At 38.9% G+C, this 72,089-nt stretch overlaps 1 protein-coding gene and 2 non-coding genes across 3 annotated transcripts; 2 read left to right on the top strand and 1 right to left on the bottom strand.

Moving 5' to 3' along the window:
* The first annotated feature begins 11,831 nt into the window (after nucleotides 1-11,831).
* LOC141636391 (small nucleolar RNA R71) lies at nucleotides 11,832-11,937 on the top strand. The gene has a single exon (XR_012541007.1). It is a non-coding gene; the product is annotated as a small nucleolar RNA R71 (small nucleolar RNA).
* Nucleotides 11,938-49,468: 37,531 nt separating this feature from the next.
* Nucleotides 49,469-49,574, bottom strand: LOC141636449 (small nucleolar RNA R71). Its single transcript, XR_012541059.1, has one exon. It is a non-coding gene; the product is annotated as a small nucleolar RNA R71 (small nucleolar RNA).
* Nucleotides 49,575-63,124: 13,550 nt separating this feature from the next.
* LOC141630427 (uncharacterized) lies at nucleotides 63,125-64,453 on the top strand. Its single transcript, XM_074443248.1, has 3 exons — nucleotides 63,125-63,323; nucleotides 63,440-64,176; nucleotides 64,268-64,453. The coding sequence occupies exons 1-3, from the start codon at nucleotides 63,125-63,127 to the stop codon at nucleotides 64,451-64,453; spliced, it is 1,122 nt and encodes a 373-aa protein (XP_074299349.1).
* The last annotated feature ends 7,636 nt before the right edge of the window (nucleotides 64,454-72,089 follow it).

Genomic DNA, 72,089 nt, shown 5'->3' with positions numbered 1-72,089 from the left:
TTGTTGTTGATGTTGTTTGGCTCCTTTCGGCCAAAAATGGTGCTCCCCATCAGTCTAAGAAAGTAACGGGCAAGGGGAAGGTGGACCTGTGCGAGGTTTCGCTCGGGAAAGGTGGTCTGGGCCAAGGTCCGCCAAAGCTGACGAATGACCCTCCTAGGGGCGGTAGCGTCGCCCGTAGAGGAGAGGTCAAGTCTACTACCAAACTCCTCCAAACTCCTCGAAAAAGTCCGTTTGAACAACCGGAAAGACACAGAAGAACTAGTGGGAGCAGCATCGTGTGCCCCGGAGGAGAAGGTGAAGGAGCTGAGGAACTCAAGACTCACCTCCAGAAAGGTACGACCACTCATAGTAATGAGTCCGGCCATCCCCGTGCCCCGTAAAAGCTCACAAACTAACTCGTAGATGCCGAGTCTATCAAGTGCCGGTTTATTTAAAAATCGGGTAGGTAAAAACTCACAGCCTAGGAGGTTATAAAACATCTTACGATTTACACCGTTAATGAAAATTACCTGCGGGTAGTCGGGGTGAGAGTCGAGGGAGTTGTCCCCTTGGACAGTGACCGTGCCAGAAGGAGCAGCTGAAATGGGAAGTGCTAGGAGCTGGCGTAGAACGGGAACGTCCAGGACCTCGGCCCCGGCCTCTAGAACCCGAAGTAGAAGCCTGTGCAGTGACGGTGCGAGGAACTAAGGCCGCTCTAAAGGCAGTTGCAACTGCAGGTGAGTCCGCCACAAGTGTGCTCACCGTGGCTGGAGAAGAGGCTGTGGCTGTTGTGACCACCACTGAAGAAGAAAGACTAGCAGCAGTGCTAGTAGTGGTGGTGGCTGTGACTGAAGTGGCAGCCGAAACAAAGCTAGCAGCAGTGCTAGTTGGCGTAAAAACAGTACCGGCAGCTGAAACTAAGAACACAAAAGTGCTGGCTGGTGCGGAGACGGTAGTAACATCAGGGACTACCGTCTCAGACAGAGACAAAGAGACACTCGTAGAAGAGCTCGACGAAGGCATCGAACTAGAATCCATCCTGAATAAATAGGGCAGGGGAATTTGATAAGAATAAGACATGAAACAGCGTAAAACAGCATGAATTCGGCATGAAAATTCCCCTAACCAGTCGAAAAAATTCGACTTACAGCACAAAAATTCCCAAATTTCCATAAGCAATTCGAATAAAAGCGTGTAAACAGCGATAGAGCGAGGTAGCAGGCAACAAAGCATGAAATTAAGCAACAACTGAGGTAAATTAAGCATGATAACATGAAAACCCATTTGACAGTATGAAAACCCAGTCTAACAGTCGAAAAATTTCGACTTTACTGAACCTTTATCGCATATTTCTCGCAAAATTCGAAATTAAACATGTAAAAGCAATGAGGCATGGGAAATGATCATCAAGTAATACAAAGAAGGGCAAGCAATGACAGTTATAGTCGAAAAACACGACTAAGCAAGGAATTTCGAAACCCTAACCTAATTCACCTCATAAAAATGCGAAATAAATGAAATTAAAATGTAATGAGGTGTAGGAATTACTTACTTGATGCTAAAGGTCCTACAAAGGACAATTAATCGACAAGAGATAAGCAAATTAGGCGTTTTTTTGATCGAAAACCGCGGAACCCTAATTCCTTCAATAAACCGAGTAAAGCAACACGAATCAAGGAGAAAGTAGAGGGCTTTTGTCAATTAATTAACAATGAACACAATGTAGGAGACGGATTTGGTAAAAGGGCAAGAAAAAAGAGGGATTTGGGGGTTTTTGATCACAAAATAGGAAAGGGGTCGAAATATTAGGGATGAAATGAATTAAGGATGAAAAAGAGGGAAGTTAAAGAAACTCCCTTCGCTTGATTTCCACTTTTACTCGATCGAGTGGTTTAGAACTGCTCGATCGAGTCCTTTTTGTATTCATTTACTCGATCGAGCATAATTTTACTCGATCGAGAACTCCCCTTTTCTGCTTTATTCGATCGACTGATATGGCATTACTCGATCGAACAGAATCCACTCGATCGAGTACTTTTTGTACTCGATCGAGCTCTTTTTCTCGTGTAAGCTTCTGAATTCGTCATTCTTCCTTTAAATTTGCATAAAATTCCCCAAACCTGCATAAAAACACTAACAAAAATATCCCAAAATACCAAATACGCAAAGTTACAGTCTATAGTCTCTATCTACGCTAAAAATTGTCTAAATTCTAATTCTCCTAATTAAAAGAAATAAAAGAAATTCAACGGAAATTCAAATATTGTTTATACAAGTTGGTACACGGGGCATTTCCCCGCTCACTTCTCAGAGCAATTCAGTAGCCCCTCGGAGGGCTCCTGACTGGAGGACATCACCTCATCAACATTGATCGTCCTCTTCAGCTTCCATGAGCTTGAACTTGAATCACTAGGAGGAGAATAGTTCACATCCACATATGCGCGAACTTTTCTCACCCTTGCTCCTTTCTTACTAGGTTTAACATTGTCACTCCTACTTTGACTGACATTAATTGCACAATGCCCTTTGACAGCTCCTTCATTGTTTTTATCTGTACCTGCAACAAGGAAAATAGACGAACTTTCCTCCTTTTTGCTCTCAACATGAGGCGGAGGGGTCACAATAGCAGCACAATGCTCCAAATTTTCATTTGGAGTGTCAATAATAGGGTCAATAGAAGAGAGGGCATTGCAAGGCTGAGCTTGCATGGGAGCCCTCCGGAACTTAGACTGATGGAATATCAGCTCCTCGTCCCCAACCTAAAAAGTCAATGTCTTGCCCCCGAGGTCTATTACTGCACGGGCAGTAGATAAAAATGGTCTCCCTAAAATAATAGGGGTATGTGCATCTTCGGTGATGTCAAGTACAAGAAGTCAACGGGAATAAAGAACCTCCCGATCTTAACAGGTACGTCTTCTATTACACCTAGTGGCCGTGATATGCTACGGTCGGCCATCTGAACAGTCATGTTGGTGCAATTAAACTTTGTCAAACCAAGTCTCCTAGCTAGAGACAACGGTAAGACACTCACGCTAGTGCCAAGATCGCATAACGCGTTATCAATCAAGTGGGTACCAATATAACACGGAATCGAAAACCTACCCGGGTCTGACTGTTTGGGAGGTAACTTATTCTAAACTAGGGCCGTCCCTACCTTAGTCAAGGCTACCGTCTCATTATCACTAATGTGCCTCTTACGCGATAAAATTTCTTTCATAAATTTAAGGTAAGAGGGTACCTGTGTCAGCAGTTCGGCGAATGGCACTGTGACCTGCAAGCTTCTCAGGATCTCGGCAAATTTGCCGAATTGTTGATTAGCTTTAGTACTCTGCAGACGCCTCGGGAAGGGAACCGTGATGAGTATCTCGAGTCCCTTGTTTCTCTCTTCCAACGTGTCAACCGGATCAAGCTCTGTATCCTTTGGACGCTTCTTTCCTCTCGAACGAGGTCTTTCAGGTGATTTCTCACTAGATCGAGCACTAGCAGGCTCTCGATCAAGCTTTCCATTATCCATACTACTCGATCGACCAAAATTCCCATTCGATCGAGTAGTTTCTTCAACAGCATCACTCGATCGAGTAGAAACTTCACTCGATCGAGCAGTTGCATTTTCCTGTTCACTCGATCGAGTAGAAATTCCACTCGATCGAGCACTTTCTTCAGCAAATCTACTCGATCGACCTCCAGAAACTAGTTGATCTAGTACCTTCTTAGCCGTCAGCTAATTTCCTTGGACAGAACACTGTTCATTAGCTATTATTTCCTTCCTCGGGTCTGATTTCAACACTTCTGGTCCCTCATATGAACGACCGCTTCTCAAATTAATTAAATTTACCGTCTCAAGTGGATTTTTTTCAGTTTGTGACGGTAAATGACCCGGTTTCCTTGTGGATTGGTTAACGGCTAACTGGGCAACTTGAGTTTCAAGTGCCTTGATAGAAGCATCTTTTTGTTGGTTGCTTAACTTCCACTGCTTTGTCAAAGACTGCAACATAGTCTTCAACTCACCTATCTCACTTACCCCACCAGAAGACGAGGCACCTAGATTAGGTGTGGGAAAGGAAGGATGTTTCTGAAAGCCTTATTGAGTCTTATGTGGAGGGACATATGTGTAATACTACGGTTTTATGAGTCTCTGGGTACTCTATCGAGTAGGCCTTACTCTGTCGAGTAAGGGTGTGTTGCGTTTTAAAATAGTTTCTGATCTGTTGGGTACTCGATCGAGTAACGTAGATACTCGATCGTGTAAGGGGGCACTCGATCGAGTGCCTTAGCTACTCGATCGAGTAGCCGGTTTACGGGGAATGATTTGACGGGTTTTGCTAATAACGCGAGTTTGATATAAAAGGTTTCCGTCAGTTTATTTAATCACTTTTAACCTTTCTAAACCCTTCAAAAGAAAAAGGAGTTACGTAGTTCTCTCTCGTCGCGTTTTTGGCAAATCCCCAAGGCTAGGAGTGTCGGATCATCTTGTTCTTTGCATCATAGTGTTCCTTGCGTCAATGGTAAGATCTACATGCCAATTTTATACTGTTTCTTTGAGTTTGTTTAAAACCCTAATTGGGTAGATTTGGGGGTTTTGGGAGGGTTATGTTGATTAGGTGATAATTGTATGATTATGTGTATAGAAGAAGGGTTCGTAGATGAAAGGTTTTGAGACAGCTGCTAGATCATCTGATGTTTGTGTTGCATTACAGGTAGGGTTTCCCTACTCAGTATTAATTAGATAATGTGTGGTGATTGTGCTGTAATTAGTGATTGTTGATTGATTCAGACGGTTGTGATTGTATATTGTTGATTGATTCAGACGGTTGTTGATGTTGTATTGTGATTGCTGATTGTTTGTCTCTGGTTCTCGAGATGCGTTCTCGGCTGAGTGGAGTCACTTGCGGGAGTGGCTTCACACCCTAGTTTCGCCCTTCGTGGAACTCGCCACGGAAGGGGATGTGCACATTAATGGGACAGGGTTATCGCTCGGTATGATGAGCGGGGCTTAGGTGGGAACGGCTGCGGTCCCCCACTAGCAGGGCTGGTCCAGTGGACAGTCGGTGACGGAGATTGATTGGAGTGGGTGTGATTGTGCGTGTGACTGTTTGAGCTATGTTGTTTGTTGTGTTGTTGGATCATAAAAATTGTGTGATTAGTACTGACCCCGTTTAAATGTTTTAAAAACTGTGGTGATCCATTCGGGGGTGGTGAGCAGTTATTGAGCAGGTATGAGACGATGCGTATGGGATAGGTAGGATGAGTCACCACGTTGCAGTTTAGAAGTCTTCCGCTGTGTCTGACGCTTGATAGTATTTTGAAAGTAGATAGTTTTGAGAACTTGTATTTCCTTTTATCAGTTTTGGTTTTGAACATGTAATCACTTAAACTATAATTACTCTTAAAGTACGTTTCTTTATTGTCTTATGATATTCATTGCCTCGGGCAACCGGGATGGTAGCATCCTTATAAGTGAGTGGTCCTGGGAAGGCACTTGGAGTATGGGGGTGTCACAAATGGTATCAGAGCGACGATACTGAAACCTGTAACCAATGAACCCAATAAACATAGGGAGTCAAATAAAATGAACCCGGGGTAAAAGTTGTAGGAGCTAATGCAAAGACTTGGGAGACGTCCTAAAGTCGCGAACTCGCCCTACAATTTTGAACCGGTCACTATGGGATATGAGTCGGGATCGCTATGTGTTTACCTTGTGTATTGTGTACCTATGTAGTGATGTGTGGCATGAATCAGTGGATGTATGTATGTTGAGAATGGGGAATGTGTAGAAAAGATGGTGATGATGTGATTTCGTAAGTTATTGATTGACAGCATGATAGTTGTTTTACGATATGGCATTATAGAAATACGGAAATAAAATTTGTTTGATTTGACTTATACATAGAGTTATGTATACATATATGTTGTTGGTAGTGTTGTATGAGTTTATATAGCTGAGAGTTTGAGTAAGAGCATGAATAATTGGTGGAAAAGATGATAATTGTTGCATGATAATATGATATTTTTTTTATATAACGCATGTTGTATGATGGAAGATATTTTATAAGGTTGTTATGCTAGTAACATGTGAATATGATACTTGATGTCATATAATTGTGATTTTGTTTACGTAAAGTTAAATAATAAAAACATGTGGGTAATATGTGATTGGTAAGTTGAATGATATATGTGCATCGAGTTATTTGTTGCTTGGCTTTTGAAGTTACTAACATGTGGTTAGGGATACTGGTTTTATGAGCATCGAGTTGTTTTTGCTTACCATGTTGTCGTTTAAGTTGTTGGGAAGTAAAATCAAGTAGTTGTGTTTTTTATTATAGGGAGGTTGTCTTTAAACTGTTATAACTTGAGATTCATAAATGATTTTAATGTGATTCTAATTGGAGGTGATAGCTTGTCTTTTTACGATTCTAATGATAGGTCACATGCCCAAAACGACCAAGAAATGAGTGAGTTATGACTGTTTTACGAAATCTGAACAGTGCTGAGAAATGCGTAGGTACTCGATCGAGTAGCCTTGGTACTCGATCGAGTAGGGGGGGACTCGGTCGAGTACGTCAGTTACTCGATCGAGTGGCCCTGGTAATTTGTTTTACGTGCTTCTTATCTTCACCTACTCGATCGAGTAAGTCACTTACTCGATCGAGTGGCCTGTACTCGATCTAGTGACCCCTGTTTTGGGTCATATGCTTATCTTTTGAATTCGTTGCATATTATGTTTAATTCAAAGATGTTATTTTACTTCTTTATGCATTGTTTTACATGTATGTTGGTCTTGATACGTAAGTTACCCAATCTTATGGTGAAGTGAGTGGCACCTGTGGTGAGTAGGAGTTCGGTGGGAGGACATGAGCTATATGTGTTGTGATAGATAGTGAAAAAAGAAAAGACAGATTGGTATGGTTTATTGAGACATAGAGCATGTTTTGTGAGATGAGATGAGTGATATGTTTGTATGTCGAGTAATGTAAGAGTAATTGAATGTGGGCAAGGGATGATTTGAGTTTATGGAACGTAAGAATGAAAAGATTGAAATGAGGGACGCAAATGGTGGCAGCTTGAGATGTGTAAAGAATCATGGAGGGGGATGGTTAGGAGTCGTGTGGGTTAAGAAAATACATAGTAAAAGTTCGTTTTAAAGGGGTTGAGAAGAGTAGTATATACTGAACTTTGTGGAGACATGTCGCGAGGTGGATTTGTAGACATTGAGTGAGTTTGGGAGATTTGGTTTATTAAGAGATGAAACTACTGTGTGATTTCCTTGGGCAATTAGCGGTATGATAGGACAGAGATGCAATTGTTGAACAGTAAACGTTGATTCTATGGATGGATTAGTGGCAAGGGTGATTGATGACATAATAAGAGAATATTTGTGGTAAGAAAGAGTAAGATGATATCGATATGAAATAATTAGATGTGCGTTTTGGAGCAGTGAGAAAGTAACCGAAACACTAAAGAGTTAGGTAGAAGTGATAAGGAGTTGAATGGTTAATTTATTTTGTAGAGTGTAAAAGAAAAGAATGAGGGGAATAAAACTAAGAAAATGTTGACCGGAGTTATGTGATATAGAGGTAAGGAGTCATCGAGATGTGTGCTACCAACCATGAGGATGTTAGTCAATGGTTATAGAGGAGTTTCGGGACAACATGATTAGTCTTGAGTTTTGAGGATTTCAGGAAAGTAAGAAGTTGGTAGAATATCTGCATGATATGAGATTTTGGTGGAGATTTAGATGATGATACAGCTAAGAATGGTATTGGGAAGAATGTTGAAGTAATTTTGTTGATGGATTTGATGTTCATTATTTGGGATGTTAACCAAAGATAGGAAAGAAATCGTGATATTTAGAGATGAGTGTAAGAGATTTGATGCTCGGACAACGGTAGTGTTATGGTTTGTGACTAGTGGTTAAGGGTAATGGTATACTAGAAAGGTAACAATTCTGAAGCGGTTGATTTTGCAGAGACCAGGTTGATATGTATGGTTGTGAGAGAGTTTAAGATGTGGTTATATGAGACGGTTGTTAGTAGTTGAGTATTAATAGTATGGTTACATTTGGCAGGGGGTGATGGATATGCGAATGGGAGAATATGTTATGAGGGGCATATGAGTTAAGCTCGGGCGACAGGTAACCTTTGTTGAGTGGTAACTTACGTGATCAGGATTGATTAGGTGGATTTGATTACGGGTCTATGATGTGTATAAATGTTTGCGTGAGGTGCTGACCTCACGGGAAGTGGTACGGTGTGATAGTTATAAAGCTGTGATCTGAATGTTCTGTAATATATGTTAGACGCGGTAATTTAATAGAATGATATTCAAGAAGGTAATAATCTGATGGATCTGGCATGACTGGTTATACTTGTATGTATTCATGATATACGTTATTCCGTGATATGGTACGGGGATGATATTCATGAGGTCATTATCTGTTTAATTCATAAAATATGTTGAGTTGTGATTTAGTAAAGTGGATTTGAGTAAGTTTTTCTTGTCTGAGAAGTTATTCTGAGTAAGTGTTTATGGGGATTGTATGTAGTTGTGATGTCTATCGATGTGGTTGCTGTGCCTCGGGTGGTGATCCGGGCACGGTACATAGTGTTGTGATGCGGGTATTTTCGCACTGCGGTGTGGCTGTTGGTGGCGGTGTTGCGATGCCGTCACCGGTTGTGGTAGAGTAGGCGGGATGATTATGATACGAGTTTTCAAAAGTACATACCGGTCATACATAGATTGTTGTTTTGTTTGCTGTTGCCTCCTGTGAGTTTCAGTTTGTACAGATAGACAGTTGTTTTTTTTTTATTGATGTTTATTACCAGTTAAGTTTTGGTATGAGGGTAGAGTATGATATGAAAGAGAGTTGTATATGTTTTTGTTGTTGTCATGGTATAGTGAGATTCTGTTGATGGGACACAGTTGTGAGAAGTTGTTACAGTAATTTTGATCTTGTTTTAAGTTGAGGCATCAGTAGTCATAGTCATGATCTGATATATGCAGGTGGTTCATAATCCTTTGTTGAGAGAGTGAGTGTAGGGTGTTGAGTAATTAGTGTCGTGTTAAGTTATGTGTGAGTCTTGCGGTAATTAAAGAAAAGAACTTGAGGATCTAGTGTGAGTGTACGTAACAAGTGTGGATCGTGAGTTATGCTTTTGGCGATAAGAGTTTTATGTAGTTTATATAGAGAGGTGTGTCATGTGGCAGTAATAGGGAACAAGTGAAGTTTTGGGTTAAGTTAAGGATTTTGTGGTATAGGTTAGGTGGTGTGACGAGTGAAGTGAAGTATGAGAGTTGTTTAAGTAAGAGAGCCTTGGATATGTGCATGGCGAGTGTTTAGGTTCTAGGTGGTTATCTTTGACATGCGGTGGTGATGAGGATAATGAAAATATATATCTAGGATTTAGCATTAGTGAGTTACGAGGACGTAACATTTATCTTAAGAGGAGTAGGATGCGAAAAAAGTGATTTTGATGGTTGTACATATGGTAGTATATTTGGAAGTAGAGTGTTGGTGTAACATAAGGTATGGATTTGTATATGTTGTTGTTGATAGTGTTAAAAGGTCATGGACGTGCTTGCAGTAGTTCGATGTTAGGAATGCGAGAATACTTCGATAGTGTTGACAGTTGGATGATGAGGTTATGAGTGTGAGTAAACTTCGAGGATGAAGTTCCTTTTAAGGGTGGTAGAATGTAATATTCCGTTTGATGTTTATGTAGTTGGTTATGTATGGAGTTAGTGTCGGGATTGTTTATGATGTAGTTGATACGACATCGTGAGCGAGGTGTGGAGGTAGGAATAGTTGGTAGAGTTGGTGTTAAGAGTTCATGGTTTCATGTTTTGTAAGTTGGGGTTTTGTTTTGAGTTCTTAGCAGCTTTGTTGCGTCTTGACCGAGTTAGTATGTTTGTTTTTATGTATGGGTTGAACTTCGGGGACGAAGTTCTTTTTAAGGAGAGAAGACTGTAATACTACGGTTTTATGAGTCTCTGGGTACTCTATCGAATAGGCCTTACTCTGTCGAGTAAGGGTGTGTTGCGTTTTAAAATAGTTTCTGACCTGTTGGGTACTCGATCGAGTAACGTAGATATTCGATCGAGTAAGGGGGCACTCGATCGAGTGCCTTAGCTACTCGATCGAGTAGCCGGTTTACGGGGAATGATTTGACGGGTTTTGCTAATAACGCAAGTTTGATATAAAAGGTTTCCGTCAGTTTATTTAATCACTTTTAACCTTTCTAAACCCTTCAAAAGAAAAAGGAGTTACGTAATTCTCTCTCGTCGCGTTGTTGGCAAATCCCCAAGGCTAGGAGTGTCGGATCATCTTGTTCTTTGCATCATAGTGTTCCTTGTGTCAAGGGTAAGATCTACATGCCAATTTTATACTGTTTCTTTGAGTTTGTTTAAAACCCTAATTGGGTAGATTTGGGGGTTTTGGGAGGGTTATGTTGATTAGGTGATAATTGTATGATTATGTGAATAGGAGAAGGGTTCGTAGAGGAAAGGTTTTGAGACAGCTGCTAGATCGTCTGGTGTTTGTGTTGCATTCCAGGTAGGGTTTCCCTACTCAGTATTAATTAGATAATGTGTGGTGATTATGCTATAATTAGTGATTGTTGATTGATTCAGACGGTTGTGATTGTATATTGTTGATTGATTCAGACGGTTGTTGATGTTGTATTGTGATTGCTGATTGTTTGTCTCTGGTTCTCGAGATGCGTTCTCGGCTGAGTGGAGTCACTTGCGGGAGTGGCTTCACGCCCTAGTTTCGCCCTTCATGGAACCCGCCACGGAAGGGGATGTGCACATTAATGGGACAGGGTTATCGCTCGGTATGATGAGCGGGGCTTAGGTGGGAACGGCTGCGGTCCCCATCGGGCGAGTAGTCCAAAGGTGGACGATCGGTGACGGAGATTGATTGGAGTGGGTGTGATTGTGTGTGTGACTGTTTGAGCTATGTTGTTTGTTGTGTTGTTGGATCATATAAATTGTGTGATTAGTACTGACCCTGTTTAAATGGTTTAAAAACTGTGGTGATCCATTCGGGGGTAGTGAGCAGTTATTGAGCAGGTATGAGACGATGCGTATGGGATAGCTGGGATGAGTCACCACGTTGCAGTTTAGAAGTCTTCTGCTGTGTGACGCTTGATAGTATTTTGAAAGTAAATAGTTTTGAGAACTTGTATTTCCTTTTATCAGTTTTGGTTTTGAACATGTAATCACTTAAACTATAATTACTTTTAAAGTACGTTTCTTTATTGTCTTATGATATTCATTGCCTCGGGCAGCCGGGATTGTAGCATCCTTATAACTGAGTGTTCCTGGGAAGGCACTTGGAGTATGGGGGTGTCACAATATGACTGCTGCTGGTGCGGAGGATGGGTAGGATTGAGCACATTTTGACTAGTCCACCTCAAATTGGGATGGACAACCCCTTGGTTATTATAATAGGAACCCCTCCTTGCCTGTATTGTTGAAAGGCAAGGACCTGTTCCTTCTCTGTAAGACAGCCAACAACAGTGTGACCGTCGTTGCTACCACACCTCTCACATGTGACAATCTCCCCTCATGTGACCGTCTGAGGCTCCCTAGCAGAATGTAACTCCAACTTATCAAATATAGCATTCATGACCTCCAGCTGAGCCACAACTTGCTTATCGACTGCGTGAACTGTTCTAATACCATCCCTCGGGTTTCCATATTCAGCACTGTGGTTCGCCAACTCTTCAATAAGGGCCCATCTTTTATCATCGTCGGTATTCTCTTGGAATCTCCCATTAGATGACGCATCAAGAATGGCTCTATGATCATCATACAACCCATTGTAGAACTGGTTAGACAAAAACCATGGGTCAAAACCATGGAGAGGAAGAGACCTCACCAACTTCTTGAAACGGGACCATGCTTCATAGAGAGTCTCATCAGGTGCCTGCTTGAAACTCGTAATCTTAGCCCTCAGCTGATTTTTGAGCTATGGAGGGAAATATCTCTTATAAAAAGCAAGAGCAAGGGTCTCCCAATACGTAAACCCCGCGGCCGTAGGGTCTAAATCAGTCAGCCACTCCCTAGCTGCATCGGTCAAAGAATAGGGAAATAGAACTTCCTTAATCTTGTCTTGATTTACCCCCTTTGTGGAGGGGATAGTAGAACAGTAGTCCGTAAAGACCTCCATATGCTTCCTCGGGTCTTCACCTGCCACACCTCTATAGAGATTTCTCTCCACCAGAGTGATATAGGAAGGACGGATGTCAAATGTATTCCCATCCTCAGTCTGGAGATTGAAATCTTTTGGAATATACGATGCTTTAGGCTCCGAGTGACTAGCAAAGTTCAGCATCTTTACTGGTTGATCAGTAGAAATAGGAATGTTCTCTTCTAAAAACTGGTCTTCTGCGAAAATAGATTGATGTAGCTAGGGCTCGAAAGTACTCAAGTCTTCCTTTCGTGATTTTCTCTGCAGATGGAGTCTATGCATGAATAGTCTCTCTGGCTCCGAATCAGCTGAAACTAACTCAAACCTGTCTGACCTGGGGATAAACAACACTGAAAGAAAATAAATAAGAACTGCCTCAAGGAATAAAAATTCCCTGAGACGGATAAAATAAACGAAACAAAGACAGATAGGGCAATTGCCTCCCCGGCAACGTCGCCAAAGTTTGATACGTCTGTCGTGTACCTATCAAAAATATACTAACTAAACTAACTATATAGCTAGGGAAGTCAGGTCGATCTCCTCAGGGAGGCAAGATATCTCTAGAAGTCGGTCTATTTGGTCACAAATGGGGGGGTTGTTTAAATTGGTTTTCTAAACTAAAAGGTTTAAAGGAAAGAGAAGCAGAGATAAGAGCAATAAAGACAGGAAAATAGAATTAAACTAACAGATATAGAAGGGTCATGTCAGGATTTTGGTTCACTACGGTAGTCCAGTGACTCAACTGTAAACAACTTAGACAAATTAATGTGAGACGAATATGGAAAGGTCCTTCCGGTCCACTTTCTACTCTAAACTTCCACTAACTTAACTTCCGTCCTTGTCATGGTAGTCTACTATTCATAGCAGGCCTATTTAGTCCAATCTTCCGATCCAGGATTAAATTTAGCCAGATTAAAGGGTGACTCAGAAGCGTGCACTCAACTAAGCCGGTAAAATACAGTTAAATTGCTATGGTGACATAATCTCACAATTAATTCATCTAAACTGCTTACTACATCATCACATTTCTACCGTAGATCCCCTAATCCCAACATGAATTAGATTTAGCTACTCATATCGCTATTTATACTATCAAAACTAACAGCAGATAAATCACCAGCATTCAACATATTAAAACGATAATTAAATTGCATAAAAGTAAATTAGGGCAGATATTAAATAAAGTAAAACAAAGAATTAAAGTAAACAAAAGAACGATTATTATTATTAAGAAAGGAGAAAGAGATTACAATCGTGCGAATCCGGCGTAAAGAACGACAAAATCCAAGCGAATTAACCCCGAAAGCAAAGTTACAGTGAAGAATGAAAATGATAGATGAAAAACTGAGTAAAAGTGTCGATGATAATAGAATCGATAGATAGCTAATAACCTAGTAATGTAATGCTTAAATAGAAAATAAACTAAGTCCAAAAGCTAAAACAAGCTTACGGGCTAATTAAAGCCCACGCCAGCAGAAACCACTCGATCGAGTAGAATAAATCCACTCGATCGAGCAAAACACCAGAAAATCTACTCGATCGAGTAACCTCTCTTTTCAGCACTTCTTGATCGAGTAAATAACTACTCGATCGATCAACTGAGGCCATAAAAACCACTCGATCGAGTAATAAAACCACTCGATCGAGTCTTATTCCTTCAAATCAGCCCAATATCGTCACCGACTGCCTCGTAAACCGTGCCTTCATGCATTCCAATTCAGTATCTCACTCTGGAAAATCCCGTCTCCTCTAAATGCATGCAAAAAGGACGAAAAATGGTACGATTCCACTACTTTCGCGTTCATTTCTAAAAAATGGACAAAACGAACCAAAGTAGCCAATTCGGGGCATAATACTATATAAACAGTACAAAAAATGCATGGAAATACGTGCTAAAATAGGGTAAAAAGACTATACAATATGCACGTATCAAGCTGCTTGATAACTGGCATCGTGAGATGGAGAGTCTCCTTGAAGTAGTGAAGTGTCCGTCAGAGTTAGCTGTTGAACAGGTAGTGTACTACCTAAGGGGTGAGGCTGCACTGTGGTGGCAGAATGTGAAAGAAGATGCCAGAGCATACTATAGGGATGAGGGGCTCGGTGCTATACCGTGATCGGGTTTGAAGAGCGCCATGAGGGAACAATTTGTGCCTGAACACATCCGTCACAAGATGATATCCGAGTTCGATTCTTTCAGCATGACTAATGACATGACAGTTACGGAGTACCATTGCCGATTCCTTGAGTTGTCTCACTATGCAGAAGATATGCAGCTGGGGCAACGGGGTTTGGGTCTTCGTTTCGAGAGGGGTTTGGCACGCAAGATCATGAACAGGTTACCAGCTGGGGTTATCACCAATATAAAGGATGTGTACTTGAGGGCTGGGCAAGCTGAGAGGTTGGTGGATCTATCCAAGGAGGCTATGGAGAGAACCACTAATGAAAAGAGGAAAGCAGAGAGTGAGAGTGGCAATCAGTCGGGCCACAAGAAAGGCAACTATGGTCAGTCAAGGGCTTTTTCAGGAGGATCTCGAGCTTGGGGAAGGGGTGGTGGTCAGAGTGTTAGTCACAACTCCAATCTCACTTGCTACAACTGTGGGGGAATAGGCCACAAGAGGTACGATTGCACCAGCAACAAAGTTGGAGGGGCTTTAGGAGCTTACCAGGGAAGTTTTGCTCAGGCTCTGATTCAGAGCTTTGCTAGCAATATGCCATCTGGGTCATGGGGTAACCGTGGAGGGAAGAACAACAACAATGGCAGCTTCAACCGCAACAGTGGAGGATCTTATCAGCGCTCGAACAACAGTGTGACTCAGAATTCGGCAGCCAAGCCGACTACTTCTAACACCTAGATCCAGGGCGGAGGTCAGAAAAGCAGCGGGAAGCTCTTCATGATGGGCAAGCAGGAAGCTGAGAATGATGCTCATGTAGTTACCTGTACCTTTCTCGTTCATATTACACCGTCTATTTTTTTTTTTGACTCAGGGGCAACCCATTATTTTGTATCTAGTGGTCATGCCTTGGCTATGGGTTTGGGGGAGTTTGAGCTTGTAAAATATCATGTGTTTTTACCTTCAGGAGATTCGGTGTCTTGTGTTAAGTTGTATAGAGATGTTTCCATGTTTGTTGGAGGGGTAGACTTACCGGTCAACTTGTTAGAGTTTCCTATGGATGGTTTTGAGGTTATCGTCGGGATGGATTGGTTAGGTAAGTATGATGCTAGGATAGACTGCCGACAAAAGAAAGTGTCTTTGAACGGTCCTAAGGGTGTTAGGGTGTCTTATAAGGGATTTTAGTGAGGCCAAAGTGTAAGTTCATCGCTGTAATGACCTTAAAGTCATGTTTAAGGAAGAAATGCCCCTTGATACTTTGCCAAGTGACAGATCGGCGTGCGGAGCAGCTGACTGCATCTGATATACCTGTGGTTGGAGAGTTTAGTGATGTCTTTTAGATGATATACCGGGGTTACCACCTAAAAGAGATTTCAACTTCAATGTGGAGCTTAAACCGAGGACAAATCCTATATCCAAAGCACCGTACCATATGGCACCTAAAGAACTGGATAAGTTGAAGAAACAGTTACATGATCTGTTAGATAAGGGGTATATCCGACCCTGTGTGTCACCATGGGGAGCACCGGTGTTGTTTGTGAAAAAGAAAGATGGGAGCATGAGGCTATGTATCGACTATAGAGAGCTAAATCTTATCACTGTGAAGAATAAGTATCCTTTGCCAAGGATTGATGAGTTTTTTTACCAGCTGAGTGGCGCAGGGGTGTTCTCCAAGATCGATTTGAGGTCAGGTTATCACCAGTTGAGGATAGCAGATGAGGATATTCCTAAAACAGCTTTCCGGTCTCGTTATGGTCACTATGAGTATGCAGTGATACCTTTTGGTTTGACGAATGCGCCAGCAACTTTCATGGATCTGATGAACCAGGTTTTTAGTCCGTTCTTGGACAAGTTTGTGGTCATCTTCATTGATGACATGGTAGTCAAATCTAAGACTAAGGAAGAGCTTGAGGAGCGCCCGAGATTAGTTTTGCAGACCTTACGAGACAATCAACTTTATGCCAAGCTATCCAAGTGCGAGTTTTGGTTAGAGGAAGTGGCTTTTAAGGGTCATGTGATATCTAAAATGGGTGTGTCAGTGGATTCTAGCAAGATTGAGGCAGTGACCAAATGGGAATCACCAAAGAATGTTGCTGAGATTCGGAGTTTCTTGGGTCTAGCTGGTTACTACAGGAGGTTCGTGAAGGACTTTTCTACGATCGCGAGACCTATGACAAACGATGTGGAAAGAGACCAGATTTCGAGGGGATGAGAGTTGTGAGACGGCGTTCCAGACCATAAAGGGGCGTTTGGCCACAGCTCCTATCCTAGTTTTACTTGAGGGTTGTGAGAACATTGAAGTATATACCGATGCTTCGAAGAATGGTTTAGGATGTGTTTTGATGCATAGTGGGAAGGTTATAGCTTATGCGTCGAGACAGGTGAAGCCGTATGAGGAGAACTATCCTACTCATGATTTGGAACTAGGTGTAGTTATTTTCGCTCTGATTTGGAGGCACTATCTCTACGGGGCAACCTTTAAGGTGTTTTCAGATCATAAGATTCTGAAATACATCTACACTTAGACAGAGCTTAACATGCGACACAGACGATGAATGGAGCTGATCGGGGACTATGACATGGAGATCATCTATCACGAGAGTAAGGCTAACGTTATTGCAGATGCTTTGAGTAGGAAGAATGTTCATTTGTTGTGTACAACTATGTCTTTGCTGAAGCTGACGGATGAGATGTCCAAGATAGGGATCCATATGATTCGGAAAGGGGATACCATCGGGGATTTGGTGATCGAGCCAGATTTGTATGAGGATATTAAAAGAAAATAAGAGCTTGATCCTAAGATCCAAGAGTGGAAGTCAAGAGTGGAGAGTGGCATTGTTTCCAGGTTTTCTATCCACACAGATGGGAGTGTACGCTTTGATGGGAGATGGTGTGTTCCTGATGATGCAGATTTGAGGAGAGTAATCACGAGTGAGGCTCATTGCACTCTTTATTCAGTTCACCCCGGAGGTGACAAGCTTTATAAGGACCTCAAGAAAACTTTTTGGTGGCCTAACATGAAGAGGGATATGGCCGAGTTCGTGGCTAGGTGTCTGACATGCCAAAGGGTAAAGGGCGAACAACGAACAGCGAAGACCACAAGGTAAGATTCAGTCACTTGAGGTACCTGACTGGAAGTGGGAGTCGATCTCTATGGATTTTATCGTGGGGTTACCTAGGACACAGCAAGGTAACAATATAATTTGGGTAATCGTCGATCGGTTAACAAAGTCAGCTCACTTCATTCTGATGAAAGATACTTGGATCAAGATATAGTTAGCATTGGCTTACAGGAAGGATGTGGTTCGGCTACATGGGGTACCTAAGGATATAGTGTCGGATCGAGATGCGAGATTTATATCACGGTTTTGACAGGAGCTGCAGGATATGATTGGTACAACCTTAAAGATGAGTACAAATTTTCACCCTACCACAGATGGTCAGACTGAGAGCACTATCAAGACTTTGGAGGACATGTTGAGGGCTTGTGCCATGGAGTTGGGAGGACAAGCTGGACCTGATCGAGTTCTCTTAAAACAACAGCTATCACACCAGTATAGGAATGGCACCGTTCGAGGCTTTATATGGCTGGAAGTGCTGAAGTCCAGTTTGTTGGGATGACAGCGCAGAGGCAGTGGTTTTAGGGCCACAGATGGTGCAGGATATGGTTAAGCAAGTTCGAATGATTCGTCAAAGGATGAAAGAAGTTCAGGATCGCCAAAAGAGTTGTGCTGATTTGCACCGCAGGGACATCGAGTTCGGAGTGGGTGACAAGGTCCTTTTGAAAGTGTCACCAATGCGGCGGGTGATAAGGTTTGGAAAGAAAGGTAAGCTAAGTCAGAAGTTTATCGGTCCGTATGAGATTTTGGATCGTGTAGGTGAGGTGGCTTACAGGTGAGCTTTACCACCAGCTTTTGATCGAGTCCACAACGTGTTTCATGTTTCACAGCTCTGGAAGTATGTCAGTGATCCATCACACGTGCTTGAGGTTGAGAACATAGAGCTTGATGAGTCTTTGTCTTATACCGAGGTTCCTAAGGAGATCTTAGACCGCAAAGTACGCAAGACAAGGAACAGTGAGACCGTCTTACTTAAGGTGCTTTAGTCTAATCATAATGTGGAAGAGGCTACATAGGAACCCGAGGAGGCTATGAGAGAGCGTTTTCCTACCCTTTTTGATCAGGTATGTTTGGGTTACGGGGACATAACCATTGTCATTTAAGGGGGGGGGGGTAGGAGATGGTCGCATGTTTGTTTTTGAGTTAGTTTAAGTTGGTTTAGCTATGTTTTGTGTTTGTTTAGCTGTGTAAGGTCTTCTGATCTGTTGTGTTGAGTGTTTGTGGTATGTAGTGGGAGTTGTTTAACCTTAGTTGGTCTTGTTTTTGTGGGTATAGTGTGAACTTCGGGGACGAAATTCTTTTTATGGAGGGAAAACTGTAATACTACGGTTTTCCTAAGTCTGTACTCAGCCGAATATAGTTTACTCGGCCGTGTATGTATGTGATACCCCCATACTCCAAGTGCCTGTTGGAATATGTGTCCTCCGACAATAATGCGATCACAACTGTCGATCATGATGATAACATGTTTAAGTCTCATTTTAAGAATACATGAGGGATGTAATATTTTACAGTCAACTGGTCCACACATATCGGTAATGCTTGGATGACTAGAGTTTGACATTACTGTCGTGCGACGGTGGGGATCAGTTGATCCCCTTAGGTCATACCTAAGGGTAACACACTTAATTGAATATTTAATTGGTCGTATGACGATACGAGTCAATTAAATTGCTTAAAATTGACGGACGATTTCGGAAGTAATATTTACGTATCTCATTATAATTTGATTAAATAAGATACGGTCTAAGTAATCGAATTGTTTTATTACTTAGATGAAATTATTGTTTACGGAAACAATTAAAAAGGAATGAATTGATTATTATAAATACAGAATGTTGTAATTTATGACTCGGTAACCCATTACGGTACAAGTAATTATGAATTACTAGGTTAACTTTATAAGTGACATATTTTATTAATATGTTGATTTTTTAATTGTTAAAAATACATTTTATTTACCTAATGTCATGGAACATGTTACATGTGACAAATTGACAAAATAATGTGTAAAATGGATTTTCCATTTTACACCGTATGTGCCGAAAATAAGGAGGGAGTATTAGGCTTATTTTTGTGTTAATTATGTTTAGTGGAAGGCATAATCATAAGACCTAATGCATAGCCTTACATGCCTATATTTCCTGGGAAGAATTGAAGCTCATGCATTGGCCATATCCACCCCCTCCTACCCGGATTTCCTTGTGCAAGGCCAAGGGTTTTTTGCTCATTATTTTTCCTAATATACACTACAAGCATACTAGTGCATATTCATTCATTCTAACATCTAAAAATAAAGAGTTTTTAGAGAGATTATTACTCCTTCTTCTCCCTTCTCTTAACCGAAAATTAAGAGACCAAATTCAATATTTTTGGGTCAATTTTATTTAGATTAATATTGTTCTAGTATTAATAATATTAGTCTTATTAAGGGGTTACTTTGGGTATTCATCTTTGGGATAGATTCTACCCTTGAATATTTGTTCATCCATATTAGGAGAGCTCAAGAACAAGTGAGTAGGAGAACTCATTTGTGCCCAATAATCCGAAATTTCTATTGTAAGAATGACGATTTCTTCTTTATCTTTATTCATGTTTGCATGCATTAGATCTAAATTAATTTTATGATTAAATTAAATTGTAACATATAAGAATATGTTGAGTAGTATGAGATATATATTTCTAACAAGTGGTATCAGAGCCTTTGGTTGTTTACATGCAAATCGGTTATAATTTTTCCGAGTTATACGATTAACAAATAAAACTTATAAATTTGTGTTTATTATGATATATCACGAAATCAATTATGCATGTTAAAGTTTCTGGTCCTAAAATGTATTTAGGATATTTTGGTTAATTTATGGATTTTTTTATTGTTCATTTTATATTATAATGGCATTAAAATGTGATTTTATGATAAAAATGTCATTTTTGGACTAAAATTAGCTAAACTTCGTTTTTTATAGTGGGTGTTGGATATGTTTTCACATATATTATTTTTTGATGACCTGTAAATTTTCATAATTTTATGAGTTCTTATGCTCGAAATATGGATTTTTCATGATAAAATCGAATTTAAATGTAAAAATAGGTTAATATGAGTAATATTTCGAATCTGCTCATAGAAATTTAGTATGTTGTCACATGAAATATTACAAGATGTGTGTAAAATAATTGGCTATAATGAAGTCTTTATGCATGATTTATGAGTTTTTGATGAAAAATAACATAAATAGTGACTTTAATTAGTGAAAAATTGCTAAAACATACTTCATGACTAAGGAAAAACGTCACATGTTGCATTTTATCACCTATTTCAGATCTAAAAGTGAAAAGTAAATTAAAAAAAATTTCTCATATTTTTATGATAATATTTGATAAATCCGATAAACAGCAACATTGTTTTTCTCGATAAATTTCAAACTTTTTTAACCTAAATTTTTTGAACATTATGAGTGTCATGGTATTTTTCCAGAATGTTCATGAGTTTAAAATTTCATTTGAAATTTTTATGATTTATTTGAAGTTTATGGCATTATATTGTAATTTGAAGTCCTTTTATGAACAATATTAAGAAATATATAAGTTAATTATTGTCAAATGTTAGTGGAGACTAATTTTGAGTCCTAATATGGTTAGGGTAATTAACTAGTACATAAATATGATTTTATGTAATTATTGTGATTTTTAAAAGGTTAAATCACGCAAATCCGTAAAAACCGATTAATATACGATATTGGCTCCATAAAGGCGATTTAGCATAAAATTGGGCATGTTTATACATATTATAATGCTGCATTTTAATTTATGATTGTCATAATTTTATTTTATGTAATTTTTGAATTATGTAATTTTACTTAGTATGGCCTTAGTTTTTAATTGATATTACCCGAAATGTATGGGAATATCGATTCGGTTGTAATTTATTGTGATCTCGTATCATCGTTTTGTAATTTAATAGATTTATTTTATTTTAATTACAAATGTATAATAGGATATATGTAATTTGTTATGTAATTTGTTATGTAATTTATTTATTCCGGAGTTCCTTGAAGACGATGCCACTCAAGAAGGCGATCCATTAAAGACGGTGTTACCTCGAGATGCGTGTCAAGACCGAAGTTCGAGAGACCAATGGAGTTGGTTTCCGAATTTGTAATAGTTTATTGGATTTACTATTTTAGGAAGGCCATACTAGGATTTATTTTTATGCTTTGCATTTTATTTATATGTTGCATGCATTGCTAAATCGCCATAACTAAAACATGCATTATCATTTTAATCGAGTATATCGACCGTGTCAATTACAATTATCGTAGTTCACCGCTTTAGTTCGCTTAAAACGTGATAGATAATAAATTGACATGACCTCTCGCTAAAATAAACAATTGAGACTTAGCCTTACCAAAATGTAGAAACCATGAAAACCTATTTCGTGAGGGAGTGCACTCGGCCCTACCGGGGTACAAACCTTGTTACGTAGGGGAAGTGGGTGATAAATGTCTATCCACCGAATTCATGTTGATAAGGGATGAATCGGCCCTACCGTGCCCAAGTTGATGTGGATTTGGATCATGGACACATTTATTCGAATTTGGATTGAGCTCAACGGAAGTATTCGTGACCGTAGTCGCATGTTTTCTGGGCTAAAGATAAATGTTAATGTAATTTTATCGACCAAGAGTTCTAAAAGTAGAATTGATTAAAGCGTTAATCCACCGAGTTATATTGATAAGGGATGAATCGGCCCTACCGTGCCCAAGTTAATATGAATTTGGGTATTGGAATCATTTATCAAGATGGGTAGAGGTCACTAGATAAATGCAATAAAACTTGTTTAAATTAAATTTTTACGAGTATTATTATTATGATTTTGAAAACGACATATGTTTTATTCCTTCTATTTTTCTTTTGTAGACCTCTTTTATTTCTCATAACAAATGGCCACTCCAAACACCAACGCCACACCTCTCACTAATGCTTCATGGCTCCGATCCTTCATGGATCGTTGTAAACTTGAAAAGAATGAGTCAAATTTCTCCTATTGGGATGCCCAACTCAAATTAGCCGCCCAAGGTGACGACAAGCTTCGTTACCTTACCGAGGCGTCTCCACCCGAACCTAATGCTAGGTCGAGTGCCGCCACTAGGGAAGCATATGAGGCTTACCACAAGGAGTCCGCCGCAATGAAAAATGTGTTGATTTTTGCGATGGAGGCGGATCTCCAAAGGAGAGCCTTTAAAATGGGCACCGCTAATGAAATTTATTCCAAGCTTGTGACAATGTTTTCACAAACTCCGAGGATCGTCCAATATGCGGCGGCCGCGGCATTCTTTGATCTCGACTTTAAGGAGGGCCAAAGGGTTAGCCCTCACGTGCTCAAATTAATGGAGCTAGTCGAGACTTTGAAGATTCAAAAAGTTGAAATCCCCAAAGAACTCATTGTAGATAGGATTCTACACTCCTTATCCAAAGTTAAGGCATATGTTCAATTCCGGGTGAATTTAAACATGCAAGACAAGGACGTGTCTCTTGAAGAGTTGCACAAGTTACTTGTCCAAGCCGAAAGAGACATGGGGTTAAATGTTAACCCACCTAAGGATGTGCTTAACATAAGCACCAAGAGCAAGGGCAAATTCAAGAAGAATGGGAAGAAGGGTAAGAAGCAAGCTCCCACTTTCACCAAGGCTAAGACTTTTGAAGCTAGCACTTCCAAGACCAAGAAGGGTCCTCTTGATAAATGCCATTATTGTAATGGTTTTGGACATTGGAAAAGGAATTGTTCCAAGTATCTTGGTGACATCAAAGCTGGAAAAATCACTCCAGTAGGTAAATGACTATCCTTTCTTTTATGTTTCTAATTCAACTATGGTATTGTGATACAAAGTTGTGATAATGTATCCCCTTTTTATTATAAATAGGGCCTCCACCAAGCAAGGACAAGGGAAAGGAAAAGCAAGCTTGAGAAATCATCAAGAAGCTAGGAGTAACTTCCATGAAGCTTGGCTTTTTATTGTCTTATATTTTAATTTATGTTTCGGATTTTATAACTATTTTGATTTCCGTGTTCGACATGGAAATGATTGATCCTTTCTAAGAAATTGTTGTATTTTGGATTATGGTGGCTTGGTTTGCAACCCAAGTCACCCCTTTTATCGTATTTTCTTTGTTCTAAAAATTCATCTTTATATGCTTGCACATAGAAACATAGGATCATCCACTTAAAGTGATCTAATAGACAACTATAATGATGGGATTCATTATATGTCCACAAGCTTAAGGCTTGTCTATGATCAATTATAAAGTGATGTTGAGTTGATGAACTCTCTTAAAGGAATGTCAATCACCAAGTACACTTATCAAATCTAAAACAATTAGTCAATCTATGAGATAGTCCTACTTATGCTTCAAAATCATTATTTGTGTCTCATAAGCTATCTTTGAATCTCTAGTGTATTTATTCTAAAGATAGAGTGGGAGAAAAATGAAGACACGAAGCAAATTTGTGCAAATTTGTGTACTTGAGTAAATGAGATCTACGCAAGAAAGAATTATTTGTATAACTATATAGATAGTGTACACGAATAGATGAGATCTATGGTCTCGAATAGATGAAATCTACATGACATAAGAGACCAAGTAAAGTAATCAAAAGAATATGTTCTCAAGATTACTACACGAGGAGACCAAAAGAAAGTTTTGGAAGAAAATGACTAATGAAAAGACTTATCAAAGAGATTTGGCTAGTTTATAAACAACATTTGACCAAGAGTTTTAATATTGATATTTACTTAAGAGCCTAAATGAAACAAAGTTGCATCCTTGAAAGTAAATGAGATTGATGACTAAAAGTTGCAAAGAAAGATATGTCGATATCTACGAAAGCTAAATTAATTGTTAACCACGCTAGTGTCATTACTTAACCTCATTATGAAAATGAAATGGTTAAACCTCCTTCCGGAAAAGGGTATTTTGAGAAGGACGTATATTAAATGAAATTCACATTTAAATAATGACATTGCTACGCATCATTTTAAAATGAATGGGTTAGAGATTAAAATCTCTTTCCATAAGTTTAAGATTGAAACCTTTTCTAAATAGGTATTTTGAAAAGATATGTTGGGAACATTTTGGTTTTATCTTAATAACTTGGCAAAGCAAAATATATTTCAATTCTTGAAATGTTTCGATTGTGTAGTCAATTACAAAACATGTGGAATTAAGTGGGAGTTTGGAAATTTTCATGTGAACACATGGAATTTAGTGGGAGCAATCATCTTATAAAAAATTATAACTCATTACTCATTGAGAATGACGAGCTAATATTATCTTTCACAAAGAAGTATTTGACTTTTCAATTCTGGATGAAAATGGACTATGATGAATCCAATCACATCGTGAGATGTTGGATAAGTATTGAGATATACACATCGAATCAACGAGAAACATAGGTTATTCATTTCAATGAAAATGGAATTGCCATTAGCAGCCATGGTCATTCATTGAACCTAAGAATGGTTGATCACATGATTATAAATTACTAATGTTTCTGCCATTAAAATAATCATGCACTTGTCCAATAATGAATCATATGCATAAGAGCATGATGAATCATTGGCAAGCCATAGAAGAATCGCCATGAATTCTCAAGGAGAACTAATGAGTGATTCCAGTGATGGACAGAACACTCTGTTATGTGACAAGAGGTTGCACATATTGAAGTTCGATCACACGTAAGGATTTATGAAAATCCTAAGCTATTCAAGCTAAAAGGAGAAATAAGAAGCTTGGAAAGATACTTAGTTGAAGTAAGAAGTTACTCAAAACTAATATTTTCTAGTATGCTAGAACTTATGAGAAGTGCTAGGCTAATCATCTTGACAATTGTTGCAAGACCCTGCAAAACGTATACCTAGTGCATTGCGAAATGGTAGAACACTTGATCAGTGCAAGTTATATCATCCACCACAAATTCGTTGGTTATGTGATAAACAACAAGAAAGTTATTTCAAGATAAAGAACCCAAACCAAGGTTGGGAACCTATATGTGTACTTGGTAAGGTTCATGCTATGAGAGATAACATGAATATAAAGGATAATACAATAAAAGAAGTTTGAACACATGGACACATGGTATGTTAAACTTCTATTGCAATCGACTAGTGTTTGCACACTTACGATATGCATCACAAGGTTGTAATATGGTATTGACTACCCGAATGTGATGTCGACATTTGTCGTTTGAGTTATTATTAACTCACCTTATACTTTGTTACATCCAAAAGGGTTGTAGAGACAATTTAACTCCGTTAAAGTGAACACAGATTAGCATTGTATTCGCCCATAGTTACTTACATGAGGTGACGTCTCGAAGTGACTAGAGTGTGATGCGATTGATGGCAAGTTCAAGTGCCATGGAGTCATGTGTGATGACTGTTCGATCACATAGGAAGACTGTTAGGAACACTTTGTCGGGCCTTATGACCGCTTATAGAGTTCTGGCAAATTTATATAGCCTGGTCGTGGCGAGAGCTACTATAGTATTATAATGAGTCGATTCTTTTGACTAAAGACTGTTCGCCTAAGATGGCACACAGCTTGATTAACTTTGATTTGTGTTACTACGACCTTCGTAAATGGGGTCAAATGGGCATATTTTGGGTTATGATGGCTGTGGCTAGTCGAAGGGAATAAGGGCGATAGGAATTGTTCACCCCTTGTCAGGGTTATAACAATATCTCAGGGCCACTCGAGGAGTAATCAACTGGAAATGCGTGGCCACGCTCGGAAGATATCTACGGTAGATAAATCCGGTCAATCAGTTATTGTCCAGATCGAGGAAACCACTCTCGATATGATCACTTGCAAGTACGACCTGAAAGACACCTTGCATTGAGTGGGAGATAGTAATAGGACAAGAGAATTGGGGACGCACACTTGTCGAGGATAAGTGGGAGATTGTTGGAATATGTGTCCTCCGACAATAATGTGATCACAACTGTCGATCATGATGATCACATGTTTAAGTCTCATTTTAAGAATACATGTGGGAAGTAATTTTTTAATGTTAACTGGTCCACACATATCGGTAATGATTGGCTGACTAGAGTTTGACATTACTGTCGTGCGACGGTGGGGATCAGTTGATCCCCTTAGGTCATACCTAAAGGGTAACACTCTTAATTGAATATTTAATTGGTAGTATGACGATACGAGTCAATTAAATTGCTTAAAATTGACGAGTGGGATCAAACAACCAAAAATCAGACAATGACAGAGCGGCGAGTGATAGATTGCCGGGCCCGGCTATAGATATATAATATAAGCACCACCAAAGCCCAATACTGCCGAAGAAATTAAGTGAAGCCCCGCTACTGGATCACTCCAGTGCTTTGGGTCCCAACCCCGGATCCGCAACCCGAAGCTAAGCAACGAGAGTGACTCTACTGGGGATTGGCTTTATTTGGGACTGTCGATGTTTCTTTTTTTATTTTTTCGGTGTTGACGATTTTGGAAGTAATATTTACGTATCTCATTATAATTTGATTAAATAAGATACGGTCTATGTAATTGAATTGTTTGATTACTTAGATGAAATTATTGTTTACGGAAACAATTAAAAAGGAATGAATTGATTATTATAAATACAGAATGTTGTAATTTATGACTCGGGAACCCATTACGGTACAAGTAATTATGAATTACTAGGTTAACTATATAAGTGACATAATTTATTAATATGTTGATTTTCAATTGTTAAAAATACATTTTATATACCTAATGTCGTGGAACATGTTACATGTGACAAATTGACAAAATAATGTGTAAAATGGATTTTTCATTTTACACCATATGTGCCAAAAATAAGGAGAGAGTATTATGTTTATTTTTGTGTTATCTATGTTTTGTGGAAGGCATAATCATAAGACCTAATGCATAGCCTTACATGCCTATATTTCTTGGGAAGAATTGAAGCTCATGCATTGGCCATATCCACCCCCTCCTACCCGGTTTTCCTTGTGCAAGGCCAAGGGTCTTTTGCTCATTATTTTTCCTAATATACACTACATGCATACTAGTGCATATTCATTCATTCTAACATCTAAAAATAAAGAGTTTTTAGAGAGATTATTACTCCTTCTTCTCATTTCTCTTAACCGAAAATTAAGAGACCAAATTCAATATTTATGGGTCAATTTTATTTAGATTAATATTGTTCTAGTATTAATAATATTAATCTTATTAAGGGGTTACTTTGGGTATTCATCTTTGGGAGAGATTCTACCCTTGAATCTTTGTTCATCCATATTAGGAGAGCTCAAGAACAAGTGAGTAGGAGAACTCATTTGTGCCCAATAATCCGAAATTTCTATTGTAAGAATGACGATTTCTTCTTTATCTTTATTCATGTTTGGATGCATAAGATCTAAATTAATTTTATGATTAAATTAAATTGTAACATATAAGAATATGTTGAGTAGTATGAGATATAGATTTCTAACAGTGCCTTACCAGGACCACTTAAGGTATAAGAACGTCACCATCTTGGTTACCCGAGGCAATGATAATCAAATGACAATGAAGAAACATAATTTAAATAACAATATAGTTTAAAGTGATTACATGATCAAAACCAAAACTCTTAAACTGAAATACAAGATTCTCAGACGGTCTACTGCTAAAACTATCAAAGCTATAAAATATCGTCTGACACAGCGGAAGACTTCTAACTGCTACGTGATGACTCATCCCAGCTATCCCATACGCGTCATATAATACCTACTCAATAACTGCTCACCACCCCCAAATGGATCACCACAGTTTTTAAAACATTTAAACGGGGTCAGTACTAATTACACGATACAAACCAACATGAAGCAAATACCAAGCACCTTGATCAACACATAAATCCCTAGTCTCCATCATCAATCTCCAAACAACTGACTACACACTAAAGTGTGTAGCCCTTCCAGAGTACCCATCGCAATAGGTACTCCACACCACCATTGGGGGTCCGCATCCGTTCCCACCTAAGCCCCGCTCATCTCATCGAGCGATAAACCCATGTTCCTTAATGTGCACATCCCTCCTGTGGTGGGTTCCACAGGAGGCGAATCAAGGGCGTGAAGCCACTCCCGCAAGTGACTCCACTCAACCAGGGACGCACCCCGAAGAATACAAACAGATACAACAACAGTCAACAACAATAAACAACAACCATCACAACATCAACAATTACCAACAACCAATTCCAGTACGATAATTACTCAATAACAATAACAATCACCACACAATCATGTAACGAATACTGAGTAGGGAAACCCTACCTAGAATGCAACACAAACAGCAGACGATCTAGCAGCTGTCTCAAAACCTTTCCTCTACGAACCCTCCTCCTATACACATAATCATACAATCACTACCACATCAACATAAACATAGAAAACCCCCAATCCTAAAATTAGGGTTTAAACAACCTTAACCAAATGCTATAAAAATGGTACGTAGGACTTACCCTTGACGCAAGGATCACAATGATACAAACAACGATGAAATCCGACCTCTCTAGCTCCGGGATTTGCCAACAATGCGAATAGGAAGAAAAACGTAGTTTGCAATCTCTTTTGAGTGTGTTAGGTTTACAAAAAGTGTTTATGAAAGATGACGGCGTAATATAAATACTAATTCACATTATTAACAAAACCCGTTGAGATATAACTCGTTAACCGACTTACCCGATCGAGTAACTAACATAATCGATCGAGTGTCACTTACTCGATCGAGTACCAAGGCTACTCGACCGAGTACCTTACAGGCAGAACACTGATTTGTAAATCAAAACATGCTTACTCGACAGAGTAAGCCCCACTCGATAGAGTACCCAGAGACTCTTAAAACCGTAGTATTACAGTCTTCCCTCCTTAAAAAGAACTTCATCCCCGAACTTCAACCCATACTCAAAACAAACACACAAACTCGACCAAGACACAACAACATAGCTAAGAACTCAAACGAAAACCCAACCTATAAAACATGAACTCTCAACACCAACCCCCCCAACTACGTCTACCTCCACAACATGACTCACGATATCGTATCCACCACATTATAGCCTCTCTCGACACTAACTGTAATACTACGGTTTTATGAGTCTCTGGGTACTCTATCGAGTGCGGCTTACACTACTACACATACCTTGCATTGGTGACGCTTTTTCAGGCGTTTTTCGACGCTTTAAAGCATCAATTTTTTTTTATCGACGCTTTATAAAAGCGTCAAATTTTGAGCCGTCACTATTTTTTGACGCTTTTTTTAGTCAATAGTTATGACATTTTTTAGCGTCTTCATGGCCTATTGACGCTTTTAATTGTCAAAAAAATTGACGCTTTTAAGCGTCTTTGGTGGCTATTGACGCTTTTAATTGTCAATAAATGTGACGCTTTTAAACGTCTTCATGGACTATTGACGCTTTTAATTGTCAACAAAATTGACGCTTTTAAGCGTCTTTGGTGGCTATTGACGCTTTTAATTGTCAATAAATGTGACGCTTTTAAGCGTCTTCCGCGACTATTGATGGTTTTATTTGTCAGTCGATGAGACGGAATTAGGCGTCAACTATTCATATATTGACACTTCTTATCACGATCTAATTTCGACTTTTTGATTTCTGATAAAATCGTACGTAGAGATTAATTAAATACACCTGTAAATAATATAGTACTACTAGCTATCATTACTAAATCATAAAAAATAAAACATAATGCAATGTACTCCGTATATAATTAATAACATACCCACGTACTTTTATAAATAATTATACGTTTGATACATATAACGTCTCCATCACAAATACTATAGCTAGCTAGCATTGACAATTTAACTAATATAAACTAGTATGTAATTTTTAGTACGACAAAATCAAAAATACCAAAAGGGATCCTAAGATAGTAAAAGTCCAAAAATCGTAAAAATGCTACGTAACTAGCTAGACAAGGACACCGATCCAAAGTTTGAATGTGGTAGGGGCTTCAATCATGTAGGCGCAATGTCACAGAGACTTCAATCAACATATGAAGGCGCATCTTCAATCAACATTTGAAGGCGCATCATCACCATCTGATGAATCTGAAACCTATAACGGGCAAAGAAAATATAATTTATATGAATATATTTGATTAGCACATATACACTTCACAAAAATGTTTCAAAATTGTGCTGAATAGAATTACCCGTTGAAAGGTAAGAAGAGAGAAAATTAGCGAGAGGATGAGACTACTAAAGAATATTAGATTCAGGTCAATAAAGCACAAAAACAATCACAATCTCGAAAAATTATAGCGCAAGAAAAACTTGATTAGAGGACAATTAACTAAATATAGTTAGAACTCCCATAATAGAAATAAGTTAGAGTCGCAGCAGAAACTCCAGCCAATTACAACACAAACACGCACCCACGAGGCACAAGCAAACCGCGACTTAACTACTTCAATCAAAAGAAACAAAATTAAAGAGTTCCAGACTAATTTATATAAGGAGAAGTAAAAAAAATTACGCATACCTGTGTACTGCCCATGTTCATGTTCAAGACTGATTTTGCCATGTCTATAACTTCAGTACCTGAAATCGGAAGCTTAATAGACATATTTTGATAGCATCGTTAGTTTAGAATGCTGCAACATTAACAAATATATCATTTGAGGCTCTGACAGAACACAATAATTAGTAATTACTCTACATTTGGCATATTGAATGCCTCTTCTTTGATCAACCAGCAAATTCTGATGAGGAAATCCCCAAATTATAGCTTGTCCATAACTTAAAACCTGATATGTAATAGAAAATTTGTACACACATCGCTTAGTAATCTATACAACCGCGCCAATTTTCATTCAAAAATATGTAAGAGTCCATTTATCACTTGATTATGAAATTTCAAACAACTTAGGCAAGGTGGTAAGGAACACAATATCAAACAAGAATATTAGATCAATGCAACCAAAAGACGGCAAATTTGATCACCTAATGTAAATGGCACCAGCACATCTTTTAAATATGTAGGCATTCAAATCCAATAGCATTGTGTTTCATATGCGCTGTAAGATTATACCTGATCCATCTTGTGCCTAAATCCTATTCAAATTAAGCGATCGAAGCTGCCCTATAGTAAAGAATCTACTTATAAGCCTAGTTAATCATTATGATAGTTTATCCAGCCAATAGAAGAAGATTGTTTAACATAAGAAAAGATACGCTAAACCAAGTCGATTTTAACTAGAAAACGACGGTTTTACGTTACACCATCCATTATACAACTACTTTATTTATCTTGAACAAACTACGATCAACTTGTTATTTTATCTCCTAAGTATCCATCTAGCCTACAATTAACCAAAGAATAACCTAAATGAAGCAAAATAAAACCGATCATTGTCCATTTCGACCAAAAGAGCACTAAAACATCATATTGGCTTCACATTAGTAAACTTAAACATGCATTTACTAAGGTCTAAAGTAAAAATGAACAGAATAAAATGGACAAGAAATTAAAGTGATATACCTTTGATCACCATTTTTTTCCTTAGGAAAGACAAGTAAAACATCTAGCTCATTCTGCAATGTTATCGTGATTGAAACAACAACGCTTATTTCAAAGAAGATCAATAGTGACCGATACGATATTGTCGTCAACAGATGCAAACCTGCCATCGGCATTCCTGGCCACATTATTAGAGGACAAAAAGTCTTGATTCCAAGCTGGAATTATTCAAAAAAAAAACGCGAAACATATTTATACGAAAAAAAAGAACGTAGAATGTTCAATCTATTCACACAGAACCATCGACTGAATGACAAACTGAATAAATTAATCAATAAAAAACTAAGTTTCCACAAATCTACATGGTTGAATTCCTTGAATTGCACTAATTTAAACATAAAGATGGATGTGTGGAATAAAAATCAACATATAAAAATGAATTCAAATTTGATTAACTTACCCTACTCAACAACCAATAGATCGGAGTGTATTTTTCGTGGGTAAAACATTTTCTAACTTGTAACTCATCTCATTCAATTCAAAACTAACAACAATTAAATACAATTATGGTACAATCCATACAGTTCTAATAAAAGTAATATACGCTACCTTCACGCTTGCAATAACATCAGTTTCCCTTATCTTGATTCTTGCTGCCTTGTTAGCCTATCATAAATTCAGTGGCAAACAAAATAGTCATCTTGTACCCCCAAACATATACAATAAACACAGATAAATATTCCATTTGTCTTAAGTCATTTGTTTACCTCACTAGTTGTTTATGGTAAGTAATTTAATTAAAGGTAACGAAATGATTAGGGCAGAGAGAGTACCTGACTTCACCCTAAAAACTTGTCCTACACCAAAAAAGCATATACCTGTGAAATGCGATGATATCCCACCCAAACATCATCTTTTAGCAAGAATTAATCGATCTTCACGTCACAAACTGAAACCGAACTAAGGAAAAGTTTACTAAATGATACCCAAATGTGAGGAAATTGGCAACTGTGAAGAAGTTCAAATACTCATCCAATACATAGCCTGAAATTGAACAAAGTTAATGAACATTAGTTGCTTCATTCCAGGGCAGTTCGATTACTATAAGGAAAATCAATCCTCACAATTGAAGAAATAGAAGAATCCAACATCATTCAATCGTCTCATCAGAAATTTACCAAATTCAGGATGTTTATAAGACACTATCATTTGATAAAAGCAAGAGCAAATTTAACAGTCACATTCAGAAGGATGTTCAATGCAAAATGTTATAAAGCAATTAAGGGATTTGTAGTAGTGACAGCTTTATTCCATCTGAGTCTATTAGTTCTTTTTTATGTGTGTGTTAACTATGTTAATTAAAAGTAAACTAATAACTGAAACATGAAGACTGAAGAGTATATATTAACGTGTTTGTAAGCTTTTCTCTCTAAAAGAACCGTTCATACTAAAAATGGGAAAAAAGATGATACCACCGGGGCACAACCTGTAGCAGAACCAGAATGTTTTTTTTTTGTGGGTTCCCCATGGAAAATATGGTATCTGTATAAAGAAACAAGTTTATGCTATTTTTACCTACGGATTTGACCAAAATACTTCGAAAAATATTCGTTTGCGGTGACTCCGGACCCCAGAAAGAGGCCCCTGGTCCCTGCACTGCACTGGGTACAAATAACTAGTGGCTAGCTCAGAAAAGCTACACAATCAGCTTAGTAATTTTATAGTGTACTACCAACTCAAGAATGTAGAGTAATATGCTATCAAAAATGTCGACGACTAATAAGATCAAAAATCATCAACAGGAGGGACAAACCGAACACACAATTTCCTATTAGTACACATACAATATCCTAATAAAAACAAGTTCAAATGCATTCAATTACCCATCTCAATCGTCCTAAATTGGTGTACAAATCATCCCATTGTAAATCTATCATACCTTAAGTGGCTTTAGTGATTCTTCCAAATTCTGTCTTTCACAAGCATTCTAAATCTCCACATTTTCCTGCCCCCTTCTCAATGTCAGCTTTTCAATTTCTCTGCACAAATAACAGTAGAGTATCAGAAAGTTATTTTCCTATTACATTTAGTTCAACAAATGTACAACAAAAGTTGGTACTAAACTGCCACTCAAACTCTTTAGGCATGTTTACCTCTTCATGCTGTATACTTCTTCCCTAAGTTCCTTGAGCTGTGAATCTGCGATGCACAAACCGGGTCCTTGGTCGGGCAATCCCCAGATTTCCAACCAGGCGGCGGTACCCAATACGGGTCATCAATACCCATTTGTTTCCTGACTTCAACCAAATCAGCACTCTACATCCACTATTCCATTGCCCCTTCCGGGTTATGCTGACAACAGAACCGTTCCTTACCTTCTGGAGCCAACTTCCCGGCCATTTGGAGAGAAAATTAAATAGAAGAGAAAAGACTGATACATACCAAGTCGAATAAACGAAGTTGATGGAATTAAGTTGGAATAAATTGAAGAATCCGAGGCGAAATCTTTAATTTGTTGATGATCAAACGTGATACGTACCGACAACCTCAATCTTTCAAAATGGTCTGGGACTGATTTACTTCATGACAAGACTTTAATATGTTAATAACGTTGGTATATATAGATACAGGAAAACCGAAATACGAAGTACAATTCAATATAATTAAACGCACTATCTTTTTTCATATTCTTATTTGCTAGTTGCAGGGTTAAAGCATGTACTCCTATTATAGCTGGAAATATGAACCTGCGCCATCATCTCAATAAACAAGACTCGTAAACTAATTAAAAGCTACATATCAATGACGGAGTACATATGTACCAAGTTTATCAACGTCACTTGAATTGTTTCATTTCGATAAAGATCAAAGAAATCAAACACAGATATTTCAGAGGACTTTAATGGCTCTGAAATTGTAAATATGGCTTCCGGAACATAATTAAAACCAGAGAAGTGAACAATGTGTAAGAAAAATAATAACACAAACTCTGAGCAAACTTAGTACAAGTTTTAGCCGACAACTGACTCACCCACCAAAGCAGTTTTTGGGTTTTAACATTGCACCCCATTTTCCTTCCCCTATGATTTTGTCACCTTATTTAAATGCTCTTGTTCTTACATTAACATGCATCATACAAGTATTAACTATCCTTGGTAAATAATGGCTGCTCTTTCTATTTTATTTTTCGTCTACCTCAGTAAAATAATCTTTTTAATTCAATCTATTTCAATTCATGCAATTCGTCGATTCACTAAATCAAACTATATGGCAAGGTATATGGCAACTCAGATAACTTATAAGTGCAAATTTGTCACACCACTAACTAGATGAAAAAGTAGTAGAAATAAAAGGCTCTAGCGCAGTTCAAAGCAACTTGCGTCTTCACAAATTTGCCTATCTATGTAATTCTCCTATTTAGTCTTAAGCAGATAGCTGGTAGTACTAAAAGTGAAATGAAAATATACACCTAACTGAAAATCAATGCTACCAAAGTACCAGTTACAAAAGCATCATTTAGCAACAAAACCAGCAATTAGAAACCAGCAACAAAAGCGAGCCTACACCTACACTAATACGAATTTGAGGTTTCAACACAAGTAAAATACCTTATGAAATAGATACACATAATAACTATGTTGCAGACCTATCTACCAGGCCGAATCATAACACGGATCAGGTCACGAAGAGGGTAATTCCCAAATCCGATTGATTAATTATAAATCGAATAGCAAAATAAAACAATAGATTGATTTGAGGAAATAGATACAATCAAAACAAAAACGTGAATTGAAGAATTAGAATTGACTCCACAAGATTATGTCTAATTTACGGTGTTTAATGATCAGAGTATTTAAAGAAGTCAGGAGAACAAGGAAAAGAATGATAAGGAGGTACATACATTTATTTATTCCTAACTTGTTTTCCAGCCGCAACCCACAGCTATCAACTACCTTAGAGGCGTCGTAGTCAGTCATGAGTAATGACTTGGGTTAAAATCAATTTAGCATCATGGTCTTATGGCTCCTTTTGCCAAAAGAAAAATGTCTGTCCTATAGACTTGGTGTAGCTGCAACTCTGCAAGAAGTATGATTAGCTCATACTTGTCTTGTATACAACATTTTTAATAGGTTGATTTATGCATGTATCCCTTACTAAATTCGACTTTTCACAGCGTTGGCTGGTTTATGGATTTCTGCTGATAATTTAACCCTATAAAACCCAGTACTCGACCCAAAAGAAACTAAAATTTTCGCCATTTTGGTTGCCTGTATCCCATATCATCATATACAAAATTGCAGCACAATTAATCTATCAATTCCCAATTATACACCCAAATTGCTAAACACAGACATTTAGAAAATACCCTGCATACATCAACTAACCAACGACATGAACCGAACTATCTGAATATGTCCCGCAAAGACACCATAATCTCATTGTTAGAAGACAGAATATGAAAAAACTTCATCTTAACCCAAAATAAAAATCGTAACTTTGAGACTTACGAGTCAATAACTTACGATTAATTGAATTTTTATCAAACTTAATCGTCATTGCTGATCTAAAGTGTGAAGCACGGCCATAATTCGATTAAATCAATTAGGATTATCATCAATAACATACAAGTATAATTGAAAATGAAGGAGGAGTAGAACCGTACCTGATATGTAATAGGCAAATGTTATCTTTGTGATCGAGTTGAAGAATTAGAGGTGATCTCCAGATTAATCGCGTTTGTCGTTGATGATTGAACAGGAAGTTTAGGGGATAGGGTTTTTTCTTTGGGAAAAAATGATAGAGATAGCACAGCGGGTAGTGGGGTATTAGACTCTAGCGGGAATTTTTAGGTGAATTTTAGTAAATTGGCGCTTCCTTAATTAGTTTAATGGCGGTTCTTCAAATTATAAAATTGGAGGGTTAATTATGAGGTCGACGCTTTATAAAAGCATCAATACGAAAGTGTCATCAATGCAAGGTATGTGTAGTAGTGTTACTCTGTCGAGTAAGTATGTTTTTATATAAAACAGTAGTCTGTCTGATGGGTACTCGATCGAGTATGTGTGGCACTCGATCGAGTAAGGGGCACTCGATTGAGTAAGTTACTTACTCGATCGAGTAAGTTGGTCTTACGGGTTATTTTAGCCGGGTTTTGTTAATAATGCGTGATTAGTATAAAAGGATTCCGTCACCTTACTTAATCAGTTTTTACTTTTCTAAAATCTTTCAAGAGAGAAAAAGAGTTACGTTGTTCCCCTTCTTCGCGTTGTTAGCAAATCCCAAAGGCTAAGGGGGTCGAATCGTCGTGTTTTTTACGCCGTTGAGTTTGTCGTGTCGAGGGTAAGATCCTTATATAGTTTTTATGTTATTTCATTGAGTTTGGTTAAAACCCTAATTGGGTAGATTTGGGGGTTTTTGGGTGATTTATATATATGTGATAGTAATTGATTGTATACATGTTATAGGAGGAGGAGTCGTAGAGGAGAATTCCGATTAGCTGCTAGATCGTCTGTGGTGATTGGTTTTTCAGGTAGGGCTTCCCTACTCGGTATTAATTACATGATTGTGGTGATTGTGTTGTGATATTGTATTGTTGAATGTTTCAAACGGTTGTTGAGGTTGTGTTGGGATTATTGTTTATCTGTCTGTGTTCTTCGGGGTGCGTCCCTAGCTGAGTGGAGTCACTTGCGGGAGTGGCTTCACGCCCTTGATTCGCCTTATGTGGAACCCGCCACAGAAGGGATGTGAACATTAAGAATGGGTTTATCGCTCAATGGAGATGAGCGGGGCTTAGGTGGGAACGGCTGCGGTCCCCCACTGGCGGCGAGGAGTATCTATTGCGATGGGTACTCTGGCAGGGCTACACACTTTAGTGTGTAGTCATTTATGAGGTGATTGGAGATGGAGACTGGGATTGTGTGTGATCTGTTTGTATGATTGTTTCAGTGTGGCTTTGATTGTTTAATTAGTACCGACCCCATTTAAATGTTTTAAAAACTGTGGTGATCCATTCGGGGATGGTGAGCAGTTATTGAGCAGGTATGATATGACGCGTATGGGATAGCTGGGATGAGTCATCACGTGGCATTTAGAAGTCTTCCGCTGTGTCAGACGATGTTTTATAGCTTTGATAGTTTTATTAGGAGACCGTTTGAGAACCTTGTGTTTCAGTTTAACAGTTTTGGTGTTGAACATGTAATCACCTTAAACTATATTGTTATTTAAATTATGTTTCTTCATTGTCATTTGATTATCATTGCCTCGGGTAACTGAGATGGTGACGTTTTCATACCTTAAGTGGTCCTGGTAAGGCACTTGGAGTATGGGGGTGTCACAAAGTGGTATCAGAGCGACGATCCTGAAACTTGTAACCAATGAACCTAATGAACATAGGGAGTCAAACTAAAATGAACTCGGGTAGCAGTTGTAAGAGCTTATGCAAAGACTTGGGAGACGTCCTAAAGTCGCGAACGTGCCCTACAATTTTGAACCGGTCACAGGGGTATGTGTCGGGATCGTTATGTGCTTATCGTGTGCTTTGTGTATTTATATAGTAGTATGTTGTATGAATTGATGGATGCATGCATGTGGAGAATGGGAGATCTGAGTTGAAAGATGATGATGACGTGAATTGTATGTTGGTTGATTGTAAAGCATGAAAGTATAATGATTGATACATATAATGTAGCATGTTAGAATTGTGAAAGGAAAAGTGTTTTGTTTATATATATAAAGCGATGTGTAAGTATATATGTTGTTGTTGTCATTTTGTGTAAGAGTATAGAAAGTTGGGAGTGTGAATTGAACATGTGTTGGGTGAATATGTTGAACAAATATGGTCGATAAATATGTGGTATGATGGATGAATTGGTGGAAAAAGATGAATAATCGTTGTATGATAATATGATTTCTGATAAAGCATGTTGTATGATGCAAGAGATTTTATAATTTTGTTATGCTAGTAACATGTGAATAGGGGACTTGATATTATATATTTGTGATTTTTTTATGTAAAGTTCTAGAATAAAAACATGAGGGTAATACATGCTTGGTAAGTTGAATGATGTATGTGCACGATGGATGTTGTTGCTTGGTTTTTGAAGATAGTAACATGTGGTTAAGGATACTGGCCTTATGAGTATAGAGTTGTTTTCGTTTACCTTGTTGTCGTTTTAGTTATTTGGATGTAAAATCAAGTAGTTGTGTTTTCGATTATAGAGAGATTGTCTTTAAACTGTTGTAACTTGAGATTTATATATGATTTTGATGTGATTCCAATTGGAGGTGATAGCTTGTTCTGTTACGATTTTAACGATGGGTCACACGCCATAAATGACCAAGAAACTAGTGAGATATGACCGTTTTACGAAAACTGGACAGTGCTGAGAAATGCGTAGGGTACTCGATCGAGTGGCCCTCACTCAATCGAGTGCACCTCTTGTTACTCGATCGAGTAACCCTTACTCGATCGAGTAGCCCTGGTAATTTGTTATTGGTGTCTTTTACCTTCACCTACTCGATTGAGTAAGTCTTTTACTCGATCGACTGGTCTGTACTCGATCTAGTGACCCCTGTTTTGGGTCATATGCTTATCTTTTGATTTCGTTGCATATTATGTTTAATTCAAAGGTATTATTTTGCTTCTTTATGCATTGTTTTACATTTATGTTGATCCTGATGCGTAAGTTACCCAATCTTATGGTGTAGTGAGTGCCACCTATCGTGAGTATAAGTTCGGTGGAGAGGACATGAGTTATATGTGGTTGTGATAGATAGAGGAAAAAGAAAAGGAAGATTGGCAAGGCTTAATTGAGGCATAGAGCATGTTTTGTGAGATGGGATGAGTGATATGATTTTGTGTTGAGTAATGTAAAAGTAAGTGAATGTGGGCAAGGGTGATGTAAGTTTATGGAACGTGAGAATGAAAGATTGAAATGAGAGACGCATATGGTGGTAACTTTGGATGTTTAAGAATTATGAAGGGAGGTAGTTATCACTCGGTTGGCTAAGAATATATGTAATGGAAAGGTCATTATAGGTAAATGGAAAGAAATGGGATATAAAGAGCTTAGATTGAGTTATGCAGCGATGTGGGTTTGCAGATAGCGAGTGACTTTGGGAATTTGGTTTATCAAGAGGTGGAACTAATGTGTGATTTTATTGGGCAGTTAACAGTATGAAATGAGTTTGGGATTGGAAAAAAAAAAACGAGTTGGAGTGGACTGACCGTGTAGATTGATTGGTGATAAGTGAGAGTGATAGCATGATAAGAGAATATCCATGGTAAGGAAGAGTGAGATAATATCGATAAGAAATAATGGGATTTGAGTTTTGGAGCAACGAGAAGGTAACCGGTGCACTAAAGAGTTAGGAAGAAGTAATAAGGAGTTTTATGGTTAATTGATTTTGTCGAGTGTAAAAGAAAAGAATGAGGGGAGTAAAACTAGGAAAATGTTGACCAGAGTTATGTGATATAGAGGTAAGGAGTTGTCGAGATGTGTGATACCAATCATGAGGATGTTAGTTAATGGTTATATAGGAGTTTCAGGACAACATGATTAGTCTTGAGTGTTGAGGAATTAAGGGAGTAAGAGGTTGATTTAGTATCTGCACAGTATGAGATTTTGGTGGAGAGTTAGATGACGATACAGTTAAGGATAGTATTGGGAAAAATGTTGAGGTAGATTTTGTTGATAGGTTGATGTTCGTTATTTGGGAGATTAACCGAAAATAGGAAAGAAACCGTGATGTTTAGAGATGAGTGTAAGAGGCTTGATGTCCGAACGACGGTAGTGTTGAGGTGTTGTCACTAGTGGCTAAGGGTGATGATAGATAAAGATAGTAATTCTAATGAGGTTGATTTTGTAGAGGCCGGATTGAAATGTATGGATGTAAGGAAGTATAAGATGTGGTTAGATGGAGCGGGTGCTAATAGTTGAATAGTAATGGTATGGTTATATTTGGCATGAGGTGATGGTTATGCGAATGGGAGAATGTGTTATGAGGGCATACGAGTTAAGCTCGGGTGAGAGGTAACCTTTGTCAGGTGGTAACTTACGTAATCAGGATTGACTAGTTGGATGTGATTATGGGTCTATGATATGTATAAACGTTTGTGTGAGGTTTTGACATCACGATAAGTGGTATGGTGTTATATTCATAAAGTTGGTATCTAAATGTTCTGTAATATATGTTGCATACGGTAACCTAATGGAATGACGTTCAAAGTGATGATTTGAGTGATCTGGCATGACTAATACTTGTATGTGTATTCATGATATATGTTTATTTCGTAAAAAGGTATGGATGGTATTCATGGGGTTCTTATATGTTTATTCCGTACAATATGTTGTTTTGTGATCTAGTAAAATGGTTTTGAGTAAGTTTCCTTGTCCAGGAAGTTGTCCTAAGTCAGTGTGCATGAGAATAGTGTAAGTGGTGATGTCTATCGATGTGGTTGTTGTGCCTCGGGTGGTGATCCGGGCATGGTATTTCGTATTGTGATGCGGGTATTCGCGCTGCGGTGCGGCTGTTGGTGGCGGTGTTGTGATACCGTCATCGGTTGTGGTGGAGTAGGCGAGATGATTATGACACGAGTTCTCAAAAGTACATATCAGTTATACATAGATTGTTGTTTTGTTTGATGTTGCTTCCTATGTGTTTCAGTTTGTACAGATAGACAGTTTTTTTGTTTATTGATATTTCTTACCAGTTTCAGTTTGAGAATGAGGGTAGAGTATGATATAAAAGAGAGTTGTGTATGTTTTCGTTGTTGTCATGGTAAAGTAATATTCTGTTGATGGGACACAGTTGTGAGAAGTTGTTATAGTAATTTTGATCTTGTTTTAAGATGAGGAATTGGTAGACATAGTCATGGCAAGTGATTTGTGGAATATGTGTTGTACTGATATGGACGCTGCAGGTGGTTCATAATCAAATTTTAGGACAGTGAGTGTAGGGTGTTGGAAATTAGTGTCATGTTAAGCTATGTGTGAGGGTTGCGGTAATGAAAGAAAAGAACTTGAGGATCTAGTGTGAGTGTACGTAACAAGTGTGGATCGTGAGTTATGCTTTTGACGATAGAAGTTTTATATAGTTTATATAGCGAGGTATGTCGTGTTGCGGTAATGTGAAAGATTTGAAGTTTTGGTTAAGCTAAGGATTTTGTGGTATAGGTTAGGTGCTGTACCGAATGATTTGCGGTACGAGAGCTGTTTAAGTAAGAGAGCCTTGGATATAGGAATGGTGAGTGTTTAGGTATAGGCGGTTATCTGTGACATGTGGTGGTGATGAAGATAATGAGAAGATATAGCTAAGGATCTAGTATTAGTGAGTTACGAGGACGTAACATTTATCTTAAGAGGAGTAGGATGCGGCAAAGAGAGTTTGATGGTTGTAGATGTTGTAGTGGACTTGGAAGTTTGAGTCTTAGTGGAGAATAAAGGATGGATCTTTTTTGTGATTGATATTGTTAAAGGTCATGACCGTGCTTGTAGTAGTGTGATGTCTAGGAGTGCGAGAATATTTCGATAGTGTTGACAGTTGGATGATGATGATTATGAGTTCGATAGTTTTGGCAGTTTGATGATGATGTTTAGGAGTGTGAGTAAACTTCGAGCACGAAGTTCCTTTTAAGGTTGGTAGAATGTAACATTCCGTTTGATGTCTATGAGTGTCTTGATATTGGATTTGCTAGTTGATGATATATTACGGGGCTAGCAGCGTTTGTGGACGGTAGTTGGTAGTATATGGAGTTAGTGTCGAGAGAGATATAATGGAGTTGATACGATATCGTGAGCCATGTTGTGGAGGTAGGAATAGTTGGTGGAGTTGGTATTACGAGTTCATGTTTGGTAGGTTGGAGTTTTGTTTTGAGTTCTTAGTTGTGGTAGATTTTGTCTTGATCGAGTTAGTATGTTTGTTTTTGAGTATGGGTTGAACTTCAGGGATGAAGTTCCTTTTAAGGAGGGAAGACTGTAATACTACGGTTTAATGAGTCTCTGGGTACTCTATCGAGTGGGGCTTACTCTGTCGAGTAAGTATGTTTTTATACGAAACAGTAGTCTGTCTGATGGGTACTCGATCGAGTATGTGTGGCACTCGATCGAGTAAGGGGCACTCGATCGAGTAAGTTACTTACTCGATCGAGTAAGTTTGTCTTACCGGTTATTTTAGCCGGGTTTTATTAATAACGCGTGATTAGTATAAAAGGATTTCGTCACCTTACTTAATCAGTTTTTACTTTTCTAAAATCTTTCAAGAGAGAAAAAGAGTTACGTTGTTCCCCTTCTTCGCGTTGTTAGCAAATCCCAAAGGCTAAGGGGGTCGGATCGTCGTGTTCTTTACGCCGTTGAGTTCGTCGTGTCGAGGGTAAGATCCTTATATAGTTTTTATGTTATTTCATTGAGTTTGGTTAAAATCCTAATTGGATAGATTTGGGGGTTTTTGGGTGATTTATATGTATGTGGTAGTAATTGATTGTATACATGTTATAGGAGGAGGAGGAGGAGGAGTCGCGAGGAGAATTCCGATTAGGTGCTAGATCGTCTGTGGTGATTGGTTTTTCAGGTAGGGCTTCCCTACTCGGTATTAATTATATGATTGGGGTGATTGTGTCGTGATATTATATTGTTGAATGTTTCAAACGGTTGTTGAGGTTGTGTTGTGATTACTGTTTATCTGTCTGTGTTCTTTGGGGTGCGTCCCTAGCTGAATGGAGTCACTTGCAGGAGCGACTTCACGACCTTGATTCACCTTCTGTGGAACCCGCCACAGAAGTGATGTGCACATTAATGAACATGGGTTTATCACTCAATGGAGATGAGCGGGGTTAGGTGGAAACGGCTGCGGTCCCCCACTGGCGGCGAGGAGTATCTATTGCGATGGGTACTCTGGCAGGGATACACACTTTAGTGTGTAGTCAGTTATGAGGTGATTGGAGATGGAGACTGGGATTGTGTGTGATCTGTTTGTATGATTGTTTCAGTGTGGCTTTGATTGTGTAATTAGTACTGACCCCGTTTAAATATTTTAAAAACTGTGGTGATCCATTCGGGGATGGTGAGCAGTTATTGAGCAAGTATGATATGACGTGTATGGGATAGCTGGGATGAGTCATCACGTGGCATTTAGAAGTCTTCTGCTGTGTTAGACGATGTTTTATAGCTTTGATAGTTTTATCAGTAGACCGTCTGAGAACCTTGTGTTTCAGTTTAACAGTTTTGGTGTTGAACATGTATTCACCTTAAACTATATTGTTATTTAAATTATGTTTCTTCATTGTCATTTGATTATCATTGCCTCGGGTAACCGAGATGGTGACGTTCTCATACGTTAAGTGGTCCTGGTAAGGCACTTGGAGTATGGGGGTGTCACACTAACTCCATACACTAGAAACTACCATCCACAAACGCTGCTAGCTCCGTTTCACTAACATATTATCCACCAGCAAATCCAAAACCAAGACACCCATAAACATCAAACGGAATGTTGCAGGGTGTGTTGTGTGTTTCTGGGAAGTTTACTACCCAGGAATACTCGACCGAGTAGAGGATACTCGGTCAAGTATACTCTATACTCGACTGAGTATCCGGTCTGACGGGTGTTATTTCCGCTGTTTGATTTAGAAAGGATTAGAGTTATATCATCATGGATTAACAGTTTCTAATCATTTTCACAAAACCTAAACACTTCAACGTAACTCTAATCTTCTCCAAATATCTCTCAAGTGTGTGGATTGTTAGCAAGTCTTCTTCATCATTCATTATATCGTTGGTGTTGGTAAGTCCTTGATTTCATTAGTTTCATTGATTAATTTTTTAGGGTTTGTCTTAATTTATGAATTGGGGGAAAAAGGGGGTTTTGCATATGGTAATTGGAGTTTATGTGATTGTTGTTAGGTGAGGACTTCGTAGAGGAGCCGTTTTAGATTGCCTTGCTTTTGACTCATTGCAGTTGTGCGAAGTAGGGTTTCCCTACTCGGTCTACTATTTAATCATTATAAGTATTTGATTGTATTGTTGTACGATTGTTTATCTGCTGATCGTTGTTGGTGTGTCGGAGTTGATGTTGGTGATGTGATGGTTGTTGATGATGTTCGCGAGGCACGTCCTCGGCTGAGTGGAGTCACTTGCAGGAGTTGCTTCACGCCTTAGTTTCGCCCTCTGTGGAACCCGCCACAGGAGGGGATGTGCACATTAATGAACAGGGTTATCGCTCGTTGATGAGCGGGGATTTGGTGGGGATTGGTTGCGGTCCCCCATTGGCGGTGTGGATTTTCTGTTGCGATGGGTAATCTGGAAAGGCTACACACTTTAGTGTGTAGTCAGTTACTATGTGAGATCGGGAGTTGGAGGTGTGATGATCAGCAGTTTGCCTTTCTGTACTTGTCTTATTTTGGTTACACAGTAACTGACCCCGTTGTTGTTTTATAAAATTTGTGGTGATCCATTCGGGGATGGTGAGTAGATTGTGACAGGTGATGATGTACTTTAGCTATGGGGTCGTCATGGGGAGTTATCACTCGAGTCTAGCTGCCGCTGTCAAGAGCTTTTAGTTTTCAGTTTTAGTTGTTGAACACTAGACACATGTACTTTGGTTTTTGGATTTTGAACTATGTAACCAGTTAATCATTTATACTTTAATAATTATGTTTTGTATTGGTAACTTTGATATGCTAACCTCGGGCAACCGAGTTGGTGACGGTCTCTCATGCTAGGGTGGTCCTGGTAAGGCACCTTTGTATGTGGGGGTGTCACATAAACTGCATGTCCTTAGTACAAGCCGCTAAAACATTTGTAGCTATCTCTGCTTTTCTTGTACGGTACTTAGGTTTCTCAATATTAGGAACTTTTAACGTGATATGTGTCCCATCTAAAGCTCCTAAACAATTCTATGGACCATTGAAAGTATAAAAACAAACTCAATAAAAGAATAATAAGTTATATTAAATTTGATCTATGGACAGACTTGGAATAACAAAGTTGTATCTTAAACCATTTCCATTTTGAATCCCCGCAATCCTCTTCTATTGGTTGTGGGGTCTTTATTAGGCTTATAGAAACGTAAAACAGCTCTTAAAACTTCACGAAAGTTCCTACTCACGATTTCTTTGGACCTCTTAAATGTTGCACAAGCATTCTTTATTTCTGATCATGTGCTATTTAAAAATATAGCTACCCTTTCTTCTACAAACATATTTTTAGACTCTCTAAGAAAACCATTAGACCGAAGTACCCCACACAATACATTAAATGTATATCTATCCATTCTAAGTTTATCTATACAACTTAGATAAAAATTCAAAAATTCAGATATATTTTTTAGTCTTGACTCATTGTTCGTTTTGCCGTGTGAGTATTTTTCTTTCGAGGCACATTCATCGTTTCTAATATAGCTATCATATAATAACACAAACACACACATATCATGGATCTCATTCTAATATACCAAATAAGACCAACTATGCTTTTTTGCTTCCGAGACAGTATTCTACGAGCCATAGCTGCATAGAAGATCATATAAAAAAACATATTAAAACATGCAAATTAGTATCACAAATCAAATTAACACATTCAATTATGCTAAATAGGCTGCAACTCATACATAATCGATCATGTTCAAGTTTCTTTGAAAGTCGATTTGACCTTATTTACCGAAATTATCGTCAAATTATGCTAATAGCATGCCTGACATCTCCAATTAAAATATACCCACATCGTTCAAAGCCTTACAAATAAAATTAACACATTCAATCATGCTAAATAGGCTTCTACTCACATATAATCAATCATGTTCAAAGCAAATGATTATCACAAATCTAATTAAAACTCGGATCAAGTAATTTACACTTACCCAGGTATTCGTAACTAAAATTGTCACAAAAATGAAATTGAAACAATAAAATCAAGTAAGACAAGATAATTATGAATGATACACAAAAATTAACACCTATGAAATTTGAAGAAAAACTGAACGTATAATCGATTGTTTGTGAGTAGCAGCAAACTCATGATAAAATCATCAAAATCGCAAAGATAATCTCAAACGATCGATCACAATTGATGCAATAATCTTATCTAAATCAAAAGATATACCTGATGGATCAAATTTGAAGCAAGGATGATCACAAATCTCTAATTTCCCAGCAAAAAGATTGATGACAAAGAGCGAGATCCCTAAATTTTATTCCTCCTGTAACTTTTACAGAGGGGGGAGGAGAGTAATCTATTACTGCTTCTAGGGAGGAATGAGTACTGGGCCTGAATAAGTTCTTTTGTACCAAACCTCTTTAAAAGACCCATAATAATTACCCTCTAATTTTTTAGGCCCATTACACCTAATCCAGGCAACCCTCTAATTCTCTCTTGAGTTCACTGATACGTGCAATTTATATAGTCTTTATAGCCTTTTATTGCACGCATTTCTATGACTTTTTGTACCAATATGTATTGCAAAATGCCCCGAATTGGCTACTTTGTTTCGTTTTGTCTAATTTGCAGAAATGAACCTGAAAGTAGTAGAACCGCGCCTTATTCGTCCTATTCAGCATGCATTACAAGGAGACGGGAATATTGGAGCAAGAGACGTGCCTCGAGATGTGTGAAGGACGGTCAAGGAAGCTGCCAAAGACGAGTGAGAGGCTGATATGATGGATATACACTCGATTGAGAGGATTTATGGTTCGATCAATTGGTTTGGCTGGACAAGTGGTCGATCGAGTGATTCCAAAAGCTCGATCGAAATGGCATTTATAGGAGTTACTCGATCAAAAGATTTAACTGCTCGATAAAGAAGAATTGCTGGAGAAGACCTCGATCAAGTGGTCTGAAATCACTCGATCGAGGGGTTTGCTATTGTACGCGGGTTTAATTAAGCCCGTGATAGTTTATTTTGTTAAGTATTACACTTCCCTATATAAGGAAGTCGTAATTAGGTCATTTGGAGATCCTTTCATACACTTTTACTATCTCTTAAACTTCTGAATCTCTTAATTACTCTTTTTTTACTGCTTAATCTCTCAACCCTTTGCTTTGCTTTGTGGATTGATATTTACGCCGGATTCTTAAGATTGTAATCATTCTTTCCTTTTTAATCTTAATACTTTGCTTGCATTAATCTTTTGTTCTTTCATTATTACTCTTGCCCTAGTCTTGTTTATGCTTGATTGTTATCGTTTCATTATGTCCCTAATTAGCATGATTGTTGTTATTATTGTTGACACCCCTAATAACATGAGTAGCTAATTCTCTTTGTGTTAGGACTAGGGAATCCATGGTAGGATTGTGACGATGTAGCGAATAGACTAGATAATTTATATGTGAGAATCTGTCCCCATAGGAATATAACTTTAACACCAATTTAGTTGAGTGCACGCTTCTAAATTACATTAATCTGGTTAACTTTACTCCTGAATCGGAAGATTGGAATAAATAGACCTGCTATGAACAGTAGACTACCCTAATGAGGACGGAAGTTAAGTTAGTGGAAATGTAGGATAGAAAGTGGACCGGAAGGACCTTTCCCTTATCCATCTCACAATAGATTGTCTAGGCTATTTGCAACTGAGTCGATAGACTACCATGGTGAACCGAAATCCTAGCATACTTCCTCTTATTTGATCACTCTTATCGTATTTTCCCACTTTTATTGCTCTTACTTTATTTCTCTTCCCCTTAAACCTTTAGTAGTTTAGAAATCAAATTAAAAAACCCCCCATATTGTGACTTAGATAGACGGACCTTTAGACAGATATCTCGCCTCCTTGTGGAGAATCGACCCTACTTATCACTAGCTTCCGTTAGTATATTTTAGGTTTATTTTTGGTACACGAACGACAATATCAAATTTTGGCGCCGTTGCCGGGGAGGCAATAGCCTTATATGCCTTTTTGTTTCGTTTATTTTTATCCGTCCCAGGGAATTTTTATTCCTTGAGACAGTTCTCATTTATTTCTTTCAGTGTTGTTGACCCAGCATGTCAGAATTAGTTCCTGCTGATCCTGAACCGGAGAGATCGTTTCGGCATAGACTCCGTCTACAAAGAAAGATTCGAAAGGAAGACTTGAGTACTTTTGAACCCGAGCTACAACACTTCCTTTTTGCAGAAGACCCGTCTTGTGAAGAAGACAATTCTATTTCTGCTACCACGCCAGTAAAGATGCCTAACATTGCGAGTCACTCAGAGCCCACAGCTTTCTCGATTCCCAAAGGTTTCAAGCTCGCGACAGAGGATGGTAACACTTTTGATATCCGTCTGTCTTATATAAATTTGGTAGAAATGAACTTTTTTCGAGGTGTGGCGGGTAAAGATCCACGAAAACATATGGAGGTCTGTACTGACTATTGTTCTACCATTCCCGCCACTAAGGGAGTGAACCAAGACAAGATAAAGGAAGTTCTGTTTCCTTTTTCATTGACTAACGGAGCCAGGGAGTGGCTCACTGATCTTGATCGCACTGCAGCCGGTATTACCAACTGGGAAACTCTTGCTCTTGCATTTTATAAAAGGTACTTTCCTCCACAACGTACCAATCAGCTGAGAGGAAAGATTACGAGTTTCAAACAGGCACCTGATGAAAATTTCTATAAGGCTTGGTGTTGGTTCAAGAAGTTGGTGAGGTCCCTTCCTCACCATGGATTTGATAAGTGGTTTTTATGCAACCAATTCTATAATGGGTTTTATGATGACCACCGTGCTATACTTGATGCCTCATCTAATGGGAGATTCCAAAAAAATAATGATGATGATAAGGGATGGTGCATTATTGAGGAGATGGCGACCCATTGTGCTGAGTATGGGAACGCGAGGGACGGTATTCGCACGGTGCACTCGGTCGACAATGCAGTTGTGGCTCAGCTAGAAGCTATGAATGCTCACTTTGATAGATTCGAAGTGCAAGCTGCTGGTGTTCAACAGACGGTTCATCTATTGACTAGACAGGAAACTGTCACTTGTGAGAGATATGGGGGCAATGACAGTCACACTGTTATTGACTGTCTAACAGAAAAGGAACAAGTCCTTGCCTTTCAACAATATAGGCAAGGAGGAGGTTCCTATTATAATAACCAAGGGGCAGTCCATCCCAATTTGAGGTGGACCAGTCAGAATGTTCTTAATCCTACTCCTCCACCGTAGCAGCAACAACCCTATGTCCCTCCTCCTAAAGCTCAACAAGGCTTTGTAAAGCCTCCATCTTTTCCACCGCCACATTAAGGAGATTCCTCAAGTGGAGTTAGTGAATTGGGTGAGTTAAAGTGGATGATTCAATTATTGACTAAGCAGGTGCAAATGAGTGACCAACAAAAAGAAGCATCCATTAAGTCACTTGAAATTCAAGTTGCTCAGTTGGCCGCGAGCCAATCCACGAGGAAACCGGGTCATTTACCGTCTCAATCTAAGAAGAATCCACATGAGACAATAAATTTAATTAACCTGCGAAGTGTTCGTTCTTATGAAGGACCAAAATTGTCAGCTGTTGAGGACATATCAGACCCGAGGAGTGTTATTATTGATGGCGAACAGTCGTCTAATGCAGAAAACATGCCTAGCACGAAGAAAATACTCGATCGACTGATTTCTAGTGGTCGATCGAGTAGAAATGCTGCTGATATTACTCGATCGAGAGGTTCTGAGGGTCGATCGAGTAAAGTGGATATTCAAGGAATTGATCGAGAGGTTGAAACCACTCGATCGAGTGAAAATTCTGAATAAACTATTCGATCGAGTGGAAATGTGCCTTGATCAAACACTGTTGATATTGAAGAACTCGATCGAGAGGCTGAGATTGCTCGATCGAGTGAAATGTCTCCTGAAAGGCCTCGATCGAGAGGTAAAATGGCTCGATCGAGCAAAGATGAGTTTGAACCTGCTGAGACATTGGAAGAAAGGAATAAAGGGCTTGAAATTCCTATCACCGTGCCCTTTCCAAGGCGATTGCAGACCAACAAAGCTAATCAACAGTTCGGGAAATTTGTCGAGCTCTTGAAAAGTTTACATGTTAATGTTGCATTCGCCGAGCTGCTTACGTAGGTACCCTCTTATATGAAATTAATGAAAGAAATTTTATCACGTAAGAGGCATATAAATGATCATGAGATGGTAGCTTTAACTGAAGTAGGGACTGCCTTACTTCAAAATAAGTTACCACCCAAACAGACTGACCCGGGCAGCTTTTCAATTCCTTGTCACATAGGTATCCATTTGATTGATAATGCGCTATGCGGGTTCTAGCATGAGCGTCTTACTCTTGTCTCTCGCTAGGAGACTCGGGTTGACCAAATTTAATTGCACTAACATGACCGTTCAGATGGCTGACCGTAGCATATCACGGCCATTAGGAGTTATAGAGCACATACCTGTCAAGATCGGGAGATTCTTCATTCCCGTATACTTTGTAGTTCTTGACATCCTCGAGGACACTCACACCCCTATCATTTTAGGGAGACAATTTTTATTCACTGCTCGTGTAGTGATCGACGTCGGAGGGAAGACACTCACATTTCAGGTAGGAAATGAAAAATTGATTTTTCATCAGTCTAAATCTTGTAGGGCTCCCATGCAAGTTCAACCTTGCAATGCCCTATCCTCTATTGACTCAGTAATAGACACTCCAGCTGAGAATGTTGAATTTTGTGCTGCAATTGTAATCCCTCCGCCTCAGACTGAGAGCGAAAAGGAGGAACATTTCTCTGTTTTCCTTGTTGTAGGTACAGATAGAGTGGATGCTGGAGTCAATAACGGTCAAAGTGCAATTAAAGTCAATAAAAGTGCTGGGGAAGAAGCCAATGTTGATGGGAAAGACAAGAGGAAGAAGAAAGTTCGTGCATACGTGGATGTCAACTATTCTCCTTCCACCAGTTCAAATTCAAACTCATGGCAATCGAAGAGGACGGTCCGAGATGCTGAAGGGACCTCCTCCAGTCAGAAGTCCTTTTGTGGGCTACTAAAGTGTTTTGGGCAGTAAGCGGGGAATGCCCCGTGTAACAACTTATAAAATTTGAATTTCCGTTGGACTACTTTATTGCGTTTTTAGACTATTAGGCATTAGATTAATTAGCTTAGCGGAAACCGACTATAGACTGCATATTGTTTTTTGAGATTTGGTATTGTCGGGATGTGTTTTTGCGTCTTTTTATGCAGGTTTGGGGAAATTATGTCGCATAGGGATGAGTTACATGAGAAACTAACTCGATCGAGTACTTTTTGTACTCGATCGAGAGGAATGCCCAAGAAAAGTGATCGATCGAGTAGATTCAGTTACTCGATCGAAATGTGAAAAATGAGGATTCCTCGATCGAGAGGAAAGTTGTTCGATCGAGCAGAATGAAAGCCAGAGTTCTCGATCGAGGGGTTTTAAATTACTCGATCGAGAGAAATTTCTTTTAACACGCAGGATGTTCCTTTTCTTCCTCTTATTTTCATTCTAACTTAATTTTTCACCTTGTTTGCGATTTCTTGTGCGATTTTCCCCATTTTCCTCCCTTAATCTTCCCTTAATATCAAATCTAACACCCACATTATCTTCCATGTTATTAAATCGACAAAAGCCCTCAATTTTCCCCTTAAAATTCGTTTTTGTTGCTTCTAATTTTGGGAATTAGGGTTTTGCGGGTTTTCTATTCGAAATCCGTCTTTTGCATTGGTTTTTGTCGATTTTCTAGCTTAATCTCGTGGGTTAATCATCAAGTAAGTATCCCCTTTCATTCCTTTGTTGTCTATTTGATTATTTTCGACATTGTTAATGGAATTAGGGTTTAGGGTTTTTCAATATTTTTCGAAAATCCGTCTGATAATTGGGAATTTCGAGTTTTCTTGTTTAATTGATTGTATTCCCCCATTGCTTGCTTGATTAGGATGGATAGTAGTACATTGCCTTCGACTAGCTCGACTGTTGCTCCATCCTCGACTGAGACGGTGGTCCCTACTGTTACCACCGTCACTCCGACTGTTAGTACCGCTGTTTCCCCTACTGTTTTTCCTACTGTTACAGCTGGTACTACTGCTGCTGTTGCTAGCTTCGTTTCTGTTAGTGCTAGCTCTGTCTCCGATGTTTCTGCCACTTCAGTGCTACCACCGTTTCTGCTGGCACTGCTGCTAGCTCTTCTACTGCCTCTACTAGCACAGCCACCGCTTCTACTTCAGGTACCATATCTAGTACGTTGACGACCCCTACTACGTCGTCACCAGCTGTCACAGCTGCCTACCGGGCTGCTTTAGTACCTCGTCCCACTACTGAACGAGCTTCTTCTTCAGGTACTAGAGGACGGGGTGATGGACGAGCCACACCTGCTGCTGGGCGAGTTACTTTCCGGGCCGATGAGTCTCTTGACCCGCACCCCGACTACCTGAGGTACATTTTGTTAACGCTATGCATCGTACTCGTTTTTACGCTTTAGAGAGTTGTGACTTTGCTTCGACAAAGTTTTTGTGTCGAAATTCGCTTGAGAGGTTAGGTATTTACGAGCCCGTAGTTGATATTGAACGGGACGGGGATGTCTGCACTGATTACCATGAGTGCCACGACCTACAAGGAGCTGACCCTCGAGTTTTTCAGCTCCTTCACTTTTTTTGCAGCTGCCTACGCCACTGACCAGGGTAGTTATTGTATTTCTTCCGGTTGTTTAACCAGACCACGATCTAGACCCTATCTGAGTTTTACAGTAGGTTAGGTTTGTCTTCCACCGGTGCCTCGGACCCTTCTAGGAAGGGCTTACGCACCTTGTGGCGGACTTTGGCACAGACCAGTTTTGAGGAGAGCAGAATCGCTCATGTCCACCTTCCCCTGGCCCGTTACTTTTTACGTCTCATTGGTGGGACCATCTTTGGCCGTAAAGAACCAAACAATGTCAACAACATTGAGCTGTTTATTCTTGGGGGCTATCTGAACATCGATAGCGAGGGCCCCTTTGTCCTTAACATTGCTTATTTGACTGCTCAGTATTTTCATACTGTGGGGCAGAAGACGTCGGGCACCATTGTCTATGGTGGCATAGCCACCTTTCTCGCCCATTCTATCTTCTTTAACTTCCCTCATGACTTAGCACACCTAGACACTGATAGGTACCTCGACATCCCTGCCATGATGTCTATGTTTTGGCTTGCTTTTGACCAGCGGACTTGGAAGATTTGTGGTTCCTTGTCCAAGACCTTACCTTGCACCACCCTACCCCGTCTTGTCCCTTTGCCTACTGTTAGGGGTAGGCTATCTCCACCTTTGCCCTTCTACCACCTTGTACTTGCTCCAACTACCACTACTTCTGCTGCCAAGAAGCGGAAGTGACCTGAGACCGGAGAGGGATCCACACAGTCTAAGGGTGGCCAGACTTCCACGGCCACTCCTACACCGATCCCTATTCCCACTCCTGAGATTACACAGCTGGTCTGACTCCGTGACGGTTTGCTTCTTGAGCTTCTTACCAGGCAGGCTCGTATGGAGCGGGATATTGCACTTGCTTTGTTCCCTTTATACGAGCATCACATGAGGAGAGGACGTCCTGTCCCTGAGGGCTGGCCACACCCGTCTTTCTACCGGTACCCGGCGGAGGGGTACCCATAGCCAGCCAGCGAGGCAGACACCAATGAGGAAGAGGAAAGAGTACGAGCTCAGGAGGGGAGGAGGAGGGAGCAGGAGCGTGATCCCGATTACACGGTGGTAGAGGGGGAGGAGGAGGGTGACGAGTAGCTAATGGTCTACTCACTTCCCCAGTATTCTGGCTGGTTTGGGGAAGTTCGTGTTTTGTATGTATATTCTTTCTCTTTCATTTATTTTTGTCTCCTTTTTATTTATTGTTGTTCATGCATATATTGGTTGTTTTTACCCCGTTCCATATATTTATGCTGGTGTATGCTGGAGGACAACGAGGGCGTTGTCTATTTTGGTTTGGGGAGGGTAATGCATCCTTTGAGTCTGCATTTGCATTTGTTTTTGCATTCATGTTTACTTTTTCTGCTTGCATTGTATTTATTTCTTTCAAAAATCATAATAATCCAAAAAGAAAAATCAAAAAATCAAAAAAATATTCACGTTTCATTTTGAATATAGGTTGAGTCGGGACGGTAGATTTCCGTGATGAAATTGCACTTTAACTTGTCATTTTTACTTGAGCCTTGCATTTTTATTGACAGTTATTAGTTTAGTCTTACGCATATCTACGAGTTAATGTTGAAAATTTAGCTGACTGTGTAGACTTGACCTGATAAATTGGCAACCTACTTTACAATTTCTGAGTTTTAGAGCCATGTAACTGGTGACATTCATGACCAGTTCATTAGAAATTGAGAGTAGTACTCCTTGCATAACATGTTCATCACTTTTGCACATTTATGAAATTCGATTTCTTGTCAAATGCATACATTCGGGTTTGTGGTCGGTGTCACATGCAGGGAGGTGCTTACAAATTTCCCTTTGTTTCATTTTCACCCATTTAGCTCCCCTTTAGCCAAATATAGCCTTTTTGACCCATTAGCTACACCCAATATTTAGCCTGCCTTGTCAAGCTAGTTTAGTGTGACTTTTTGTGGTACATTCATCCTTGCGCGAGTTTGGCATGTTTTCATTGTTCGGAGTTGGTGAATGAGAAGAATGAGAAAAAGATGAAAAAAAAGGAACATGTGAAAGAGAAAAAAAAAAGAAAAGGGAGTTGAAAAAATTGAATTACACTTGAGCAGAAGAAAAAAAAAGAATGAAAAAAATTGAAAAAAGAAGTTAGTTGTATTTGAAAAAAAAATAGACCGTATTAAAAAAGGGATGTTTGTGACGGTCTCACTCCTCTATCCTTATTTACATCTTTTTGAGGAGATAGTGTATTTTGTTAGTGAGTTGTGTGCCATGAAGGGCACTTGTGCTTTATTTTCTAGTCAGCTGAGTTTTGGATGGTTTTATTTGGTCTTGTTTATGAACTGGCTTGACGCTTTACCTCCACATTTCCATAATCTGTTTTGCCTTTTCTCACCTGTAGCCTCACTTTCCCATATCATTTGAAGCCCTCGGCTGTGACGGACATTGTTGGTTGGAATGTATGTATGGTACTTGAATCGTCTATCATTTTTGTTGCATGCATGTTATGTAGGTCGCATTTTAGGTGAGCGACTGTTTCTCTTTCTCTCTTACACATATATTTCACCCTTTGCTTCATGAGAGAAGAGTGACCCCGTGAGAGGCCGATTTTGTTGGTCTTGCAAGGTCGATAGGTCAGCTTTATTTATGGACATCATATAGCTCGTTTGCGTATCGACTGCTGTAGCTATGACTATTAATTTTCGATTGAATTAAATTGGTTCAAGTAGACAAGTTATAGCTAGCTCTGAGTTTTCTTTTCCGTTCCATTAGTTTGCATTTAGTTTACTCGAGGACGAGTAAAGGTTCGGTTTGGGGAGATTTGATACATGCAATTTATATAGTCTTTATAGCCTTTTATTGCACGCATTTCTATGACTTTTTGTACCGTTATGTATTGCAAAATGCCCCGAATTGGCTACTTTGTTTCTTTTTGTCTAAATTGTAAAAATGAACCTGAAAGTAGTAGAACCGCACCTTATTCGTCCTATTCAGCATGCATTACAAGGAGACGGGAATATAGGAGAAAGAGACGTGCCTCAAGATGTGTGAAGGAAGGTCAAGGAAGCTGCCAAAGATGAGTGAGAGGCTGATATGATGGACATCCACTCGATCAAGAGGATTTATGGTTTGATCGAGTGGTTTGGCTAGACAAGTGGTCGATCGAGTGATTCCAAGAGCTCGATCGAAATGGCGTTTATAGGAGTTACTCGATCAAAAGCTTTAACTGCTCGATAGAGAAGAATTGATGGAGAAGACCTCGATCGAGTTGTCTGAAATCACTCGATCGAGGGGTTTGCTAATGTATGCGGGTTTAATTAAGCCCGTGATAGTTTATTTTGTTAAGTATTACACTTCCCTATATAAAGAAGTCGTAATTAGGTCATTAGGAGATCCTTTCATACACTTTTACTATCTCTTAAACTTCTGAATCTCAAAATTACTCTTTTTTTACTGCTTAATCTCTCAACCCTTTGCTTTGCTTTGTGGATTGATATTTACGCCGGATTCTTAAGATTGTAATCATTCTTTCCTTTTTAATCTTAATACTTTGCTTGAATTAATCTTTTGTTCTTTCATTATTACTCTTGCCCTAGTCTTGTTTATGCTTGATTGTGACGATGGTAGGATTGTGACGATGAGTAGCTAATTCTCTTTATGTTAGAACTAGGGAATCCATGGTAGGATTGTGACGATGTAGCGAATAGACTAGATAATTTATATGTGAGAATTTGTCCTCATAGCAATATAACTATAACACCAATTTAATTGAGTGCACGCTTCTAAATTACATTAATCTGGTTAACTTTACTCATGAATCGGAAGATTGGAATAAATAGACCTGCTATGAACAGTAGACTACCCTAATGAGGACGGAAGTTAAGTTAATGGAAATGTAGGATAGAAAGTGGACCGGAAGGACCTTTCCCTTATCCATCTCACAATAGATTGTCTAGGCTATTTGCAACTGAGTCGATAGACTACCATGGTGAACCGAAATCCTAGCATACTTCCTCTTATTTGATCACTCTTATCGTATTTTCCCACTTTTATTGCTCTTACTTTATTTCTCTTCCCTTTAAACCTTTAGTAGTTTAGAAATCAAATTAAAAAACCCCCATATTGTGACTTAGATAGACGGACCTTTAGACAGATATCTTGCCTCCCTGTGGAGAATCGACCCTATTTATCACTAGCTTACGTTAGTATATTTAGGTGTATTTTTGGTACACGAACGATAGTATTATTCACAGTAAATATATTTTTTATTTTCTAAATATATCGAATTGACGAGTCTGTTGGACATTATTTAATTACGTTTATCAAGAATGTTTGATAAAATTAATTAATTGTAACGCCCCGAAAAGCAAGCAGGTTGCTCAAAAGAGCCTCTTTTATTAACAATAGACAGCAGCGGAATTACAAGGCGTTACCGCCGTATTTTACCTCCGGAAAATACAAGGCTTAAATAATAAAATAAAATACACTTGTAAAAGTAAATCTAAAAACTCTATAATTATACATCTTATACGTTTTATCTTCTAGGTGAAATTTCTCACACTATTTCTGAAGGTATTCCATATCTGCATATGATATTCCGTTTGATGAATGACATAACATCCTTCTCTTTGACTTGCCTGTTAGAATCTGCCTCTATCCACTTGGAAAAGTAGTCAGTCATTGCCAACATGAAAACTTTTTATCCTGGTGCTTGAGGTAATTTGCCTACTATATCCATGCCCCATTTCATGAATGGCCAGGGGGTTGAGATGGAATGTAGTAGCTCTGATGGTAGGCCTTGCATTTAGAGCTGTATGCTATGGAGTCAGCTCTCAGGGTTGGCCAAAAATAGCCTGTCCTGAGAACTTTACTTGCCAGGCTTCTGCCACCTTTGTGATTTGCACAATATCCATCATGTATATATTCTATAACTTGGTTGGCTTCATGTGGTTCCAGGCAACGTAGCTAGGGTCCATCCTTTGAATAGTAGACTGGATGCTGTTGGCCGGCAATTTCTTTAGTTAGGACTCCACTTACTGCTGTCTCCATGACAGATAGGTAGACCGTCAGGGGTTCTCCTTCGTCTGGTTTGGCTAGTAGTGGAGGTGTAGTCAGGTATGCTTTGAGATCTTGGAAGGCTGTCTCATGTTCAGGCAACCATTTGAATGTCTTGTTTTTCCTGAGCAGGTCATAGAATGCCTTGCATCTGTGATGATCTGGATATGAATCTATTCAGGGCTGTAACTCCTCCCGTCAGCTTTTGAATGTCTTTGACTGACTTGGGGGATTCCAATTCCAGTATGGCTTTTATTTGTTCTGGGCTGGCCTCTATTCCTCTTTTGGTCACCATGTAACCTAGGAATTTGCCTGAAGAGACTCCAAAGTGGCATTTGGAAGGGTTAAGCTTCATGTTGAATTCTTCCAGGATCTTGAAAGCTGTTTCCAAATCCCTGACATGGTCTTCAGCCTTTTTTGATTTGACCACCATGTCATCAATATAAACTTCCATTGTGTCCGCTATTTGGCCCTTGAACATCGTATTGACCAGGCATTGGTATGTTGCCCCTGCATTTTTCAGGCCAATGGGCATTGTTGTGTAGCAGTATATGCCTCTTTCTGTGATGAATGCAGTGTGTTCCTGGTCAGATGGGTGCATCTTAATCTGGTTGAATCCACGTGAGGCGTCCATAAACGTCATAAGCTCATGGCCTGCTGTAGCATCTACCATTGCGTCTATATGTGGGAGCGAAAATGGATCTTTTGGGCAGGCTTTATTGAGGTCTGTGTAGTCTACACAAACTCTCCACTTGCCATTCTTTTTTTTTTGTACTATCACTACATTGGCTAGCCAGTCTGGGTACATGACTTCTCTTATCATCCCCATATCCAATATTTTATCCACTTCTTCATTAATAATAGCATTTCGTTCAGGGGAAAACTTTCTTCTTTTCTGTTGAACAGGCTTATAAGATTTGTCTATATTTAGTTTATGTGTAATAATATTTGCATCTATACCAGTCATATCAAAATGTGACCAGGCAAAACATGACGATTTACTTTTAAGAAAGCTTACTAATTCTGGCCTGATGTTGTCAGGGACATCAGATCCTACCAGTACATGCCTGTCAAGATACTCAGGATCTAAAATTACTTGATCTGTTTCCATTTTGGTTTCTGCCACATGAGTTGTCCTGACAGGGTACTGTAATTGCTAGGCGAGAGATTTACCTGCCTTGGAGGGCTTCAGTAACTCAGTATAGCATTCCTGAGCGGATTTTTGTTCACCTTTTATGGTTGCTACTCCCCATTCTGTCGGTATCTTGATGCATTGGTGGTAGGTGGAGGGTATGGTCCTTACATTGTGGATCCATGGTCTTCCTAGGATGGCGTTGTAGGATGATAGGCAGTCCATGACCAAATCTTTCATATGAGGAGACCCATTCCACATATGTGCGCAAGTGTATTTCCCCCAGTGTATTCCTTGTTTCTCCACTGAATCCTACTAGGACATTAGACTTCTTTATGATTTGACTTTCATCAATCTTCATTGCCTTAAGGACATCAAGCATGATCAGGTTCACTGAGCTGCCTCCATCTTCTAGGATTCTTAGGACACGAACAGTTCCTATTTGCATGGTGATGACCAGGCTATCATGGTGTAGATCTAGAATGCCCTGCATATCAGTGTCGTCAAAAGTAATTTGAGGTAAATTTCTAGGTTTAAAAGGATATTTCATTTTTGACTCCCTGGCAATTTTCTTTGCAGCTGAACTGGTCAGGCCACAAATCTCAGATCCTCCATTGATGAATTTGACCTCATAGATGGGTGGTGCTTGGGGTAGGTCACGTTGTTGCCTTTCTGGGTTCTTTCTCTTTCCATCATCCTCTATGTTCTTTGTTGGCATCAGGTCTTTCAGATATCAGTTTTTTAGCAGGTAAGCCACTAGTCTGCACAATCCCAGGCATTCTTCTATTGTATGCCCTATATCCATGTGAAATTCACACTACCTTGTAGTATCCTTCCTAGAGTTGGGGTTGTCTGACTTCTTTGGCCACTTGACAATGTCTCCCATATGGTCAAGTCTCTTGATTAGTCTTGCAATATCAACAGAGAAGTTATATTCTTGGATAGGAGGATAAGTATTGGAATTACCTCGTTGTTCATGTGTATAGTTGACTTCAGATCTGTCAGGCCTTGTATTAGGAGATGGCCTGGAACTGCTTCCTCTGTGGTTGGAACTTTTCCTGTTGACTTTGTCATATCCTGAATTGTTGTCAGTGTTGTCTGCCTTGTAGCCTTTATCTTCTTCCAGCCAAATGTAGCCTATGGCCAACGCCTGGACATCTTCAAAGGTATGACAGGGTTTCATGGTCATTGCATCGTAGAAGTCACTATCCAGGGGTAACCCTTGCCTGAAAGCTTCCACGGCTGTTCCAACATCACATCTGGGGATTGAGACCTTTTCCTTGTTGAATCTTGTCATGTAAGATCTAACTGACTCTTCAGGCTTTTGCTTGATCCTGTATAAGTCACTGGATCTCTTCTCTAGTTCCTTGTTGCTGACAAACTGATGGTTGAAAGAGTTGACCAGGTCAGCAAAGGACTTGATGCTTCCATTTGGCAGGTTTATGTACCATTGCAGGGAAGGTCCGTTCAGGGTTGTTTTAAATCCTTTACACATGCAGACTTGGCGTAGTTCACTGGGAATAGATGCTGCCAACATCCTTCGCTTGTAGTTGGCAACATGATTTTGTGGATCTATGGTACCATCATAGATTCTCATTGAGGGAACCACAAATTTCTTTGGTAGGTCTATCTTTGCTATTTCATCCATAAAGGGAGAATCAGCATAACTTTCTGGATTTGCTTCTTCAATTGGGGTAGGAACTCCAAGAATCTTTTTAAATCTTTCATGAAGTTTTTGGATTTCCTGGAGCATAGCCATCATGATTGTTGTGTTAGTTTGATCTGGTGAGGTTTCTTCATTTTGGAATTCTTCTGAGTCTGTTTCTTCTCCTGCTTTGGACTTGGTGGAGTAGGAGTGCCAATATTGGAGAAATCAATGTTCCTGATGATTGAAGAGAATGGTGTGCCAGGCTGAACTTTCAACTTTGATCCTGAAGCTTTTTCTCCCAGCTTTAGTTACAGGCTGGATTCTGATTCTTTTAAGTTTGCAACTTCTGCTTCAGCCTGGGCCATTTTCTGTTTCAGCTGTTCCATTTCCAACAATTGTTGTTGGGCGGCAGCCAGTTGTTGCTCAATGCTATCTCCTGCCATTTCTTAAGTTTTTGTGTTATTTTGTAGTGGGTTTTGATTATTTTTTAGCTAGATGCCCCACGGTGGGCGTCAATTGTTTTGACAGGGATTTTGGTAAATGAGAACGCCCTGCCAGGGATTTAAAGTAGAGTGATCTAAGTCAAATAACTTGCCTGACTAGTTTTGTTAAGTAAATAAACAAACTATAAATAAAGACACAAAGATTTTATACGTGGAAAAACCCTGGGAATAAGGGAAATAACCACGGCCACCAAGCCAGGAGTGATTGTTATTATGATCTTAGATAGCCTGACAAAGTATCTGTATATCAGGCGTAATATGCAAAAATATTGCTTAAGAATACAAGAGTGGAAGTGAGAGTAGGGGTGTGTTGAATGTTCTTTCTATTTTTTCTTCTCTTCAATTTATACTAGCTTCCCAAGTCTTATTTTTCTGCCGTTTAGGGTTTCCTGGTAAATAGGGCTTGTGCCCTATTTACCCGGGGGTGGTTGCCATCCATTTAGCCGTTGCCTTTGACTATTCCCTATATCTTTTCCTTCTGAATTGGTCTTCCTTATTTGTAGGGAGTATATATGAACAGCTTGGTTGTTGCCTGCTCTGCTTGTGCAACCCTTTTCTTATGCCTGACGTGTTCTCCGTTCAGGCTGGTGGTTATTTATTACATGTCTTGTATCAACTCATGCTTGATGCCTGTGCTTATCCACTTAGTGCTTTATTTCTGGTGTCCTTTGCTTGAATCTTAGTTTTGATCATCGCCTGGCCTTTGTCAGGTCAGGTAGGGTAATTCTGGGCCCAACAACAACAACAACAACAACAACAACAACAACAACAACAACAACAACAACAACAACAACAACAACAACAACAACAACGACAACAACAACAACAATAATAATAATAATAGTAGTAGAAACGCACTAAATGAAGTCTAAACTCTAAAGCCTATTAGACTTCTTTTCCTCCGTTTTTCACCGTCAAACACAAAATCACACAATAAAAAAGGGAAGAGAGAAACAACGAGAAGTCGAGAACTAGAGAAGCGTAATCTTGCACACCGCCGCACCAAAAACATCTTCATGTTCTGCCTTCCGTCACCACTTCTTTAGTTAGTCAAGGTATCGTCGGTGACTCTTTTCTACTTCTTATTCTTACAATTTATTTCATCATGGTTACTGATCATCTTAGTAATTCTTTCTTGTTGAGTCAATCGGGTGGTATTAGGATCGTATTTGGGAGTATTTTTATAACGTGAATCCTTGGTTTTAAGGTTAATTTAGGGCCGGACAGAGGCAGAGGTTGTGTTATATTTTTGCGCCATTACGGCGAACTTTTCTCGATGTCGGAATTCAGAGCAAATGGCAATAATTATTCGATTTGTTGATCGTGAAGGAATACTTAGAGAACGATTTTTCACCGTGATCATTGTTACTGACACTTGTTCTCAAACTTTAAAGGATAAGATAATAATGGTCTTTGCTCAGTATAACCTTCAATTAGAAAATATACGAGGCCAAGGGTATGATGGTGCAAGCAATATGAGTGGTCAAATTAATGGTTTGCAAGCTTTGTTTCAAAGAGAATGTCCATATACGTATTATGTGCACTGTTTTGCTCATCGGTTACAGTTGTTTATGAATGCTGCTGCTGAAGGAGTACATGATGTATGGCAGTTTTGTCTATTCTTACTATAATTTTTAACTTTGTTGATTCCTCCGCTAAAAGACATTCAATGTTAAAAGCTTGCCGAGAAGAAGAAATCTCAGATTTAGTAGCCGCGGGTACACTTGAGACGGGGTCAGGAAAAAATCAAGCTACCACTTTGGAAAGAGCAAAAGCTACTCGTTGGGGTTCACACTTGCGCTCTATTTCAAGTCTTCTTAAATTTTTCAAAGCTACCCAATCAACTATCGATGATTTGTATTTGAATGGAGTAGACAAAGTGCAAGGAGAAGCTAAGGCAGTCGGTAAGGCTTTGAAAAAATTTAATTTTGTGTATTGTTTACATATGATGCATGATATCATGAGAACTACCGATTTTTTATGTCAAACATTGCAAAAAAAGGACATTGGCATACTAAATGCTATACATTCTATTTCAATTGTAAAAGCAAAACTTCAAGATTTGAGAGACAAAGGTTGGGATAATTTAATCGAGAAGGTTACAACATTTTGCTGTGAGCATGATATTCCTATGCCAAATTTGACCGCTCCTTACAGGAAAAGTAGAAGGGATTGTGAAAAGGATATCACAAATGAATGTTATTATCGATTTAACATATTTTATTGTGTGATAGACTTTCAGTTGTCAGAACTTGATAGCAGATTTACGGAAAATTCTAAGGAGATTCTTACTCTCGGTGGTTCATTTGATCCACGTCACAATTTTCGAGCATTCAAGCTTGAAGATGTGTGAAAACTTGCAGAGAAGTATTATCCTCAAGACTTTTCTTCAAATGATAGATGTGCTCTTGATTTGGAGTGTGGGTTCTTTGTTGTAGATGTTCAAAAAGATTCAAGATTTAAAAATACAACTTCAGTATCTCATTAGAGTGTGGGTTCTTTGTTGCAGATGTGCTCTTAATTTATCGATTAATTTGTCTTATCTTGACTCTTCCGGTTTCAACAGCTACAACGGAGAGAGCATTTTCAAGTATGAATATCTTCAAAAGCAAACTGAGAAATAAGATGAATGATGAATTTCTTGATGATTCGATGGTGCTTTACATTGAAAGGACATTTACGAATAGTATCAATAATGCTGATGTAGTATCCGAATTTGAACTCAGTGGATCTCGTAGAGTAAAATTTAGTTATTTATGTAAGTTACGTGGGTGTAGGGCGTGTGTGCCCCCACGTTTTTTTTTAGCTCCTAATGTATAAGATGATTTAAAATTTCTATATAAAATATAAAATTTTATAATTTTAATTTAGCCCAGGGCAGTTGCGATTCCTGGTTCCGCCTCTATGTCGGATGCGATCTATAGGTAGAGTTGGTGTTCGAAACTTTTGCCATGTTTTACTTTGATGTTGAGGAGCATATTTTGGGTCGTAAACATTGTATTGTGCGTTGTTACCGATGTCTTGGCTGCCCTGTTTTGGGATGTATCTATTACGTTGTTTTGGTTTTGGACTATGGTGTTTTAGGCTGCTATGCTCAATTTCGGGTGTGGGTCGGAGCTAGGTCGTCGTTACTGACCAAGCAACTGTTTGTAAATCGTTGGAGAGGCATTGGTTTTCGAATATGGGTTGAATGAATGCGAGGAGTTCTATTGTTTGTTAAGTTGTGAGTTAGCTATGCAGTGGCATTAGGGAATTAGCAATAGATCAACCTTTAGGAGGTTTGTTCTCATGCCACATAAGTTAATTTACAAACTCATTTACCTATAAACTTCATACCAACAACAAATAAATCTTTTCAAGGTTCATATTATGGCCCACTATATTTTTTCTCCTCTTACATTCTTTCTCCACAAACCTGGTTACTAATTTGTAACCTCTCTCATCCATAAACCTCAACACTCATCACCAACAATAGAAGGTTTGTTGACAAACCTCGAAAATTATGGACATGTCATCCCACAAATCTCTTGATGAACCTCTATTGCTAATGCCCTTAGTTTCACCCATTACGATTATGGTTCGAGGTGATGGCCATAAGTGTTACTGGTTTTTGTATGGTAGTTGTTGAACCTCTATTGCTAATGCCCTTAGTTTCACCCTTTACGATTATGGTTCGAGGTGATGGCCATAAGCTTTACTGGTTTTCGTAAGGTAGTTGTTACTAGTACTTGTTAATTTTTTATCAGGCAACATTTGTGTAATAATGAAAATGAATGCATGGAGTGAGAGACTCTCAAAAGTGATGATCCACGTTTGTTTTACTAGCGTCATTAAGGTCATCACATTAATTAACATCATGTACTTGGTACTTACTGTTTTTCCATTCCTTTTAGCTAATGGGTCAACAATTTAGGATTTTTACCTTTATAATGTTGAGTAGTTTTTCATAAGAGCATTTACAAGGATAAAAGAAAAATATTGTAATACTACGGTTTTCTATGTCAGTTACTCGGTCGAATATGGCTTACTCGGCCGAGTAGATGTGTCGTGTGTTTCTGGAAAGACTACTGTCCAGGAATACTCAGCCGAGTATGGGAATACTCGACCAAGTAGAGGATACTCGGCCGAGTATACTCTATACTCGACCGAGTATCCGGTCTGATGGTGTTTATTTCTGCGGTTTCATTTAGAGAGGATTAGAGTTATATAAAACGAGATTTACATTTTCTTAGTCATTTTTAACAAAACCTAAACTTACAACGTAACTCTAATCATCTCCAAATCTCTCTCTCAAGTGCGTGGATCTTTCATGAGTCTTGCTCATCTTTCCTTGCGTCGATTGTGTCGGTAAGCCACTAATTCTATGAGTTTCATTAATTTGTCTTTTAGGGTTTTGCCCTAGTTTATGATTTGAAGGAAAGGGGATTTTGGCATGTTGTAATTGGAATTATGTGATTGTTGTTAGGTGGAGACTTCATAGAGGAGCCATTTTAGCCTGCTTGATTGTCTCATTTCAGTTTGTGCTAAGGTAGGGTTTCCCTACTCGGTTTGCTATTTCATTTATTTAAGATATGTGTTGTAATTGTTTGTACAATTGATATTGCGATTGATTGCTGTTGGTGGATTGGAGTATGATATTGGTGTTGATAATGTTCGCGAGGTGCATCCTCGTCTGAGTGGAGTCACTTGCGGGAGTGGCTTCACGCCCTAGTTTCGCCCTCTGTGGAACCCGCCACAGGAGGAAATGTGCACATTAATGAACAAGGTTATCGCTCGTTGATGAGCGGGGGCTTAGATGGGTACGGCTGCGGTCCCCCACTGGCAGGGCTACACACTTTAGTGTGTATTCAGTTATGAGATGTGATTTGAAGTTGGAGGTGGATTGTGATCAGCTGTTTATCTTATCGTACTTTGTCTTATCTTGTTTATGCAGTAAACTGACCCCGTTGTTGTTTTGTAAAATCTGTGGTGATCCATTCGGGGATGGTGTGCAGATTGTGACAGGTGATGATGGTCTTTAGCTTTGGGGACGAGATGGGAGTCATCACTTCAAGTCTAGCTTCCGCTGTCATGAGATTTATCGTTTTAGTTTCAGTTGTTGAACACTAGCAAACATTTCTTTTAGATTTTGTTTTGGAACATGTAATCGTTAACTCTTTATACTTTAATATATGTTATTTTGGAATGATAACTTTGGTATTCTAGCCTCGAGAAACCAAGATGGTGATGGTCTCTCATGCTAGGGTGGTCCTGTTAAGACACCTTGGTATGTGGGGGTGTCACAAAGTGGTATCAGAGAGACGATTTTGGAACCTAAAACTAATGAACTTAATGAACATAGGGAGTCTAAATAAAATGAACCCGGGGAGAGTTATTTAGAGCTACCTTAAAGACTGGGGAGATGTCCCGAAGTCGCATTAAGGCCCTTACGATCTCGAGACTGTCGCCTAGGGGAGTCTTGGGAAGAGTTGTGTGTATAAAGCTATGTGTGTGGTATTTTTAGCTGGTGAATCTTGTGAAGTTGTTGGATGAAATAATAAGAGTATTGTGTAGTTGAACTTGATGAATTTTGATCATGATATGTGTTTATTACTTGGCTTTCGAAACGGTAGTGAAGTATCGTGTATATATAGAAATGCATGTTTAAGTATGTTAACGAAAGTTTATAGTTCGTCTTGGCATGACTCGGCCGAGCAGGGTGGGTACTCGACCGAGTAGGGGATACTCGGCCGAGTAACCAGGCACTCGACCGAGTGTTGTTTGGTGTGTACGTAGCAGTAGCTACTGGTTGTGATCACTCGGCCGAGTAGTAGGCATACTCGATCGAGTAACACCCATACTCGACCGAATATGTTTTCTGTGTTTTTGACGTTGGCTACTAGAGTGGAACACTCGGCCGAGTAATAGCAGTACTCGACCGAGTATCTCACTGTACTCTGCCGAGTGCTTCTTTGGCGGAGGATCTTATTATTTTGAGCAGTAGGCTATGTGCTTATGTTTCCTTGCTTCTATCAGCTCAAAATGCCGCCAAAGAGGTTAGTAGCATACATCCAAGCCTCTGAGATGACTACGGATGAGGTCTCCCGTATGATTGAGCAGCAGGATGCACTCCTAGAGGCTGTTAAAAACATGGGAAATGAAGCTGACTAACCGTGGACGCAACTCATCTAAGCACCATCATTTCTCGTTTCAACCCTTCGAATTATGAGGGCACCGTAGAGCCTAAGCTTCTCGATAACTGGCACCACGAAATGGAGAGTCTTCTTGAGGTTGTGAAGTGCCCGGCGGAGTTGCTGTCGAACAAGTGGTGTACTACCTAAGAGGTGAGGCTGCAGTTTGGTGGTAGAATGTGAAAGAAGATGTCAGGGCATACTACATGGAGGAGGGGCTCGATGTTATACCGTGGGCAGGTCGAAAGAGTGCTATGAGGGAGCAATTTGTGCTTGAGCACATCCGTCACAAGTTGAGAGCCGAGTTTGATTCTTTCATCATGGCTGATGATATGATTGTCACACAGTACTATCACCGGTTCCTTGAGTTGTCACGTTACACAGGAGGGGATGTGCACAATAATGAACTGGGTTATCGATCGTTAATGAGCGGGGGCTTAGGTGGGTACGGCTGCGGTCCCCCACTGGCAGGGCTACACACTTTAGTGTGTAGTTAGTTACGAGATATGATTTGGAGTTGGAGGTGGATTGTGATCAGTTGTTTATCTTATCGTACTTTGTCTTATCTTGTTTATGTAGTAACCTGACCCCGTTGTTGTTTTGTAAAATCTGTGTTGATCCATTCGGGGATGGTGAGCAGATTGTGACAGGTGATGATGGTCTTTATGTGACACCCCGCGATAACGCGGAAATTATAACTTATAAAATTCAAGCGAAAATTTGGGAATTTTTAAAACTTTTAAAGTTTAAAGTGCGGGTTCATAAAAATCTAAAACACAAATAAAGAATGCGGAAATAAAGATTAAATTATACAAACGTGATAGTCAAAGGTGAGGAAAAATATATCCCTCGAATGACAATACAATAAGAAGTGAGTCTAAACAATCCTAATAAGCCAACTACTAGACCAAAGTGCTCGCTAGCTCACACATGTCATCACCCCATGAATGCACCAACTAATACCTGTCATTCATGTAAACATGAACACCACAGTCAGTGGGGAGTAACTCAAGGTTCTCCCAGCCACAAAATGTCAAAATGAACACAACAAGGAACTCAATTAGATAAATCATGTAATATACTTACAAAATATATGAACATCAAGTTTATATATTTAAACATGTCAATTAAATGAGATGGAATATGATAGATCAACATTAGCATGATGGAGACTCATTATTCATGTGAAATAATTAATAAATATGAAAGATAAGAATACGGTCATTTATAAAAAGGCATGCATTTCAAGGAATTACAACATATATATGAGATTAGAATCTGAATCATGTAAAACAATTAAGTAAGGCATCAACCAATACAAACTACAAGAGTAAAAACCGTACCCATTATTTGGAAAACCACTTAGCAAACATTGCACGGGACATGGCTACTAATGTCACATTCGTACTTATGGCTTGCATCTCACCATAAAAACGGATAGGAACATCAATCCCGACGATCATATCGCAACTAGAGGGCTTATAGCTCACCCCTATTATCCGATAGGACCAAGACAAAACACACATGAAAGACAGATACCAATATCTATAACCAAGCAAGACCTTTACTACTCATATATAAATATATAATTCCCCTGGTAGGACGACAGTGGTACTCCCAAGACTCAGTCCTAGTCTAAATCTGGCCAGACTCTCGGGACAGTACAGTTCCCGATTCGACATTCGGCAGAACAGTCCGCATCCAAGACTCGAAGACAGATCAGAAATCGAGAACCCACAATCGGCAGGATAGTCCGACAGAAGCGGAAAATATGAGCTAATCCCACAATCGGCAGGACAGTCCGAAAGAGGCGTAAAGATAAGTCAAGCAATACGGTATAGCATAAAGGCATTATCAAGAGTATACGACTCAACCAAGCGATATGAAATAACTTGGAAAGAGACTACTACGTGTAATGAACCGATGATAATCCAAGTGAGACATTTCATGCCAAGTCATAATCATGAATATGAATAAGTAACCCATTTCTTCTATATTTATCACTTGAATAAAAATGTAAACAAACGGAGATGAACCATTTATAATAAGCAAAACAAGCATCCAGTTATAAATGACTCAATTTAATTAAATAAGTAGAATAATTCACTCATATTTGACATACGATAAATAAATGAGAATGAACGGATTAAAAATTCATATTATAGGTAAGTGAGAAATTTCATCAAATTTTGACTTGAATAAATAATAAATTCCACATTTATGATTAATGTGAGAAAAATATATGAACGGACGATATTTAACTAAATACGTTGCATAATGCACGAGATACGATTTAAATAACCGCAAATAAAGCATACATAAGACCACCCCAACTCCTAGACTAGCCCAACAACCAAAATTATAAACAAGCCCAATTGACTACTACAATTCCAAATGGCCGGAAGCCTAGTTGTCAAACACACCCAACATAAACAAAGGAGGAGGAATAAGGAGGAAACAGGGGTATGGTTATCCCGTGACTAACCCCAGACAACCTGGCCGTGGTCACGCCGCCCTCCTGCGACCGGTCACCAGTCCAACTCCAAATTGGGTTCTCATAAACCCGTCCCAAAGCAACTGTCCAACCAGCGTCACCATTCGAAACAGCCTGATTAAACCGTCTATTCTGAGCCCATAACCAACATATGTAGCTACACAACAGTCGCATAAAACCGTCCCCAAGAAGACAGAGCACGACACGGCCCGAGTTACTTCATCCTTGCGCATAAATCAGCTCTAGGTTGAGCTAAACCATGACAGCATTTGAAGCGGGTTTAAGTTGGATGTTCACAAGTATAAAGTAAGCTCAAGAGGGGCCCTAGAGACCACACATACCGAGTATAAGGCCATTTTCCAGTCCTAAGTCTCACGTTTTTTAGCAGCAACAACGAGTTACAAATCGGCACTAGTGAGAACACGATTTAAGACGGAATTTAACGCAATAAATTCAAGCATACAAGTAAGAAAATCAAAAAGACTCAAGCTTTAAAACGTAAGAGCATGAAAACGATGGGTAAGACGAAATTTCGACATTTTGTCGAGTAACCTATCACCGTTACCTCGCAATTTCTTCGAATAAATGGCCCCCCAAGCTTGAGTAATTCACCGGCTCTTCGAAATCTTCATCAATGAGCAAGAACACGAAAGGATTGAGACAAAAACCGTAACTTTTATAAGATGGCGAAAAAAGAACCACCACAAGGACGAGTATTTCTTACCTTGAAAGAACGAGGAAGGAAAGAGGAAGAGAATGGTGTAAAAATTAGAGGAAAAGGTGGAGAAATGAGGAAGAAAATGGAGGTTGAAGGTCGAATAAAAATGGGTAGTACGGTCTCTGTTGTTTTGGTGTTGTTGTTGTTGTGTTTTGAAAGGAAGAAGACGAAACTGAGGGAATGGAATTGCAGGGGTAGGGGCGGGACATATAACACACAGCCACATACATTTTATAATTATATTAATATATAATAATAATAATAATAATAATAATAATAATAATAATAATAATAATAATAATAATAATAATAATAATAATAATAATAATAATAATAATAATAATAATAATAATAATAATAATAATAATAATAATAATAATAATAATAATAATAATAATAATAATAATAACAATAACAATAACAATAACAATAACAATAATAATAATAATAATAATAATAATAATAATAATAATAATAATAATAATAATAATAATAATAATAATAATAATAATAATAATAATAATAATAATAATAATAATAATAATAATAATAATAATAATAATAATAATAATAATAATAATAATAATAATAATAATAATAATAATAATAATAATAATAATAATAATAATAATAAAAGAATTATATAATATATAAAAGAGATATTTAAAGGTAGGGTGTAAGAGGGTAGGTGAGCATGTTGTCAATTTCTGGTTGGTCCGGATTAAAGCAAGTACAAAGTGAAATGTGACGGTCTATAGCTAGACGGAATAATGTCTCGAGTTTATATTAACTTGAGACGGAAACTAATATTATTATTTATTTATTTTGATAAAATGTGAGTAATATATATATCAAAAATAGGATTTACATGTAGTGCA

Source organism: Silene latifolia, chromosome Y (genome assembly GCF_048544455.1).
Source record: "Silene latifolia isolate original U9 population chromosome Y, ASM4854445v1, whole genome shotgun sequence".
In the NCBI taxonomy this organism is placed as follows: domain Eukaryota; kingdom Viridiplantae; phylum Streptophyta; class Magnoliopsida; order Caryophyllales; family Caryophyllaceae; genus Silene; species Silene latifolia.
Note: the sequence above shows the minus strand (reverse complement) of the source record. Positions and strands in the feature narration are given on the sequence as shown.

Excerpts from the sequence above, each read along its gene's own strand:
- LOC141630427 (XM_074443248.1), top strand. The coding sequence starts at position 63,125 with ATGGCAATAATTATTCGATTTGTTGATCGTGAAGGAATACTTAGAGAA. Across the intron at positions 63,324-63,439 it reads TATGAGTGGTCAAATTAATG|TTTTGTCTATTCTTACTATA; the intron begins GTTTGCAAGCTT and ends GATGTATGGCAG. Across the intron at positions 64,177-64,267 it reads GAGCATTCAAGCTTGAAGAT|ATGTTCAAAAAGATTCAAGA; the intron begins GTGTGAAAACTT and ends TCTTTGTTGTAG.